Here is a 70392-nt window from a genome sequence, read left to right on the forward strand (position 1 = left end):
CTGGTTTCTCGCTGGATGCTCAGAGCTGCAGACACTTCGGACGCTGTTTCCTGGTGAGTTTGCCATAAATTAGTAGTTTCATTTTTTCTACATTATTAGATGCAACTCTTTCTAAGTATTCATCTCCAATTATATCGTGCATTTAGCCATTTTATGGTGACTGAAGAGTTCTAGACAGAGTATATTTACAATTAAAGTGTAATGCTGAAAACCACAATGTCCTTTGCATGAGTTTGTTGTCTGTATAGTCAAAATAACAATTACAATGATCGAATTATGATTATTATAATAGGCGACGAGTCACGAATAGGCGATTAGTCATTGCACCACTATGTCGTATTATTGAGTTTATGATCAAGAACAGTGGAACCAAAATGGCTCTACGTAACGCTGCTGATGCTACAAATATCACCAATTAAGAAAAAAAACAACTGGAAAACAAAGTATGAGGAGGTCCGTGAAACCGACATTTTCAGAGCAATGGCGTCGATTGCAGAGGAATAAAGATGACTCTCAATTAGGCTTTGGGTACTGTTGTTCAAAGCTCTTAGAAGTTGAATTTTAAATATGTCCCTTTTAAATTCCTTTTCCATTCTCGTGTTTCCCACAGGTTGAGCAGAAGAGAACAACGCATTTACAATGATGAAGGCCTTGGTAAAGCTTTGTCCTCACTAATGCTTCATCATTGTCTTACAGTGTGTAAATTTGCTGTATTTTGTTAACACAAGTCTGTTTCCTGATAGTTGGTCACCGTCCTGGTTACCGCTCTGCTTGTGGGTAAGTCCTTTCCCAAACTTTAAGGCGAGGCAAGTTTATTTGTAGAGCACATTAAATACACAAGGCAATTCAAAGTGCTTTACACAACAGGAAAAAAAATAATTCAAATCAGGCTGCCCCAAATAAATTGTTTGTTTGCTGTAACCCGACCCAACATTTTTCAAGTGGGTCGATCGGTAAATTCTTAATTTTTTTACTCTGAAGGCAAAAAAAAAAAGATGTGTGTTGCGATGACGCTGCTGGGCGTGTTTCCCTCCCAGAATGCAATGCGGTGAGTCAGCGAAATATTTGAAAAATAAAAGAATTTGGCGTTTCTTTAACCAAATGCTGATATTTTTTTTTCAGTTGGCTAGTTTTATACCGGGTCGGTCGGGTTACGGCAAACAGACATATTATTTTACTCAGTCTCACTAAGAAATGACAGAAATCACAAAACAGTTTAAGAAATAAAAGAGAAGAGTGAGACCGTGACGTTTGACACAGATTCTGCTCTCTGTCTGCTGCCTTTTGGCCACGTCAATCAATTTAGTCTCTGAAAGTGGTAAAACATCTGTTTCTAAACTGTATTTTAGTTGACTTGACGTTATTTTTGTATCGTTTAGGTTTTGCACCGAGTTTGTTCCAAGATACAGCCTGGTCTTTCTGGTCTTTAGACAGTTTTGGGAAAGTCACTCCGGTTTGGGTTGAAAGTAGCTGTTTTTCTTGTAAAATGTGTGGATTTTTTACCACTGGATGACACTGAAATTGTATCTCAGACTCTAGTGCAAATATCCGTGTTTTTAGCTCATGAATTTCTTGTTGATATTTCCAACAGCGTTCACAACAGTCTATTTCCCTTCTTCTCATGGACATGTTGCTGGCTCGTCAGATTTGTTGTTAAAACTATAAAAGAAAATCTTAAAATCCTTGGATTACTCAAAAGAGTGATAACCAAAAATGTTTGGAAGACAGAAACTGAATAAAAAAGAAAATAAATAAGGAAAGCAACAATAGCAAGCAACAATAGCGGCTCAAAGTGAGGCCGACACCCCTCCCTTAGACTATTGTCACCTTGAGCCATTAACTACCCAGGCCAAAGCAGTTTTTATTGCATAAGGCCCTTTGTCTTGGCTGTTTATTACCTCCCAGGGTTCTAATACCTCAGTAAGTCCACATTCACCTGTATGCTTGGAATTTGAACCTTTGAGAGATATGTCCATTTTGCCAAATCCTTTTTTGACACAACACAACCCCTGTCCACGGGCATTCGTTTCTGTGTGAGGACATTTGGCTGCTGGAAAAAAATGTCTTCTATCCAATCCTGATATGCAGATGCAGCACATTTTTCAGGTTTGCTTAACATTTGCTCCTGAGCCCACAGTGACACCCCGTGGCTGCTCCCAACACTGTATCCGTCAGGGGTTTTGGCTTCTACAGCATTCATTCAATAACATTTACATGGAGACAAAATGGTGGGGGACAGTCCACAGAATAGTGCACATTTAATCTAAATTTAAAGGTAATATTCACCAAACAAATTACAAATATTGACTGAGACCAGGGCAAACTAAAGTGCTATGGTAAATATGATTATTCTGGTGTGATTGGATTTAAAGCGGTATTTCTTCAAAAGTTTGCAGATTAAAGGTGGAGCATGTACTGTGCCTTTTTGGTGGAGGGTCTGAAATGTTCTTACCTCCATGAAGATGTAGTGCTTTTCTTGGTCCACGGAATGGCTTAAGATTTAGCAATCTCTGTGGAGGCAAAAAAAGCACCTTTACACACACTCACGTCACTCACAGGTTTTGTGTCATATGTGTCATTTAGAGAGCCAGCAGCTACGGCTGAGGCAGGCGGTGACGCCAAAGAAGATACTGGAGCAGGAGCCGACACCAGAGCAGGAGCAGAGGCTGGATCAGGAGCCGACGCCAGAGCAGGAGCAGAGGCTGGATCAGGAGCAGATGCTGGAGCAGGAGCAGACTCAGACGCTGAAGCCAACTCAGATGCCAGAGCAGGAGCAGACGCTGGAGCAGGAGCAGACGCTGGAGCAGGAGAAGAAGCTGAAGCAGATGCTGGAGCAGACGCTGGAGCGGGAGCCGCCACTGGAGCAGGAGCAGCAGGCGATCTACCCGGGCTGCTGGACAAGCTGGTTCGACACAGACAACCCCACGGCCACAGGAGACTGGGAGACCCTCTTTGCTATACGCCAACGCTTTAAGATCTGTGAAAAGCCCCTGCAAATTGAGGTGCAGACGACAGCAGGGGGCAGTGTGGCTTCGACCGGCGACGTAATCTCTGTGTAAGTGGGAAACAGCCAGGTATTGTAGGGAAGGGACTGAACAGCCAGCTTTTTGGCACCATTCCTGAAAATATTTTGTATATATGCAGTTTTTCAAAAACCTTCACGCAGGCAGGACTAAATCAGAGCTAAACCTGGACTAAACCAAGACTAGATCAGGACTAAACCAGGACAAAGATTATTCGTGATTTTTGAGCCACTGGAATAATCCGACGGTTTGTCGGGTATGATTATTGTCATGTTGGAAAGTCTTGTTTGTAATATTAACTTCCAAGAGAGTTTTTGGTATTTTAAAGCACAGTTTTACACTGGGATGCCCTCACGGAAATATGACTAACCAACGCCCACTGTCTTCGCTCATGAGGATAAAATATAAGCAGTTTTTAACAGATATTACTGATTATACATTTCTTCTACAGATCTGACACTACCACAGGCTTTGTGTGTGAGAACAAAAAGCAAAACAAGACAAGGATGTGCAGTGATTATCGAGTCCGCTTCATGTGTCCAGTGGAATTCTGCCACCCGAAAGGTAGATCTAGAATCCTAAGCAAATAAAGATGCACAGTGAACTTTTCTAGCAGAAAGTGCACCAACTGAGTAAGAAAGCATGTTTTTCCTGGTATTTTCTGTACAATAACATATATTTGGCATCTCTTCCACCTGAAACGTTGCTCAGTGCACCTTTAACAATATATGTAGAAATATGAAGGTTAAGGACAAAACGGTCCATGTACTGTATGCGCTGAGGCAAGCTGCTGGACTGAGTGGTTTTACAGAGATGACCACTACTGCAGGACAATGGAAATCTCTTGTACTGAAACCAATTATTTGTTTTCATGAAGCTGAGGTGTAAAATCACCCAAGAAGACTTGGTATCTCTTGGTATCAGCCAATCAAAACCTGCTGCACCTTTCAATCAATCACATCTCAAGCTGTTGATATAAATCCCTACTTTCCTTTGTATATCTGCTTTTTGCGCTTGTTTTTACCACGATCCGTGTCTAGTCTCTTGGGTGTCCATATTTTTTTTCCATCAATCCAAAACTATAGAAAGACTCACCAAACCCTTCATAAGGCTTTTAACGGTAAAGAAAATGCATCTGTCCAGTTTAGTTAGAATCTATGACTCCCGTGGATCATAATTTTGATTGACATTCTAAAACATAATATTTATTGATCAAAACTTAATAAAATACACAAGCTCGCCTCTTTACGATGCGTCACCACAGACATAATCACAACAAAGCTCTGCGCTGCTGGACCGAGCTGAGAGCCCGACTGTGGGGAACAAAGATCATCAGAGAGAGCAGCCTAAGTCTGTGCTCAGCTTGCTACACAAGTCTAAATCTTACATGTTCCACCAATTAAGAAAGAAAACAAGAGAATGACGTAAGTCCAGAGCAGTGGGTGTTTGGTCAGGATGGCAGAAGAAGCAGTAATTGTTGGATTATGGACATGTTTTGGATTATTTGGGCCAATTCCTCAGACAGAGGATTAATTAAATCAGGCTTCACTGGCCATAGTTCGCACACCCCTGGTCTAGGCCCAAAACAAATCTATACTGTCATCATTTAGGCCGCAGTTATTTTATTACTTGGTTCACGGATTTTTAAATGAAATATATTGCACAGGCGGGCGAAATATAAATATAATTTCAATTTCAAAATATTTTTTCTTCCGGGGGGAGGGGGGGAGGGCGATGTGCAGGTGAGTGTAAAAGTAGATTTAGCATGTTTTACATTGGTAGAACTCACGCTTCTAAGTGTGCAGTCTTAATCACGTCAAAACGCGCTGGAGAAAATGTGGTAAACGGGTTTAAAATGTATTTGCAATATAAAAGAGTTAGCGCTGCGCGTCACGGACACGGAAACGGGCGCGCGCGTCTTCTCATGCTCCCGGGGCCGCGCGCAGGAACGGAGCCGCTCCGTCTCTCACTCCCGCAGGATTTTGACGAAAAATTGCTTCACGCGCTCTTATCTTTTGACTTAATACCGCTATTTATATTTCATTTAATGCTATTTTGCGTTGACGGCAGTACTTTATAAAAAAAAAAAGATCATTATTTTATTTTATTTATATTGTAGAAATCAATAATCTAAGTGCGGCAGATCCGTAAAGCAAGTAATAAAATAACTGTGGCCTTACCTCTCTATCTGTAAAGTTTATTCATTTTATACACTTTTTATCCCCTTGTAGAAAAAAATTCGGTGTTAATCATCTTGACACTTTTTAGAAAAACAAGACTCTCCTCCAAGAGTCAATCTAAATCTATGGATCTGGTCCTGTTTGTCTAATGTTGTTTTTAAATTTCACCCTAAACTAATCTTATTTGTTACCCCAACAGCCCTGTGATGGGCCGTATAAATCCTATTGATAGGTGTTCCAGCTCCTCATACCTGATAAACAGAATGTTTAAAGAGGGATTTTCTCTCTTTTCTTTTTTTAAACAAAAATTTCCTCCTTAACTCATCTTTGAAACCATCTTTTCTCCTGCCCAGAATCTTCTCCTCACTGTCTTCAAAAGAGTGGTTTGTGTCTTTAAGATGAAGAATGCACGGCGCTCTGTGGCCCTGAACTCCAGTGTCTGACGTGCTGATAAAGCCTCTTGTGCAGTGGCTGTTAAGTCTCACTATGTAGCGCTCTTTACAACTTTCTTTACTGCATAGACTCTTCTCTTCATAGACACTGCTCTTTTAGAGGTTACAAAACTCAGAGTGGGATCAATATGAGAATATGAGTCCTCAGACTAGATCCGCAGATTGAGATTGACTCTTGGATGAGGGTCAAAACAGTGTCCCGATGATGCAACTGAATCTTTTTCTATAATGGATCACTCCTGGACAAAAGAGGGATTACACTACACTACACTTTTTCCCTCAGAAATATTTCTCAATGTGTTGAATGTTTTCCATTGAAACTATATAAAATCAAATCCTTGATGCTCACAATTTTTGCCTTTGCTTTGGTGGTAAGAACACAATAGCATGCGAGGATCCAATGACTTTCTGAAATTTTGTTTGGGACAGGCTGCTGGACTGACTGGTTCAACAGAGACCATCCCAGCGGGACCGGAGACTGGGAGACTCTTGAACATCTCCACAACGAACATCCAGGAAAAATCTGTGAAAACCCTTTGTTTCTGGAGGCTCAAACCACCACCGGGGGCAGTGTGGCTTCAACCGGGGATGTCATTTCTATGTAAGTGATGGCAACTTATTTGACTTTTTTTGGACCAGAGTAAAGAGTTTTATTGACAAAAAATCGAAAAAAATCTAATGTATCCCCCTGATAGAGTTTCCAAGATATTTAATTTTCTTCACAGAAACAGTCCAAGCATCGGTTTTGTGTGCATAAACGATGTACAAACATCTGGAACATGTGAGAACTACAAAGTACGATTCTACTGCCCTGAAGAGTTCTGCGTCCCTAAAGGTGAGACATTTAAGTCTCAGACAAACTATTTCATAACATGACATTAAACTGTAGAAAAAATCAAGAAAGATCCATTTTGAATGTCATGAATGCAGGCTGCTGGACTGACTGGTTCGACAGAGACAATCCCAGCGGGACCGGAGACTGGGAGACTCTTGAACATCTCCACAACGAACATCCAGGAAAAATCTGTGAAAACCCTTTGTTTCTGGAGGCTCAAACCACCACCGGGGGCAGTGTGGCTTCAACCGGGGATGTCATTTCTATGTAAGTGATGGCAACTTATTTGACTTTTTTTGGACCAGAGTAAAGAGTTTTAGAGCCAAAAATCTGAAAGAAATCTAATGTATCCCCCTGATAGAGTTTCCAAGATATTTAATTTTCTTCACAGAAACAGTCCAAGCAGTGGTTTTGTGTGCATAAACGATGTACAAACATCTGGAACATGTGAGGACTACAAAGTACGATTCTACTGCCCTGAAGAGTTCTGCGTCCCTAAAGGTGAGACATTTAAGTCTCAGACAAACTATTTCATAACATGACATTAAACTGTAGAAAAAATCAAGAAAGATCCATTTTGAATGTCATGAATGCAGGCTGCTGGACTGACTGGTTCGACAGAGACAATCCCAGCGGGACCGGAGACTGGGAGACTCTTGAACATCTCCACAACGAACATCCAGGAAAAATCTGTGAAAACCCTTTGTTTCTGGAGGCTCAAACCACCACCGGGGGCAGTGTGGCTTCAACCGGGGATGTCATTTCTATGTAAGTGATGGCAACTTATTTGACTTTTTTTGGACCAGAGTAAAGAGTTTTAGAGCCAAAAATCTGAAAGAAATCTAATGTATCCCCCTGATAGAGTTTCCAACATATTTAATTTTCTTCACAGAAACAGTCCAAGCAGTGGTTTTGTGTGCATAAACGATGTACAAACATCTGGAACATGTGAGGACTACCAAGTACGATTCTACTGCCCTGAAGAGTTCTGCGTCCCTAAAGGTGAGACATTTAATTTAATTATCAGGCAAACTGTTTCAGAACATGACATTCACCTGTAGAAAACAATCAAGAAAGATCCATTTTGAACGTCATGAATGCAGGCTGCTGGACTGACTGGTTCGACAGAGACAATCCCAGTGGGACCGGAGACTGGGAGACTCTTGAACATCTCTACATCGAATATCCAGGAAAAATCTGCGAGACCCCTCTTCAGATCGAGGTCCAAACTACATCTGGGAACAGTGTGGCTTCAACTGGAGACGTGATCGCTGTGTGAGTGTCCTGTTATGCGTTACTGTTTACTTTGCACACTTTAAGAGCAAATCCAGCCAAGCAGTGCTAATGAATAGTTGTGCTGTACTCACACAAACGCTGCTGCATTAAAACCTAAAATAGAAATATTATGAATCAATAATGTTGTTGCGGGCCCTCAGTTTGCTGTGGCAGACGGGTGCAAAGTGACTGAAGCGACAGCATCTTTGGTGGATAACACCTCTATAATCACCGTGAAAACTCGCTCCGCTTTCTGAGGGCTACAAATGCTGATATTTTGAGGTTTTCTTTCCAAAAGTGCAGCGTGGGGCGGCGTGTCTTTGTTTCCTGAAATGCTCTAGCGGACGGGTTTGATGGTTACAAATGTATTTATTTAACAGATCTGACACATCTACTGGTTTCGGCTGCAAGAATTCTGACCAATCCACTCCCTTTTGTGCTGATTATAAGGTCCGTTTCTTCTGTCCTGAAGAGTTCTGTCAACCAAAAGGTCTGTATACTGTCCAAATAATATGAAAATGTTTCTTCTCTTTCTTCATAATACAAACTGAACCCTGGTGTCAGTGAATCAAAGATATGAATTGACAAGTGACATTATAATGATACAGATGACTTTTTCTATATTATGCATTTGATAAAGGGCGTACAATGATTGACCTGTTAATGCTTGATCTCGCTTGATCTCAGAAGCTTAGCAGGGTTGGGCCTGGTTAGTGCTGGGATGAGAGACTGCGCTCATTATTTCCTTCAGCGGACACTTCACTCTCCTTGTCCAGTGGGAATGTGGTGAATTGGCTTCCTCAGTCTTACGTTCAGCTGTAACTGACTTAACGTCAGCTGATTTAGACAAACAAAGACCAACAACATTTGAGGATTGGATAATTAACAATTAAGGCACAGCCTTTAGTCTCTGATCAACTATAACACTATTACACTACAATCATTTACTTTACGAGTCACAGCGTTAACTTTTCCAGGTGGCGCTGTTTTGGACCTCAAAAGAGCAAAGCTATAATCACCACTGACATAAAGACATAAAGTCAATCTGAAGATCGGCTTGTGGGGCAAAACATGAACTAAATATACCCGAAACTCAAAATAAATAAACCTAAAATGTAAAATAAATACTTGAAAAGTAATATAAACCAAATCAATTAATAACAATGATAGAAAATAAATTAATGCAAAAAAATGAAATGAAAAACGCAAAAATATGACCTCTAACTGTGGATCCTTATTTGTGTGGTCTAACTTTGATAAAGTTAAAATATTCCCATTTTAGGTCTATTTAGGATAATATCTTTACATTTTGAGTTTTGAAAAGTTACTGGATGTGTTGAGTTTAAATATATATATATATATATATATATATATATATTTTCCCCCCAGGTTGTTGGACAAAATGGTTCGACAGAGACAACCCCGGTGGGACTGGAGACTGGGAATTGCTCAGTAACTTGATTGATGAAAATCCGGGCAAAGTGTGCGAGAGCCCTCTTCAGATTGAGGCTCGGACTACATCTGGGAACAGTGTGACTTCAACTGGAGACGTGATCGCTGTGTAAGGCTTTTTCTCATCACTGTAACCATAAAATGCAGCATGACAAGAGAGCATTTTTCTCGGAACAGATTTGACTCGAGCAACGGGTTTGTCTGCAAGATCTCCGACCAATCAGGGGGCTATTGTGACGATTATGAAGTGCGATTCTTTTGCCCAGAGGATTTTTGCAAGAATAAAGGTATGCATTGTGGTGGCAAAAATCTCTGATAAAACAAAGAAGCAAAGTTGTCTTGTCTCAAAAGTAAAGTAGTTTAATACAGAATACAATCTGAATCAGACTGTTCCAAGTACGAGCGTGATATCTCTGCCCCCCCTCGTCCCAAATGCCTCTATATATAACAGAGATCACATGACCCAAAACACACAGAAATTTACATGTTTGTTGCCCAGCTGCATCTTGGAACAGGAAGCTGGTCACCTCTCCTCACCGTGACGAGACACGGGACAGTGGCTGGCGACAGAAACCTGTCAAAAATCACAACATCCTGCCATGGACCCCTGCCCGCGACAGGAAGTTCTAGAAACTAGTATTTTCTGCTACAACAGTATCAATTTAAGAAGTCACAATATTAGGGCCAGAAAACAGAAGATGGCTCCCAACACTAGAAGAGTGTGGGTTTTGATTCGTGGGGCTTTTTGTGGCATTTGCATGTTTTTCCTTTGTGGGTTTTCTTTGGGCACTCTGTGTTCCCCAATTGATGTAAAATACAATATGCTCAGTTGGTTCTCTTGGCCACGCCTAGTTCAAGGTCTGTAAATGGGTCTTCACTCTGGCGGCCCACTGCTCCTGTCAGGTTTACTCTTTAGAACTCCAGATTGAACATCAAAATCTCTACGTCACTAGTTATTTATAACACGGGCGAATGTACAAAAATGTTGCGTACATCATATTCCACGTTAAAGGTGTGATCTATAAAAGGCAAATTGACATGGAAATGATCCAAACATTTTCCATAAAGTCTGATTTGCGGGTTTTCAGCGATGAGACAGAAGTTTGAACGCTTGAAGATATTTGTGGAAATGTGTGTAAAAAATAAGTTTTAAATTATTGTGCTGGTGTGGGCTGACGAGTCAATGTGGTGAGCCCGGTTAGAGCTCAAATGAAGTCGCTCTTTACTTGAGGGTGGTTTATTGATATCTTGAAGTATTCTTTACAGTTTGATTGCACAGGTTGTATGTGTGTGGTCCTAAACAAACAGACCAATAAAATATTAATATATATAATATATAAAGTCACAAACACTGCTATTACTACTATAAACTGACAGGATTATGCTGTAACAGTAGCACATTTACACATATAAACAGTGCACCAACATTAGCGTCACTTTAAGATGTACATGTGATGGAGGCATGCATCAATTAAGCAGCAAACAACTCTAAAACGCTAAACTTAATATACACATATGCATTGCCAACTTTACTTACTTCTGTCACGCACACAATACTGAACTTGGGATGCAAATAAACTACTACTTTCAACTATAAACTCTGATAAACCGCGATGGCAAACTCCATCTCCAAACTCTTTTCCTCTCTCTCTCCTCACGCAGCTTGCTCCTTTCGGTTTCGGTGGTCTAGGCTCCGCCCCTTAAAGGGCCAGGATGACAGTATCTTTCAATAGGACCTTTTTAACAGCCGCCCCCGTATTCACCTGTGAATACGAACAACTGGAAAAGGCTCAGGTAAAGAGTCAATCGTCTTTTGGTAGGGCAAGTAGACTGACGAGCTGCGCCACTGGTCGAACGTAGGTTCTTCCTTTCACCGTGACTTCGGTGGATCTGATCCGATTGTCTGGACCAGGAAAAACTTGAGATAACTTTCCTACAGGCCACTGTGCCCGCAGTAGCTGGTTGTCCACAATCATGACCACGTCACCTACTTGTAGATTGTTTGATTTTGTCTGCCACTTCTGACAAGCTTGAAGTCCTGGCAAGTAGTATCTCAGGAAATGTTGTCAGAAATGGTCAGCCAGGATTTGGCTGTGCCTCCATCTTTTTCGCCCGAGAATCTCTGGGCCTTCATAGACGACTTGTGGGAGCCGCCCCAAGAAGAGACAGTTGGGAGTCACAGGGTCAGGGTCTGCGACGTCCGATGAGGTGTAGCCAAGGGGTTTTGAGTTGAGCATCCCCTCAATTTCAATCAGAACTGTACGCAGTACCTCCTCAGTGACTGACTGAACTCCAATAGTGACTTGAAGAGCAGTCTTGAGGTAACGAATTTCACGTTCCCAGCACCCCCCAAAATGAGGTGCTCCAGGGGGGTTGAAAGCAAACTGGATCTGCTGGCTTGCTCTTTAAGTCCGGGGTGAAGAAGTTTGAATGCTGCTTGCAGCTCGTGCTCTCCTCCACGGAAGTTTGTTCCTTGGTCAGAAAGAAGCTCTTTGGGCTTCCCTCGTCTGGCTACAAAGCGTCTCAGGGCCATAAGGAATGAGTCTGTGTCCATGCTGGGAATCAGATCCAGATGAACTGCTCTGGTAGTCAAACACTTAAACAGTATTCCCCATCTCTTCTCATTCCTGCGTCCGATCTTGATGATGTATGGCCCAAAACAATCCACGCCTGTAGAGTAGAACACTGGCTTGAAGACACGTAGTCTTGCTGGAGGAAGATCGGCCATTCTAGGTGGATGTGGGTGACCTTTCCACTTCTTGCACTCAACACAGTTTCTCTGGTGGCGACGCACTGCCTCACGTCCACGTAGCACCCAGTATCTCCTTCTGATCTCAGCAAACACCCTTTCTGGCCCTGGATGCTGGAGCTTATCATCATAGTCTTGTATGATGAGACGGGTTACTGGGTGGCGGGGTCCAGAACAATGGGGTGTACTTCTTCTATTGCCAGTTCAGGATTGGAAGGCCCATCGGTCCATCTGTTGCCTCTGCTGATGGCCTGGAGGGTGAGGCCACGGGTGATATCATCTGCCGGGTGTTCCCTCGAGGGCACATACCTCCATGTGGCTGCTTCCGTCAGCTCTTGTATTTCCGCCACACGAGTTCCCACAAAGACCTTATACCGGCAGGACTCTGAGCTCAGCCAGGTCAGGACGGTGGCTGAGTCGGACCATAAAGTGCAGCTGCGGATGGGAAAGGTTAACTCTGCACTGATGACTTTGTAGAGCTGGGCACCTGTAAGAGCAGCACACAGCTCCAGGCGGGGAACAGATTGCTGCTTCTTAGGGGCGACACGAGAGCGGCCAGCAAGAAAGGCGACTTCTGCCCTTCCCTCTTGGTTCTCTGTCCTCAGATATGCTACTGAGCCATATGCCTGTTCAGAGGGATCGCAGAAAACATGGATGTCACTGCTGAAGGCAATGGCATGTTCCCTGAATCTTAACAGCAAAGCTAACAAGGCAGGGCCGAGAGTGGGACCTGGTAATAGGTACTGGTTGAGGTTGTGACCCGGGTACTGGTAGGAGCAGTTGTACACCACACGGTTCTTTCCATTATGTTGGACCATATGGTGGGGCATATACCACAACTCTGCACTGCTCTCCACTTGATGAGGTGCCAACTTCACCGCATAGCCGGCCTCAACCAGCTTCTCAATCTCCGTCTGAAAGGCAGCAGCTTGTTCCGGAGCTTTAGTTAGGCATTTCTCTGTGCCTCTCAGGTGTGGCAGCACCACTTCTGGAGTGGCTTTGAGGAGTGGCATATCCTTCACTCGCAGGAGGGGTGTGGCATAACGTTCTATGCCATTTACACTGACTCTCACAGTCTGTTCTTGTAGGAGCTTAACTGCCTCTTGATCTTGTTTTGATCTTACTACCATCTTCTCACTTCGATAAGGAAGCACGTCCATCTGCCATAACTTCTCCACACAAGAGAACAACTCTGAGGGTGGGGGTGCAGATGTGAAAAGGCAGTGACTTAGGTTAGGACTAGACTTGATAACTTGAGTGGGTCCCTGCAGTGGCCATCCAAGAATAGTTTTCATAGCTGCTGGTCCACCAGGAGGTCCCAGTCTGACTGGCTCTATAGGTGTAATGAGGTGCGTGTAGTCTGAACCAATCAGCAGCATAGGATGGACTTTGTTCAAAGGTGGGAGAGGCAAACCAGATAGATACTTATATTTCTGCTGGAGAGTAGCGACTGGGTGGGAGTGCTCTGCTAAACTCAGTTGCCCGGCTGTGAAAGCATTATGTATTCTTTAGGTCTTGTCTGGATTGGCGGTTGGAGAAATGGAGAAAGACACAGCCGCTCCTTGAAGCTTCTCCACCTCTTGTCTGACTGTGCGGAGAGTCAACACTTCTTTACTGCCTCTGAGCGCCAACTGTTTAGTAGCAGATTGGAGAAGTATTGTCCGCTCAGATCCGTCGTCTAAGATGGTATAAGTCTCCAGGCACTTGTCTCCATTCCTCAAGAGCACTTTACTAATCTTTAGTAGCACTTTACAGTTGTACACTGGGCGGTCGACATACAGGACCTTGTTGGTGGTGTTGATGAGGCAACTCTCTGCGGAGGATGGAGCTGTCGACAGTTCCTCCTCTTCTCCCCTCTCATTCACTTCATGCAGCACAGACAGATGTCGCCTACTGCACGTCTTACAGGGGGCTTTGAGTGTGCACTTTGCAGCCTGGTGATTACGACCACATCGCCAGCATTTGTTATTCACCTTAATCCAATTCACCTTCTGCTCTTTGCTTAGGTCCTTGAAGTTGGCACAGCTGTTTAGAAAATGTTTATCATTGTCGCAGTAGGGACAATAGGCTTTCACCTTCTCATCTCTCTTGAACTGGTTGGCTGTATGGTCAGGTGCAGGTGGGGCCACTGTCCTTGGTCCTGGAGCTTTCCCTGTGCCCAGGAAGATAGTAGCAGACTTATTTGGGGGTTTAGAAGTGCGTTTGGCATCAGGCTTCTTGTTAAACGACTCCTCTCTCTTTGGGGGCTTGATATTCTCTTCCTGCACTTCCAGCTCATATTCTAGCCAATCAGCAAAGTCCATGAGTGTAGGAATAGTGACTCTGAGGGGATGGATAAATCTCTTAAAACTGGTGTTGAGGTCATAGGGAAGTTTACTCAACAGTCTTGAGACGTGGGAGCCACAAGTCAACTCTACTTGGCCTCTCTGCCCCAGCTGCTGTAACATGCCGACTAGTGAACGCACATTGAGGGCAAACAGACGGAAGCTTCTCACATCACTACTGCGGATATATGGACCATCCATTAGCTCTGCAATCCGCTGTACAGCAAGCTTATGGGGTTGCCCATACATCTTAGTGAGGGCTTGCATCGTGTCTGTGTAGGGCTGCCAGGAGTTGCTATAGGAGTCGGCCACAAGTAAAGCTTCTTCACACTTAAGGTGATCTGTGAGGATTTGATATTTGTACTTTTCAGTGGCATCCTCCGGTAAGAGATTCTCCAATGCCATCTTCATACGGGCAAATTCTCTTGGGTCTGGTGAAGTGAGGCTCGGGACTGTGGGCTTTGGTCCCCTATATGTGAGCTCTTTCTGTGGCGCATTAGCATAGGGCATCCGAGAGAATGAGGAGTCTCTACCTGTGTATGGAACACCAAACTGCGGGTCACCAACATGCAATGAGGGGGTTTGTTATCCTTGGCCATATTGATCTGCCCAAGGGGTGTTCTGCTGGGGTGTGGTTGCATAGTAGGGGCTGTAAGGCAGGTCGGTGGGCATACCTGTCACTCTTAGTCGAGAGAAGTCTTGTGACATGTTGACCACGGGGCTGGGAGTGGGATAATACAGCTGTTGGCGGGCTGGGACAGACACTGGTGGTCTCAGTGCAAGTTGTGAGTGTCCATCATAACAAACACTGTAAGCACTGAGGGGTGGAGGAAGCTGGGAAAGAGGCTGGTGGGCTGCAGGCTGGGACTGGACTTGTAATGCAGCCATCACACTCTGAAACTGCTTCCTAAGCTCAGCATTCTCTTGGTGCATCTCTGTGAGGGTAGCACTTAACTCTGGGACTTGATTGAAGGTTTGCTGCCCCCTGGTGGCTTGCATTGAAGTCGGACTGGGCTTTCTCTGTTCCCAAACATCTATGATGGTCATGTCAAAATGTTGACTAAGAGGAGGTGATGGGGATCTGATGGGGAAACGCTCTGAATGCTCCACTTCCCCTGTCACCTGTACCTTTAAGAGACTCTGAGCCCCTGATCCACTGAGGTCAAAATCTGCCAGGCGAGAAGGCACTGAAATCTGTTCTTTAGGTCGCGTGCCACTTGCTTCTGACTCTGGGTTATGCATCTTAAACAGCAATTCGTCCGTCCGGCTCGAAGGACCATTAAAAAATAGGTTTTAAATTATTGTGCTGGTGTGGGCTGACGAGTCAATGTGGTGAGCCCGGTTAGAGCTCAAATGAAGAGTCGCTCTTTACTTGAGGGTGGTTTATTGATATCTTGAAGTATTCTTTACAGTTTGATTGCACAGGTTGTATGTGTGTGGTCCTAAACAAACAGACCAATAAAATATTAATATATATAATATATAAAGTCACAAACACTGCTATTACTACTATATACTGACATTTACAGCACATTTACACATATAAACAGTGCACCAACATTAGCGTCACTTTAAGATGTACACGTGATGGAGGCATGCATCAATTAAGCAGCAAACAACTCTAAAACGCTAAACTTAATACACACATGCATTGCCAACTTTACTTACTTCTGTCACGCACACAATACTGAACTTGGGATGCAAATAAACTACTACTTTCAACTATAAACTCTGATAAACCGCGATGGCAAACTCCATCTCCAAACTCTTTTCCTCTCTCTCTCCTCACGCAGCTTGCTCCTTTCGGTTTCGGTGGTCTAGGCTCCGCCCCTTAAAGGGCCAGAATGACAGTATCTTTCAATAGGACCTTTTTAACAGTGTGATTTGAATACTTGTAATCACTCCGTCTACTGAAACGATCCGCGTGGAACAGAAAATAGTCACTATGTTTCTGATTTCTGTTCATGAATGCAGGCTGCTGGACTGACTGGTTCGACAGAGACAATCCCAGTGGGACCGGAGACTGGGAGACTCTTGAACATCTCTACATCGAATATCCAGGAAAAATCTGCGAGACCCCTCTTCAGATCGAGGTCCAAACTACATCTGGGAACAGTGTTGCTTCAACTGGAGACGTGATCGCTGTGTGAGTGTCAAAAAGTGTAAATCTTGACAATGATACATCCAGAGAAAAATGGTCTCTCTTCAATGCCAAGTTTGATGAATCGTGAAGAAGCTGCGTAATTTTGAACACATAATATTAGTAGATCTTTTTTTACATTACTATGTGGTCTTTTAGTAGTTCTAAGTTACGTCACTATTCAGGAAAGATCCTATTTTGAGATTTACTTTAGCATCGATACTTCACTGTTCTAAGTTTTTCTGGTTTTGATACTGGTTTTAGTAGCGGACAGTAGTCTATCTAAGGTTCACTAGCAAGGACCACAACCTCAGCTACGATGCAAAGTGTTCATTGGCAGGGGAGAAACATGAACAACACAAATGTACAGAAGTTGATGACGTTTTGGGGCTTCTTGCGATGAGGGCTGAAGGCTCTCGGGCCTCGATACCCCCATCTAGGAGATAAATTAGAATAATTAGAACAATTTAAAAGAGGGTGGGAGGGAGGGGCACGAAAATCTTGAACACAGGTGTATGTGATCTGGATGATTAAATAGTGTAGCCGCAGGAAGGGGCGTGGTCCTGCTCCCGAACTTAAGATAACAAACTTAACTTCATAATGATTTCTCTGACAACCGACACATATTACGCAAAAACAATACCTGGAGTTGTATTTAGCTTCAGTGTCATGTTTCATCTAGTTTACCTAAATCATCACCATCAGCATGTCTTCTATCAAGTCAGTAACTGCACTTACATTAGCATACATTAGCATACAGGTTGTGCTGCTTTTTTCCGTGGTAATTACCGCCGTTGCCAGTAGATGCTATGCTCACACCGCATCCAGACGAGGGAGCACAGACTGATGCAACTTGATGTATGTTTCTGAGATAACGTCACTCCTTCCAAATATTATGGCTAAGCATGGAGGAGCTAAACAGCTGATTGTGCACGTGGGTGCAGTGGACATGCGGCGGGAACAGACTGAAGTTTTGAAAAAAGACTTCTTGAAGTTATTCGACGTGCTTGATAAAATGGAAATCAAAACTTTCATAAGTGGACCTCTTCCAAACATCGACAGGAGGATAAACAAGTTTAGCCGGCTTCTTCAGCTGAACACATGGCTGTCCAAAGAGTGTTCCCCGAGAGGACTACACTACATTGAGAACTTCTATCTATTCTGGAAACGAGAGGACCTGTTTAAGAGAAATGGCCCCCACCTATGCAGAGGTGGAGTGAGGGTGCTGACAGAGAACCTGCTCCACGCTCTGAGGCATTGGACTGGGCCTGGACAGGGTCCTGAGCAGATAGTTAGAGGAGAGAGGAATGAGAGAAGAATTCCTGCTCCATCAGCCAGAGACCGAGCCAATGTTTCAACATCAAAAGCACCACAACCTCAGCCTCCACCAAAGGATTCATCAGCAGCTGCTCCACCACCACCAGCAAAGGATTCAGCTCCAGCTGCTCCACATTCACCTCCACCGCCTCCAGCAAAGGAACAATCTTCAAAGGCCTTGGACCCATCTGTGACAAGCCCAACAACATCCCTGTCATCGCCCCTGCCTTCACACCAGCCCTGGGTTCCCCCTGCAACATCTACTCCCACTAAAGATTCATCATTCTCCTTCTCATCTCCACTCTCACCCATGGGCCTTCCCAGCCATTTTGAAAGTCTGATCAAATCAGGCATTAAGATGGCTCCACTCACGCCCAATATAGCAAGGGCTATGCCGACTACACCTACAAAAGCCCCACCACCCATCCAACCTCGCCTTTCACCTGGTATCTCCCATAGCTAGGATGCACTGGGTCTCAGCGTTGCCGGGACTTATTGTCACATTAAAAATCAAACCAACCCGGGGCCCTATGTAAAAAGAGCCCCCCCTAGTGCTATTTCTGTAGTCACATCATCACACAGATGGAAAAACAAAATGCGAGTCAATCTGAGAAATGTGATTCATATTCCCTGTGAAAACATAAAGCCCAGTCCCACTGAAACTAGTCTGAAACTTGCTGTGCTAAATGTCAGATCCTTATGTAACAAATCTCTCTTAATTAATAATTTTATTTCTTCTTATAATCTTGATTTTATGTTTTTAACTGAAACATGGCTTGACAAAAACACAGGAAATGTAGTTCTGATAGAATCTGCTCCACCCAACTTTAAGTTTGAATCTGAAACACGAGAAAACAAAAAAGGGGGTGGAGTCTGTGCTGTCTTTAGAGATGAAATAATTACCCGCAGGTTGTCTTTTGGGGTGTTTTCATCATTTGAGTATGTATCCTTTAAAATGGAGCTAAAACGGTCTCCATCCATTCTCTTCATTGTTTTATACAAGCCTCCCCAGCACTGCCAAAGTTTTATTGATGATTTTACTGAGATGCTTTCAGTCATATGCACAGACTTTGATGGTTTGGTCATTACAGGTGATTTCAACGTGCATGTTGATAATGTTTGTGACAGAAACGCTAAAGAGCTTGATGCTGTCCTTGAAACCTTCAGTCTTACTCAGCATGTGAGAGGCCCCACCCACAGCAAAGGACACACTCTAGATCTCATAATTACAAAGGGGGTAAATATTTCAAATGTTAATGTGATCGATGTTGCTCTGTCTGATCATTTCTGTGTCTTCTTTGACCTGTCTGTTTCTCCCAAACCTCCGGTTGGTCCTGCAGTTGTTCAGAGGAGACACATAAGTGATGGCACAGGTGCACTGTTTATGGAAATGATAAACTTTGAAAATGTCTCATGTTCTAATGTAAATGATTTGTTGAACTCTGTTACATCTAGTGTTTTGAATGTTCTGGACACCATCGCCCCTATAAAGGCTAAAATGGTTAAAAATAAGCAGAAGGCGCCGTGGAGAAATGATGATTCGGTCAGGGCACAGAAAAGGGAGTGCCGCAGGGCCGAACGGAAATGGCGCAAGTCAAAGCTCCAGGTTCAAAAAGAGATATACAAAGAAAAGCTGAACATGTACAACTTAATCTTATGTAGAACTAGGGAAAGATATTTTTCTGAAATAATTGGAAGCTGCAGTAACAACTCGCGTGTTCTGTTTGCCACAGTAAACAGATTAACAAACCCTCCAGCTCAGCTGCCGTTAGAACTCATTTCCACATCCAAGTGTAATGAGTTTGCATTATTCTTTAATGACAAAGTTCAGGGCATTAAAAATGCTATAAATCCCACAATGCAAAAAATTACCCTAAAACCACCAAGACACTTAGAGCTGACTCACTTTGCACCAGTAACTGACAAAACTGTCCATGAGATCATCACCAGTCTGAGTTCATCTACATGCTGCCTCGATGTGTTACCCACCAGATTTCTAAAGTCTGTGCTGAACAGTTTGTTAGCACCATTCACTCACATAGTTAACATGTCGCTTCAATCTGGAACATTCCCAATGTCTTTGAAAACTGCGGTCATAAAGCCTCTCCTAAAGAAGAGCAGTCTTGATGCCGCAGTACTGAGTCATTACCGGCCCATCTCTAATCTGCCATTTTGGGGCAAAGTCCTTGAAAAGGTTGTTTACCAACAGCTCACAGATTTCCTCTTAATAAACAACTCATTTGATGTTTTTCAGTCAGGTTTTAGACCTCATCACAGCACTGAGACTGCTCTTGTCAAGGTGACAAATGACATCCGCCTGAACACTGACACGGGCAAAGCCTCAGTCTTAATTCTGTTAGATCTGAGTGCTGCTTTTGACACTGTCGATCATGGGATCCTCTTACAGAGACTAGAGGACTGGGTGGGCATCACTGGCACTGCCCTAAACTGGTTAAGGTCCTATCTGGAAGACAGGAAGTACTTTGTTGAAATTGGTAGCTGTGTCTCAGACCACATGACCCTGACCTGTGGAGTGCCCCAAGGGTCAGTCCTGGGTCCCCTTCTGTTCAACCTCTACATGCTGCCGTTGGGTCAGTTGATACGCAGTGAAAATGTGTCCTATCACAATGATGCAGACGACACTCAGATCTATGTTTCACTATCGGCAGGTGACTATGGACCAGTAGATTCACTCTGTCACTGCCTCCAACAGATCAGTTTGTGGATGCAAAACAACTTTCTCCAGCTGAACTCAGACAAGACTGAAATAATCGTTTTTGGCCCACAGAAACAAAGAGAAAGTGTTAGCGTCACCTCCAGAGTCTCGCTCTAAAACCTACAAACCAAATTAGAAATCTGGGGGTAATAATGGACTCAGACTTGAACTTTAATAGCCACGTCAAATCAATAACATCAGCAGCTTTTTACCATCTAAAAAACATTGCCAAAATCAAAAATATAGTGTCAAAACCAGATTTAGAGAGACTTATCCATGCGTTTGTCTACAGTAGATTAGACTACTGTAACGGCCCGCTCACTGGCCTCTCCAAACGAGCTGTAAAACAGCTGCAGTACATCCAGAACGCTGCTGCTCGGGTCCTGACTAGAACCAGGAAGTATGAGCACATTAGTCCTGTTCTCAGGTCTCTGCACTGGCTCCCTGTGGCTCAGAGAATAGACTTTAAAGCAGCTCTGCTTGTGTACAAGTCTCTCCATGGCCTAGCACCAAAGTACATCTTGGATATGTTAGTGCCATATGAACCATCTCGGACTCTGAGGACCTCAGGGACCGGCCTCCTGCTGGTGTCCAGAGTCAGGACAAAACATGGGGAATCTGCGTTTCAGTTTTATGCAGCTAAAATCTGGAACAGTCTTCCTGAAGATGTGAGACAGGCTTCTACTCTGACAATGTTCAAATCTAAGCTAAAAACAGTTTTGTTTAGCTGCGCATATGACTGAAAGGATTTTTTCTTTGCACTCTTCTCTTTTGTTTGTGATTTTATTAGTTTAGAAAATCAGTTGGATTGATAATTTTTAATTTAGTTAATTTTATTGTATTTCTGTTTCTGTAATTTCTTTGTGATTTGAATGCATTTTTCCTGCTGTGAAGCACTTTGAATTGCCTTGTGTATGAAATGTGCTCTACAAATAAACTTGCCTTGCCTTGCCTTGCCTATATTTTCTATTACAGGATTTTTTTATCTCTAAAACAAGGAATGGCAAATAAAGGTTCTCAAGAGCATGTATTTTAACCGCTTTGGGGTCTATTTCCCCCAAAACTCCTGAAAAGCCCCATGAGCCCCATTTCAATTTGTAGCTGGTCCTGACCATCTGGAGCCTTTGTGAAGCTGCGACTCTGTAGTTTTGGACTCTGATGTCAGTTTTTACTCAAATTATAATGATAAACAGACTTTCAGACTTTTTCAGACTTTATTTGTTAAATATACGAATGAGTAAAGCTGGTTTCTGGAGGATCCGTTGGGTTTTGACAATTCTCTTTTAAAAGCTCAAGGTCGTTCTCAGAAGTTCTAATCATTTTTCATTTTATTTTAGGGTGATCTTTTGTGGGTTCGGAGAGCAAACTTGATGCTTCCCAAATTTTACTGGAAATAACTGGGTTCAAGCTTTACTTTTATGTGCAGCACATCGAGCAGCTTGAGAGTTCACTTGTATATGCTGTGGACAAAATGGAATAAAGAAAGAAAAAGTAACGGGTTGGTTAAAAGGCCAATAATAATACAGTATAAATGACGCATGACATTTGCCCTTCGACAGCGCCGACACAAACAACGGATTTGCCTGCAGGAACATGGATCAGACCGGCTCAATGTGTCACGATTACAAAGTCCGATTCCGCTGCCCTCTGAAGTTCTGCATTCCCAAAGGTCAGTCCATATGTTCAGATCCTTTTAGACAAGTACATTTATCTCACACTGAAGGTCAGATTTAGCATCCATTTGACAGAACAATTGGTTCATGTCACATCACAACTTCCTTGAATAAGACTGAGCTGGAACGGTCAGAGTACATGGTTCATATCTCTGGAATGACTGGCCCTTTCCACGTGTAACAAAAACTGGCTCGTTCAACATCTTATCTGGCAGTATACATAACAAAAACAACAGCCTTTATTCAACCCTTAAGACGTGGCTGTTGTCGGACTGTAAACCATAAGCTCAATATCACGTTTGTGCCAATCTCTAACAAACAATGTTAAAAAGTGCAACATTTGTAGATCATAAACCTGGATATTTCTTTCAAAAACAGTGAATCCAAAATAGAGTTATATCCATGAGTTTCCGCGTTGTGTTTATAAGAGATATTTTGAGGACATTTTCCCATTGATTGAATACAGCCACACTCACCGACACAAAGAACCAGTTCACTTTAAAAAGTAGAACTATATTTCAACAAGTAAACCAAACTAAACTAAACTAAACTAAACTACACCAGCGTGTATAGACGGCATATCTTTTATCCACATGCATTGATTTTTTTGTTCGCTTTGACAGTCCCTGCGACTGGAGAGGTGTTGTCTTGGAAACGCCAAATGATAGCGACTTAATTCTGAAGATACTTTTCTCTACAAAGCTTTTCGTTGATGCTGTAATTGAATCAGGACCTGTCTGTCAATAAAAACGAGTCTCATCAAAGTGTCTTGTATATTTTTTGTATATATTCTTGGTTTGATGTATTCTTATTGGTTATTATAATAACACAGCTAATACAGACATAAGGATCATCTAAGTTTGAATTTCTGAATCTTAAGATAAGAGAAGATAAGATATTCCTTTATTGTCCCACATGGGGAAATTTCATTGTTGCAACGCAGGTAGATACAGAGGTAGATCCAGAAGAACAGATCACTTATAGGAAGTCTGAAAAACACTTTCAGTAGAAGATCTCCTAAAAATAAATAAAAACTCCCATAGACAAAACCCAACAAGGGATGGAGGGGAAAAAAATAATCTGAATCAGGATGGGGTTTACTGCTGTTGTCAGTGAACAGAATTCACAAACAAGAACTTGCTTTGGCTTAAGGTGCAACAACCACAATGAACAATAATAGTAGCAAAGTATATCAAAAAGGGCATGCATAACATTTAGAATTTACAGAGAAAATAGATTCCTGCCTGAGGGGAGTGGCCTCCTGCCTGAGGGGAGCGGCCTCCTGCCTGAGGGGAGTGGCCTCCTGCCTGAGGAAGGGGAGCGGCCTCCTGCCTGAGGGGAGTGGCCTCCTGCCTGAGGAAGGGGAGCGGCCTCCTGCCTGAGGGGAGTGGCCTCCTGCCTGAGGGGAGTGGCCTCCTGCCTGAGGGGAGTGGCCTCCTGCCTGAGGGGAGCGGCCTCCTGCCTGAGGGGAGCGGCCTCCTGCCTGAGGGGAGTGGCCTCCTGCCTGAAGGGAGCGGCCTCCTGCCTGAGGGGAGTGGCCTCCTGCCTGAGGGGAGCGGCCTCCTGCCTGAGGGGAGCGGCCTCCTGCCTGAGGGGAGCGGCCTCCTGCCTGAGGGGAGTGGCCTCCTGCCTGAAGGGAGCGGCCTCCTGCCTGAGGAAGGGGAGCGGCCTCCTGCCTGAGGGGAGTGGCCTCCTGCCTGAGGAAGGGGAGCGGCCTCCTGCCTGAGGGGAGTGGCCTCCTGCCTGAGGAAGGGGAGCGGCCTCCTGCCTGAGGGGAGTGGCCTCCTGCCTGAGGGGAGTGGCCTCCTGCCTGAGGGGAGTGGCCTCCTGCCTGAGGGGAGCGGCCTCCTGCCTGAGGGGAGTGGCCTCCTGCCTGAGGGGAGCGGCCTCCTGCCTGAGGGGAGTGGCCTCCTGCCTGAGGGGAGCGGCCTCCTGCCTGAGGGGAGTGGCCTCCTGCCTGAAGGGAGCGGCCTCCTGCCTGAGGGGAGTGGCCTCCTGCCTGAGGGGAGTGGCCTCCTGCCTGAGGGGAGTGGCCTCCTGCCTGAGGGGAGTGGCCTCCTGCCTGAGGGGAGTGGCCTCCTGCCTGAGGGGAGTGGCCTCCTGCCTGAAGGGAGCAGCCTCCAGAGTGAGAAGGGTCAGCTGATGGTGCCTCCCACTTGAGGTCCTGGGTGATGGTGGGGCCTCACTTGAAGTCCTGGGTGATGGTGGGCCCTTACTTGAGGTCCTGGGTGATGGTGGGGCCTCACTTGAGGTCCTGGGTGATGGTGGGGCCTCACTTGAGGTCCTGGGTGATGGTGGGGCCTCACTTGAGGTCCTGGGTGATGGTGGGCCCTCACTTGAGGTCCTGGGTGATGGTGGGCCCTCACTTGAGGTCCTGGGTGATGGTGGGCCCTCACTTGAGGTCCTGGGTGATGGTGGGCCCTCACTTGAGGTCCTGGGTGATGGTGGGCCCTCACTTGAGGTCCTGGGTGATGGTGGGCCCTCACTGCTGCTATTTCCAAAATAAGATAAACATAAACTCGAGCTTTGTAGATCAGAACTATATAAAAAAGCACAAAAGGTCTTCTGGAAAGAATATTTTTTCCAATTATTGTTTTTTATCCTGTTCGCATACAAATAGTGACAATCTTTGAATGTTTATATGTGACATATTATGTTCATGAAAAGTCTTGAAATGAACATTAAAGTGCTTATGACAGGTTTAACATGATTATCTTAACATTTTACATAAAGGTTGACATTTTGGTGATAGTTATAGTACTTCCTGGTTGGAGCAGCAGATGTGACACAGGGATATGTAATTCCACAGCTGTTACCTGGCAACCGTATAGTAAAAAAGGGCTAAAATCCATATAAATGACACAACAGATATGATTTGACAATAACAATACCCGATAACACCTTAATTTTCGAAAACAAATGCTTAAAACAACAGTAAAAGTGTCAGTTGCTGTAAATTGTCCATGTGACGACACAGAACAGGTTCTATCCCACCAAACCAAATAATGATAGAACAAATATGAGAAGTGTCATGTGAGTCATGTGCTCTTGAAACCTAGTTGGAGCCTGAGTGTCTGAGGGTGGGCGTGGTCCGAGGACACGCCTTGATGCTGGAGACTTTAAGAGCCCCGTTCCAGACCCGGTGGACCGGGCCAAACACTCGGCCGAATCCCTGCCGGATCTCGCTGGTGCGGACACCGTAGATGACGGGGTTGATGGACGCAGGCAGCAGGATGTAGACCAGGCCCATGAGCGTGTTCAGGTCCGAGGCCAGGCCCAGGTTCATGGTGTCGGACAGGAAGGCCACGGTGCCCACCAGGTAGAAGACCAGCAGCACCATCAGGTGAGTCCCACAGGTGTGCAGGGCCTTCCAGCGGTCCTCCCCCGCACGGTGCACCACAAACAGGATCCGAAGGTACGACAGAATGATGACGGGGATGTCCAGGCCAACGAAGCACACGATCACAGCCACGCCCGCTGCCTGACTGGGCCCGGTGTCGCCGCAGCCCAAGTGCACCAGCGCCATGTGGTCGCAGTACAAGTGCTGTATCACCCGACTGCCACAGAAGTCCAGGGACCCAGCCAGGGCCACCAGGACCCCCATAACAGAGCCGCTCCGGAGCAGAGTGAAGAGGGACAGGGCCAGGAAGAAAGAGCCGTCCATCAGCTGCCTGAAGACACAGCGAGGAATATGAATATTGTTAATCATTTGTCTGATGCTAAAGGAGTAAACTGTGTCTAAAGGTTATTTATTGCAGAATGAGCTAATATTTCTCAAAATGGAGAGCATTTCTATTGAATAATATTTGAGGATCTGTACTTTACTTAAGTCATATATTAGTTGAGTACTTATTACTTTGACTCCACATTTGACATAAATATAATATTTTCTACCTCATTACAAAATACTGTTCAGATGTGTACCAGGGCGGGGCAGATCTCACCTGTACCTGAGCGGGGCAGAGCTCACCTGTACTTGAGCGGGGCAGAGCTCACCTGTACCCGGGCGGGGCAGAGCTCACCTGTACCCGGGCGGGGAAGAGCTCACCTGTACTTGAGCGGGGCAGAGCTCACCTGTACTTGAGCGGGGCAAAGCTCACCTGTACTTGAGCGGGGCAGAGCTCACCTGTACCCGGGCGGGGCAGAGCTCACCTGTACTTGAGCGGGGCAGAGCTCACCTGTACCCGGGCGGGGCAGAGCTCACCTGTACTTGAGCGGGGCAGAGCTCACCTGTACCCGGGTGGGGCAGAGCTCACCTGTACTTGAGCGGGGCAGAGCTCACCTGTACTTGAGCGGGGCAAAGCTCACCTGTACTTGAGCGGGGCAGAGCTCACCTGTACTTGAGCGGGGCAGAGCTCACCTGTATTTGAGCGGGGCAGAGCTCACCTGTACCCGGGCGGGGAAGAGCTCACCTGTACTTGAGCGGGGCAGAGCTCACCTGTACCCGGGCAGGGAAGAGCTCACCTGTACCCGGGCAGGGAAGAGCTCACCTGTACCCGGGCGGGGCAGAGCTCACCTGTACTTGAGCGGGGCAGAGCTCACCTGTACTTGAGCGGGGCAGAGCTCACCTGTACCCGGGCGGGGCAGAGCTCACCTGTACTTGAGCGGGGCAGAGCTCACCTGTACCCGGGCAGGGAAGAGCTCACCTGTACTTGAGCGGGTGGCAGATGGCGGCGTAGCGGTCCAGTGCCATGGCGAGCAGAAGCGTAGACTCCAGTGATGACAGGAAGTGCGTGAGGAACATCTGCGTCAGGCACTCTGTCAGTGACATGCTGTGATCGGGGCTCAGCAGGACCAGAAGGGCGTTTGGGACGATCACCAATGTTGAGAGCAGGTCCACAACGCACAGCGCCCCCACCAGGATGTACATGGGACTCCACAGAGCCTCCACTCGTGTCAGAACCAGCAGGAGGCAGCCATTTGCCAGCATCACATGTGCAAAGACCAACGCCAGGGATAGAGCGATGAGGCTACGCTGCCACGGCGGGAACGGGAACGCCAAGAACCAGAAATCTGACTGGTTCAACATCCTGCTGCTCCTACAGGCGTGGAGGAGTACTGCAGCGAGGTCAGCATCTTTTACAGAACGTGTCCTGACTGAGGAGGAGGAGGGAAAAACAGGAATGTGCAGAAGAGTTATTTAGATCATTTTCAACAAACATACAAACCATAAAGTACACACAAAGTAATTAGAAAGGAAACCAGAGAAAAACAAATACACAAAAAATACAATAAAAAAGGCAAAAACACACATTATAGCGGGAGAAAGGGCAACATGTCACGGTAACAAACACACAATTATCTGACAGAGGAAATAAAAACTAAATTAATCTTTTTGGTGTTCAAAATAATACACTTTTAAAGGAAAAGGATTTATATTAAACAAAGGCGGTCAGCGCTCTTGCCTCCCAAGAAGGAGCTCATGGGTTCAATTCCTGGACCAGACCAACGTCACATGATCTCTCTGGGTGGAGTCTGCATGTTCTCCCTGTGTTAACGTGGATTCTCTCCGGGTTCTTCGGCTCCTCCCACCGTCCAAAGACATGGATGTGTTCGGTAAGATTGGTGACTCTAAATTGGCCCTAGTGATTGAATGTGAGAGTGAACTGTCTGTAATGTCTATGTCTCTGTGTTGACCCTGTGACGACTTGGCCACTGTCCAGGATGTACCCCGCCTAAGGCCCGAAGTCACTGGGATAGGCTCCAGTCACCCGCGACCCCGAAAGGGAACAAGCGGTAGAAAATGGATGGATGGAATAGATTCCCATTTTATTGGGGCCCTCCCCTTCTCCGGCTCCTCCCACTGTCCAAACATGTGCATGTCTTTGACAAAAATGGGCATCTCTAAACTTAGCCCTTGTGAATGAATGTGAGAGTGAATGTCTCTGTCTGTGCGACGAGCAGACCCCTGACCTCCAGTCACCTGCGACCCCTAAAGGGAACAAGTGGGAGAAAATGAATGAGTTTAATTAGGCCCGAGCGCCACAAGCTGGCGAGAGGCCTATTAGTCCCGTAAGGCCGTGCAAAGCCACTTTACATCCCACTTTACATTGGGATGACGACCGCGAAGCCTTGGCCTTGGCGCTAAGTAGCACACGAATACGTTCCCCATCTCTTGCATGTTCCGTGCATATAAGCATGTAATGCAAAAATTGAACATTATTACTGTATAGAGGGCCAAAAACACAAAGTGGGCAGAGCCCACTCAAAATTAACAAAAGTACCCGTCAGTGACCAGGGACCCACACCATGAGGTAGGAAAGCGCGAGCGCTTTCCGAAAATGTATAGTTTATGATATTTGAAAAATGGGAAACATTGTTTTCGCATCGGAATATTATTCTTTCTTTCTTCTCGGGACCAAAACCCCTATTTTTCACCCAGTGAACATTGACGAAAAGTCAAAAAAATTTGCACACCTCTAAAAATCGTGCCTCTCTACATTCTGGCTATTTCCCTTTTCTAAAATAAAAAAAATGTGCGCATCAGCGCCCCCAAATGTACCAAAAATGCATCGAGAGATAGGAAATGACCCCAAAAAAATCTGATCGTAGAATCATGAAATTTGGCGCAGAGGTAGATGGTGACAAGAGAAGTAAAAAATATTATTACGGCAACGCCGTCCACCCAACCAAATGTCGGCCATATTTGTTCAAAAATGGCTAAGCATGACTCGGGAGTTTTTCCAAACGTCGTACTTTTACGAACTCCTCCCAGGGCGTTGGCCCTAAAAAGCTGAAATTTGGTTAAAATGGTGGAGTGGGACATCAAAAGTTATTCAAATTACATTGATACCCCTCACGGTCTCTGTGCGGCGAAGCCGCAAACTGTAGCTAGAATTTCAGAAATCTCCCAAATTTAAAATTTCTGCCGTTTGCGCAGATAAAGTCCGAATTGCTTCAAATTAGAATCAGTTGTTAAACTCTTTGCCCTAAACCTACTTGAAGTGAAATAAATTTATTTGGCGCTACAGCGCCCCCTACAGATTTTATATGGAGGTTAAATGTTTAGTTTTGCGAAATTATATGAAATTTGACACACAACTCAATTTTAGCATCCCCATCAAAAAAGTCAATGAGACCCATGTCATAATTGTTATGGCGTTGCCGTAGCGATGACCAAAACCTCCCATGTTATTCCAATGGGGAAATCGCCAGAACATGTTTACACTTTAGACTTTCACAAACTCCTCCCAGGGCGTTAGACATATTAACCTGAAATTTGGTGAGACTCATCTTCAGGGGTAAAAGTTATCCACATTTTTATTCAAAGAGTCACGGTGTCTGTGCGGCAAAGCCGCACATTTTGCCAAGAATTTTAAATAAAATTGCTTTTTGATGTTAAAACAAAGGGGAGAAGATGTGACAGCGTCACAGATTCAGCAGTAGGCATAATAAAAGGACAATTGGGGCGCGTTAGCGCCCCCTCCTCTTGCGGCATGGCGGCGGCGTGGCGGCAGGGTAGCGAGGGGCTATCATTGCCGCTTGCGGCTATATTTCAATTTACTTTTGTAACGCCCCAAATCGGTTGTTGCCTCGAGGAGCGAGAATGAAAAACAGATGAAACTATGTTCATATGGACTTACAAGTGTTTCCAGTAATAAACAGATAATTATTATAAACTGAAAACAACAGAAGTCATGTTCAAAAGTGTTATCACAGTACTGTAGATGTCATAAGTTCCATAGAGATGAGAAAATGCCATAAAACAAGTTAAAATACATTTTAAAAAGTCAATATAGACTAAATGAAATAACGAAATGAAAACACAACAGTAAAACAATTATAACAACATCAATATAACAGAAAGTTCACATGAAAAAAAGTAATTAAACGTTTTCAAATCTACTGAAAGAGTCTTTCTCACCGTTCTCGCCGTTCGTGTCTCGTCTGGTCGTCTTTAACGATCTTCTCTCCAGTCGTATTTAAAGAATCGTCCTGCGGGAGAATCCTACTCTCTGATTGGACCACGGATTAATTATGTTAAAGGATCATTAAATGTGTCTTTGTCCTTTGGGTCGAGTTTGGGAAATCTGACTTTCAACTCGCAACAAGTAAATGAGCTGTTTCTAATGATCAAGCAAGCGACAAAAGAGAACTGCTCCTGCTGCTGCTGCTGCTGCTGCTGCTGCTGCTCCTGTTGCTCCTGCTGCTGCTGCTGCTGCTGCTGCTGCTGCTGCTGCTGCTGCTGCTGCTGCTCCTGCTCCTGCTGCTGCTGCTGCTGCTGCTGCTGCTGCTCCTGTTGCTCCTGCTGCTGCTGCTGCTGCTGCTGCTGCTGCTGCTGCTGCTGTTGCTCCTGCTGCTGCTCCTGCTCCTGTTGCTCCTGCTGCTGCTCCTGCTCCTGTTGCTCCTGCTGCTGCTCCTTCTTCTGCTGCTCCTGCTTCTTCTGCCCCTGCTGCTTAATGTAACTTAATTCTAGCTTTTTAGAATCTTCTACCATCCAAAAGTCTCGAGGGCAATGATTTCGTTTGCAGTTTACTGTTCATTTCTATTCTACTTTCTCTCTGCTCTGTGCTCTCTGCTGCCCCCTGTGGTCACTGCTCTGTGCTCTCTGCTGCCCCCTGTGGTCACTGTGATTGGCCCTCTGCTGCAGGTGATCTCCTCTCTCTTCCAATCACGTGACCTCAGAGCCAATCATCTGCATCGTCTTTAACAAAAGGACAAGAGTTATGACCAATGACCAGGTTTGGAAGTGACTCAATAAATGTGCCAAAAATACATATCGAGAATTGACATTTTTAGTAACTGTATTTCGGTACAATTTCTCCTTCATTTGGTGGTTCAGAATACAGTTACTTTCCTAAAGTTAAAGGAATGGTGGCAGAATTTACCTCTCCATAGCCTGGCACCAAAATACATGTGTGCCATATGAACCATCTCGACCTCCTGCTGGTGCCAGAGTCAGGACTAAACATGGACCGGCCTCCTGCTGGTGCCAGAGTCAGGACTAAACATGGAGCGGCCTCCTGCTGGTGCCAGAGTCAGGACTAAACATGGACCGGCCTCCTGCTGGTGCCAGAGTCAGGACTAAACATGGAGCGGCCTCCTGCTGGTGCCAGAGTCAGGACTAAACATGGACCGGCCTCCTGCTGGTGCCAGAGTCAGGACTAAACATGGAGCGGCCTCCTGCTGGTGCCAGAGTCAGGACTAAACATGGACCGGCCTCCTGCTGGTGCCAGAGTCAGGACTAAACATGGAGCGGCCTCCTGCTGGTGCCAGAGTCAGGACCAAACATGGACCGGCCTCCTGCTGGTGCCAGAGTCAGGACTAAACATGGACCGGCCTCCTGCTGGTGCCAGAGTCAGGACTAAACATGGAGCGGCCTCCTGCTGGTGCCATAGTCAGGACTAAACATGGAGCGGCCTCCTGCTGGTGCCAGAGTCAGGACTAAACATGGACCGGCCTCCTGCTGGTGCCAGAGTCAGGACTAAACATGGAGCGGCCTCCTGCTGGTGCCAGAGTCAGGACTAAACATGGACCGGCCTCCTGCTGGTGCCAGAGTCAGGACTAAACATGGAGCGGCCTCCTGCTGGTGCCAGAGTCAGGACTAAACATGGACCGGCCTCCTGCTGGTGCCAGAGTCAGGACTAAACATGGCCTCCTGCTGGTGCCAGAGTCAGGACTAAACATGGCCTCCTGCTGGTGCCAGAGACAGGACTAAACATGGAGCGGCCTCCTGCTGGTGCCAGAGTCAGGACTAAACATGGACCGGCCTCCTGCTGGTGCCAGAGTCAGGAATAAACATGGAGCGGCCTCCTGCTGGTGCCAGAGTCAGGACTAAACATGGACCGGCCTCCTGCTGGTGCCAGAGTCAGGACTAAACATGGAGCGGCCTCCTGCTGGTGCCAGAGTCAGGACTAAACATGGACCGGCCTCCTGCTGGTGCCAGAGTCAGGACTAAACATGGAGCGGCCTCCTGCTGGTGCCAGAGTCAGGACCAAACATGGACCGGCCTCCTGCTGGTGCCAGAGTCAGGACTAAACATGGACCGGCCTCCTGCTGGTGCCAGAGTCAGGACTAAACATGGAGCGGCCTCCTGCTGGTGCCATAGTCAGGACTAAACATGGAGCGGCCTCCTGCTGGTGCCAGAGTCAGGACTAAACATGGACCGGCCTCCTGCTGGTGCCAGAGTCAGGACTAAACATGGAGCGGCCTCCTGCTGGTGCCAGAGTCAGGACTAAACATGGACCGGCCTCCTGCTGGTGCCAGAGTCAGGACTAAACATGGAGCGGCCTCCTGCTGGTGCCAGAGTCAGGACCAAACATGGACCGGCCTCCTGCTGGTGCCAGAGTCAGGACTAAACATGGAGCGGCCTCCTGCTGGTGCCAGAGTCAGGACTAAACATGGAGCGGCCTCCTGCTGGTGCCAGAGTCAGGACTAAACATGGAGCGGCCTCCTGCTGGTGCCAGAGTCAGGACTAAACATGGAGCGGCCTCCTGCTGGTGCCAGAGTCAGGACTAAACATGGAGCGGCCTCCTGCTGGTGCCAGAGTCAGGACTAAACATGGAGCGGCCTCCTGCTGGTGCCAGAGTCAGGACTAAACATGGAGCGGCCTCCTGCTGGTGCCAGAGTCAGGACTAAACATGGAGCGGCCTCCTGCTGGTGCCAGAGTCAGGACTAAACATGGAGCGGCCTCCTGCTGGTGCCAGAGTCAGGACTAAACATGGAGCGGCCTCCTGCTGGTGCCAGAGTCAGGACTAAACATGGAGCGGCCTCCTGCTGGTGCCAGAGTCAGGACTAAACATGGACCGGCCTCCTGCTGGTGCCAGAGTCAGGACTAAACATGGACCGGCCTCCTGCTGGTGCCAGTTCTATGGGGCAAAGGTCTGGAATAGCATATAGGCCCCGCCCCCGGCTGTGTTTAAATCTAAGCTAATTACTGAAATACTACCTGTTTTTTAATATTTTAAATACCACATTCATTTGTTCTTGTGTTTTATGTATTTATTTTGACATGCACTGTTTTATATTCTTATAAACTGCATGGCGTTTTTTTTTTTTTTTTTTTTTTTTAAATGTGCCTTAACATTGTAAAGCACTTTGAATTGCGCTTTGTACAAATTGTGCTATACAAATACATTTGATATATGGATTCAGTCACCGGCGACCCCGAAAGGGAACAAGCGGTAGAAAATGGATGGATTGATTCTTCCCATGACTCAAAGGGACACAACTCGGTGACATTTGTAATTTGCGGCATTTATGGATAAAAGATGACGGCGGGTGGTTAAAAGCTGGCCTGATGTAATGAAAAGAGGACGAGATCGAGACGTCTCCATGGTAACGCAAGCGAAACATGGCTCCCTCTGCTGTACCAGATGAGCTAGTGCAGTGATGAAACAACTCTGAGATCACGTTGGACTTCAAATAGTTTTCTAGAGATTTTATTGACACTTTTGAGTTCACTTTATTATTCATTAGGGCTTTATAAGAAAACAAATATGATCGTGGGTTGGAGCAAACTGTTGTTTTAGACCGAACCGTCTGCACAGCTGGATCCTGCCACGAGCGGCACGTTCACCCTCATATCTTGGCTTCGGTTCCTGCGCTCGGCCTGTTGGTGTGGAATTTGTTTGTTCTTCTCGTGTCTGGTGGATTTCCTCTATGATACACCAGTTTCCCCCCGTCAAACAAGCACAGTACGGCCAATTCTCCAGCTCGCTGATTCTGACCAAGGCCAGCTCAAGATCTGGAGGTGTGTCTCCAGGCGCTGCTCCTGACAGGTTGAACGCCAACGACAGGATTAAATGCAGAGGGGACATTAAATGATACCTTAAAAGTACATATTGGAGGAGGGCCTGCTACCTGCTTCTATCATGGAGATCTCATTGCTTTGCCTGGAATGTTCCATACTATGGCATTAAATGTATCGTCCTACATTTATCGCATCAAGTTGCATCGGAAACATTCTTACTGAGAGTGGGGTCGCGTGTCCAGAGAGCTGACCAGTAACTTATCTCCATTGAAGTTAAATCAGGAACATTTCAGGCAAAGCAATAACGTTGCTCATGGAGATTTGCAGATGGCAGAAAAGTGATATACAGTAGTGCAACTTTCACTACATCAGAGGAACGACGTGAGGGAAGCGTGTAATGAGCACGTCTCCAGCTTATCTTTGTCGAGTTAAAACACAGATCTTAACATATGTTCAATCTGTTTTCGTATCTCCTGAGTCCGGATCCCGAAGGCCAGTGGTGTGGTGGTGCTGGGCAGGAACAGGTAGAGGGCGCTGCAGAGCAGGCGAGCTGTGTGTGGCAGTTGGTGCTGGACGCGGTATGAGATGAAGGCCACAAGGATCACAGTCAAAGACATGGAAATGACAATGATGTGCGTCACCACAGTATTTGCTGCTTTGGTGGCGATGCGGCCGCTCAGAGCTGTTGCCAGGACGACCACATATGACGTGGCAATGAGGATGAAGTCCAAGACCGGAACCAGGCCAATGGCGAGGAGTCCCAGAGCTGAGTTCAGAGATGTGTCTCCACAGGCCAGCCTCACCACTGCCATGTGCTCACAGAAACAGTTCAGCAGCACAGAGTCACAGAAGTGTAGTTTACCAGCCAGAACCACCAGCCCTGAGACCAGAACCACGTTCCTCAGCACGAGAGGAACCGCCACACCCAACAACAGCCTCCCAGACATCCTGGCACTGTACCGCAGCGGATGCACCACCGCCAAACACCTGTCCAGAGCCATCCACAGCAGGACGGTGGACTGGAAGGCTCCCAGGAGGTGGACAACGAACATCTGCAGCAGACAGCCACCGAGAGACATCTGCGTCCAGCCCAACAGGAAGCTCAGCAGGAGCGGGGACAGGGCCAGGAGAGGCAGTGCCCCATCTACACATGCCAACCCAGCGATCAGGAGGTACATGGGGGAGTGCAGACTACGGCGCCGCGCGATCACAAACACCAACAGGAAGTTCGCCCCCAAAGACAGAAAGTAGAAGAGAGAGAAGGGCAAGAAGAGAAGAGGACGCAGACGACCCAGCTCCAGGAAACAGCTGAACTCAAAGACAGTGTGAGAGCTGACGTTTGCCATGGCGCCAGCAGGAGGCGCACTTCAGTGAACTCGAGTACAGACAGTGCAACAGAACTGTCTATCCAATATTTACATTGTTTAGAACATTTACACCATAAACTCATCCCGACAGTCGCCACAGACGATCCTGAAGGACATTTCTTAAACCTGAGACTAGAAAGTTGATTTACAGAAGTAAATCTAGAAAACTTAGATACACAATATAAGGCCTGAGCGTCCAATAAACACAGTTATTAAAAAACAACAACAGAAACAGTATAACAAGTGGTAACAATATTTTGTGATGTTATTGCAGCAGATTATGAAAAATAACTATCGTGGCTCTGTACAAATAATGTACCTCTGAGAACAACAGAGCAATCGTGCCATAATCTGTCCTCAACAATATTGTATCAAATAAAAGGCTATTGTTTTTGACTCTCTTTTTATACGAGCCTTGAATCATTGAACAACTTTACGATGGAGAATATCTGATCATAGTTGTGACAATAACAGAATGAATTAGTCTATTTCTTTGCGAATGTTCAGCGACAGGTCAGAGACAGGGTAGAGACAGGTCAAACAGGTCAGAGACAGGTCAGAGACAAGTCAGGCAGGTCAGAGACAGGTCAGAGACAGGTCAGAGACAGGGTAGAGACAGGTGAGAGACAGGTCAGAGACAGGTCAAACAGGTCAGAGACAGGTCAGAGACAAGTCAGGCAGGTCAGAGACAGGTCAGAGACAGGTCAGAGACAAGTCAGGCAGGTCAGAGACAGGTCAGAGACAGGTGAGAGACAAGTCAGGCAGGTCAGAGACAGGTCAGAGACAGGTGAGAGACAAGTCAGGCAGGTCAGAGACAGGTCAGAGACAGGTGAGAGACAAGTCAGGCAGGTCAGAGACAGGTCAGAGACAGGTGAGAGACAGGGTAGAGACAGGTCAGAGACAAGTCAGGCAGGTCAGAGACAGGTCAGAGACAGGTGAGAGACAGGTCAGAGGCAGGTTAGAGACAGGTCAGAGACAAGTCAGGCAGGTCAGAGACAGGTCAGAGACAGGTGAGAGACAGGTCAGAGGCAGGTTAGAGACAGGTCAGAGACAAGTCAGGCAGGTCAGAGACAGGTCAGAGACAGGTGAGAGACAGGTCAGAGACAGGTGAGAGACAGGTCAGACATAGGTCAGAGACAGGTCAGAGACAGGTCAGAGGCAGGTTAGAGACAGGTCAGAGACAAGTCAGGCAGGTCAGAGACAGGTCAGAGACAGGTGAGAGACAGGTCAGAGGCAGGTTAGAGACAGGTCAGAGACAAGTCAGGCAGGTCAGAGACAGGTCAGAGACAGGTGAGAGACAGGTCAGACACAGGTCAGAGACAGGTGAGAGACAGGTCAGACACAGGTCAGAGACAGGTTAGAGATCTTTCTAGATTTCAGTTTGTCTCATTTATCTGGGCGAAAGCAAGAAAAGATTTCTGAGTTTGAAACGCTCATCAAAACACTTCCACGTTCCTCATTCACTACAAGCAACACCAATATTGTCCATCTCTAATAATCTGATTAAAAAAAAATAACTTGTAGATCAAAATATGCTGAACTAAAGAATCAGTCGATGTCATAATCATCTCGAGTCAAAAGGCACAAAACAACAATAAGTTTCTCAAATCATGAACACAAATGTTTAAGTGCAAAATACAAAACAAAATACAACAGTCCGATCAAACTAAAGCATCATTTTACTATTTGAAAGTTACGAACCGAGAGTGGAGAATCAAACAAGTGAAGCAGGAGCCTGTGTTTTAATGGTTCTGTCAGACCGTCTGATTGGCTACAGACATTAACCAGCGTCTCTGAACTTTGACCCCAGCGGCAGCGCTCAACAAAGGCTTTAGCACAAATGAAGTGGGTGTATCTCATTTGCAGGATGCTTTCTTTTGCTTTATTTTTATCTAAGTAACTTTTCAACACAAAACTTTTTGTGCACCAGCCAGAAAATGTTTTTATGAACTGGTTTGAAGAATCAAGCGTCACACACAGTCCTTAATCTTTGCAGTTTAGCCTTTCCCACGGAAAAAAATGCCTCATTGCTAACCCTTAACCCTAACCTTAACCTTAACCTTAACCCTAACCCTAACCCTAACCCTAACCTTAACCCTAACCCTAACCCTAACCCTAACCCTTAACCCTAACCTTAACCCTAACCCTAACCTTAACCCTAACCCTAACCCTAACCCTAACCCTAACCCTTAACCCTAACCTTAACCCTAACCCTAACCTTAACCTTAACCCTAACCCTAACCTTAACCCTAACCCTAACCCTAACCTTAACCTTAACCTTAACCTTAACCTTAACCTTAACCCTAACCCTAACCCTAACCCTAACCCTAACCCTAACCCTAACCCTTAACCCTAACCTTAACCCTAACCCTAACCCTAACCTTAACCCTAACCCTAACCTTAACACTAACCCTAACCCTAACCCTAACCTTAACCCTAACCCTAACCTTAACCCTAACCTTAACCTTAACCCTAACCCTAACCCTAACCCTAACCTTAACCCTAACCCTAACCCTAACCCTAACCTTAACCCTAACCTTAACCCTAACCCTAACCTTAACCCTAACCCTAACCCTAACCTTAACCCTAACCTTAACCCTAACCCTAACCCTAACCCTAACCTTAACCCTAACCCTGACCCTGACCCTAACCCTAACCCTAACCCTAACCCTAACCCTTAATCTTTGCAGTTTAGCCTTTCCCACAGAAAAAAAATGCCTCATTGCTAACCCTTAACCCTAACCTTAACCTTAACCTTAACCTTAACCTTAACCCTAACCCTAACCCTAACCCTAACCCTAACCCTAACCCTTAACCCTAACCTTAACCCTAACCCTAACCCTAACCTTAACCCTAACCCTAACCTTAACACTAACCCTAACCCTAACCCTAACCTTAACCCTAACCCTAACCTTAACCCTAACCTTAACCTTAACCCTAACCCTAACCTTAACCTTAACCCTAACCCTAACCCTAACCTTAACCCTAACCTTAACCCTAACCCTAACCCTAACCCTAACCCTAACCTTAACCCTAACCCTAACCCTAACCTTAACCCTAACCCTAACCCTAACCCTAACCTTAACCCTAACCCTGACCCTGACCCTAACCCTAACCCTAACCCTAACCCTAACCCTAACCCTAACCTTAACCCTAACCCTGACCCTGACCCTAACCCTAACCCTGACCCTGACCCTAACCCTAACCCTGACCCTGACCCTGACCCTAACCCTAACCCTGACCCTGACCCTAACTCGGCGCGGTCAAATAGCCCTGCAGTTTCGGCCGCGGCTCTGTAGACTCTCCCTTTTCCCAGGTTTTTGAGGCTGATTTACAAAGTTCTGAAATAGAGTTTTTTGGTGATGTCAAAAACTCTCTGCAACAGTCAAGAACACATGGGAATGTTTAACCTGAGTTTCTCCAACATTCAGCCGCTCCTGACCAGATGCAAAGACACAGAGTCATCAAGGACGGAGGGGACAGTAGGGACAGAGGGGACAGTAGAGACAGAGGGGACAGTAGAGACAGAGGGATAGAAGGGACAGAGAAGACAGAGGGGACAGCAGAGACAGAGGGACAGTAGGGACAGAGGAGACAGTAGAGACAGAGGGATAGAAGGGACAGAGGGGACAGAGGAGACAGAGCAGACAGTAGAGACAGTAGGGACAGAGTGGACAGTAGGGACAGAGGGGATGGTAGGGACAGAGGGGACAGAGGAGATGGAGTGGACAGTAGGGACAGAGGGGACGGTGGGGACAGAGGGGACAGTAGAGACAGAGAGGACAGTAGAGACAGAGGGATAGAAGGGACAGTAGGGACAGAGGGGCCAGTAGAGACAGAGGGGATGGTAGGGACAGAGGGGACAGTAGGGACATAGGGGACAGAGGAGATAGAGGGGACAGTAGGGACAGAGTGGACAGAAGAGGTTGAGGGGGCAGTAGGGACAGAGTGGACAGTAGGGACAGAGGGAACAGTAGGGACAGAGGGGACAGTAGAGACAGAGGGATAGTAGGGACAGTAGGGACTGAGGGGACAGTAGAGACAGAGGGATAGAAGGGACAGAGAAGACAGAGGGGACAGCAGAGACAGAGGGACAGTAGGGGCAGAGGAGACAGTAGAGACAGAGGGCTAGAAGGGACAGAGGGGACAGAGCGGACAGTAGGGACAGAGTGGACAGAGTGGACAGTAGGGACAGTGGGGATGGTTGGAACAGTAGAGACAGAGGGATAGAAGGGACAGAGAAGACAGAGGGGACAGCAGAGACAGAGGGACAGTAGGGACAGAGGAGACAGTAGAGACAGAGGGATAGAAGGGACAGAGGGGACAGAGGAGACAGAGCAGACAGTAGAGACAGTAGGGACAGAGTGGACAGTAGGGACAGAGGGGATGGTAGGGACAGAGGGGACAGAGGAGATGGAGTGGACAGTAGGGACAGAGGGGACGGTGGGGACAGAGGGGACAGTAGAGACAGAGAGGACAGTAGAGACAGAGGGATAGAAGGGACAGTAGGGACAGAGGGGCCAGTAGAGACAGAGGGGATGGTAGGGACAGAGGGGACAGTAGGGACATAGGGGACAGAGGAGATAGAGGGGACAGTAGGGACAGAGTGGACAGAAGAGGTTGAGGGGGCAGTAGGGACAGAGTGGACAGTAGGGACAGAGGGAACAGTAGGGACAGAGGGGACAGTAGAGACAGAGGGATAGTAGGGACAGTAGGGACTGAGGGGACAGTAGAGACAGAGGGATAGAAGGGACAGAGAAGACAGAGGGGACAGCAGAGACAGAGGGACAGTAGGGGCAGAGGAGACAGTAGAGACAGAGGGCTAGAAGGGACAGAGGGGACAGAGCGGACAGTAGGGACAGAGTGGACAGAGTGGACAGTAGGGACAGTGGGGATGGTTGGAACAGTAGAGACAGAGGGATAGAAGGGACAGAGAAGACAGAGGGGACAGCAGAGACAGAGGGACAGTAGGGACAGAGGAGACAGTAGAGACAGAGGGATAGAAGGGACAGAGGGGACAGAGGAGACAGAGCAGACAGTAGAGACAGTAGGGACAGAGTGGACAGTAGGGACAGAGGGGATGGTAGGGACAGAGGGGACAGAGGAGATGGAGTGGACAGTAGGGACAGAGGGGACGGTGGGGACAGAGGGGACAGTAGAGACAGAGAGGACAGTAGAGACAGAGGGATAGAAGGGACAGTAGGGACAGAGGGGCCAGTAGAGACAGAGGGGATGGTAGGGACAGAGGGGACAGTAGGGACATAGGGGACAGAGGACATAGAGGGGACAGTAGGGACAGAGTGGACAGAAGAGGTTGAGGGGGCAGTAGGGACAGAGTGGACAGTAGGGACAGAGGGAACAGTAGGGACAGAGGGGACAGTAGAGACAGAGGGATAGTAGGGACAGTAGGGACTGAGGGGACAGTAGAGACAGAGGGATAGAAGGGACAGAGAAGACAGAGGGGACAGCAGAGACAGAGGGACAGTAGGGGCAGAGGAGACAGTAGAGACAGAGGGCTAGAAGGGACAGAGGGGACAGAGCGGACAGTAGGGACAGAGTGGACAGTAGGGACAGTGGGGATGGTAGGGACAGTAGAGACAGAGGGATAGAAGGGACAGAGAAGACAGAGGGGACAGCAGAGACAGAGGGACAGTAGGGACAGAGGAGACAGTAGAGACAGAGGGATAGAAGGGACAGAGGGGACAGTGGAGAAAGAGGGGACAATATGGACAGGGGGACAGTAGGGACAGGATAAGGTTCCCTTTTCCATGGGTTTCTTCTATAGAGGAAATAGGGGATTATAGATTTTATGGAGAGCCACACCTATGTCCCGACAAATGTCCCATGTCCTTAGACCCTCCTTCTTGACCAGGAAAAACTACCAAACGTCTTTTCCTCTTTGGAGAAAGCACAAACCTGGGGGAGTTCCACACTTCCCCAGTTCATCTAAAGCTCTCCACATTCCCAGCCCTAAAAACCACAGGCCCTCCACGTCTCCTTCAAGGTCCTGATGCATTCTGGGAAACGCCAAGTCCACGCTCTCCAAAATGGCCACTGTTTCAAAGGCGTGTGCATGGAGACAACTGGACGCCTCATTATGGGATGTCCCTTGAGAATGTAGTGGTGACATTTGTGTGTCCTACGGGTGTTTGTGGTTATTATGAGATGTTTTGGCGATGTCCTCCACCCACAGGGACTCATTAAAACTGCCTCTGATCCTCCAGGACCTGAGAGTCCAGTTTGATTGTTGAAACTTTCCACACGTCCGTCCCTCTTGTGTGTGTTATTATGGACGTTTAGTTTTCTTCCCGTAAAGTAATTAGGCAAAAGTTAAACAGAAAAAATCATAGTGTAATAAAACTAGATAATGATACATATACATTAAACATCAAAATGAAACATTGTTCATGGGAGAGAATACTATAAAGAAGAAAATGGTAAATTAAATATGATTTTCTTAACCATTGTATTGTGTGAACTGATTCTTATGTACTTTATGTACTCTCAACCAGAACAGAAATGACAAATTTACTCCTATTACTATTGCTAAAACTGTCATGACAACCAAAGCTGTGTAGTCCAAACAGCCTCTGGACCTGGCCTATAAATCTGACCCGTCTGCAGAGCAACACCACCTGAAAGAGAGCAGACATTTGTGTTATTCTAATTACAGAAATGCTCCAGAATGCTATCATGTTTCTAAATTATTTCCACAGCCAAAATAAAACCACAGGCAGCAATTATTCTATTAGTTTAATGCTGAAAATATGTGCCAGATTTCATCGTCATCCAATTTTGAATCCTTCCCAGGATTTACATTCACACTGAAGGGACAGACTTCCCCATGTGCTGTCCATTCAGCCCACAGTAGTAGTAGTAGTAGTAGTAGTAGTAGTAGTAGTAGTAGTAGTAGTAGTACTAGTAACAGTTGCAGCTTTCAATCCCACAGTATATTCTAAAAAACATGAGGGAAAACTTGCTGGGCAAAGTTTGCACAGAAATAGGTAGGGCGACTCCTTGTAACCGGTCGTAGGGCGACTCCTTGTAACCGGTCGTAGGGCGACTCCTTGTAACCGGTCGTAGGGCGACTCCTTGTAAGGGCGACTCCTTGTAACCGGTCGTAGGGCGACTCCTTGTAACCGGTCGTAGGGCGACTCCTTGTAACCGGTCGTAGGGCGACTCCTTGTAACCGGTCGTAGGGCGACTCCTTGTAACCGGTCGTAGGGCGACTCCTTGTAACCGGTCGTAGGGCGACTCCTTGTAACCGGTCGTAGGGCGACTCCTTGTAACCGGTCGTAGGGCGACTCCTTGTAACCGATCGTAGGGCGACTCCTTGTAACCGGTCGTAGGGCGACTCCTTGTAACCGGTCGTAGGGCGACTCCTTGTAACCGGTCGTAGGGCGACTCCTTGTAACCGGTCGTAGGGCGACTCCTTGTAACCGGTCGTAGGGCGACTCCTTGTAACCGGTCGTAGGGCGACTCCTTGTAACCGGTCGTAGGGCGACTCCTTGTAACCGGTCGTAGGGCGACTCCTTGTAACCGGTCGTAGGGCGACTCCTTGTAACCGGTCGTAGGGCGACTCCTTGTAACCGGTCGTAGGGCGACTCCTTGTAACCGGTCGTAGGGCGACTCCTTGTAACCGGTCGTAGGGCGACTCCTTGTAACCGGTCGTAGGGCGACTCCTTGTAACTGGTCGTAGGGCGACTCCTTGTAACTGGTCGTAGGGCGACTCCTTGTAACTGGTCGTAGGGCGACTCCTTGTAACTGGTCGTAGGGCAACTCCTTATAACTGATCGTAGGGCGACTCCTTACAACTGATCGTAGGGCGACTCCTCATAACTGGTCGTAGGGCGACTCCTTGTAACTGGTCGTAGGGCGACTCCTTGTAACTGGTGGTAGGGCGACTCCTTGTAACTGGTGGTAGGGCGACTCCTTGTAACTGGTGGTAGGGTGACTCCTTGTAACTGGTGGTAGGGCGACTCCTTGTAACCGGTCGTAGGGCGACTCCTTGTAACCGGTCGTAGGGCGACTCCTTGTAACCGGTCGTAGGGCGACTCCTTGTAACTGGTCGTAGGGCGACTCCTTATAACTGGTCGTAGGGCGACTCCTTGTAACTGGTCGTAGGGCGACTCCTTGTAACTGATCGTAGGGCGACTCCTTGTAACTGGTCGTAGGGCGACTCCTTGTAACTGGTCGTAGGGCGACTCCTTGTAACTGGTCGTAGGGCGATTCCTTATAACTGATCGTAGGGCGACTCCTCATAACTGGTCGTAGGGCGACTCCTTGTAACTGGTCGTAGGGCAACTCCTTGTAACTGGTCATAGGGCGACTCCTTGTAACTGGTCGTAGGGCGACTCCTTGTAACCGGTCGTAGGGCGACTCCTTGTAACTGGTCGTAGGGCAACTCCTTATAACTGGTCGTAGGGCGACTCCTTGTAACTGATCGTAGGGCGACTCCTTGTAACTGGTCGTAGGGCGACTCCTTGTAACTGGTCGTAGGGCGACTCCTTGTAACTGGTCGTAGGGCGACTCCTTGTAACTGGTCGTAGGGCGACTCCTTGTAACTGGTCGTAGGGCAACTCCTTATAACTGATCGTAGGGCGACTCCTTACAACTGATCGTAGGGCGACTCCTCATAACTGGTCGTAGGGCGACTCCTTGTAACTGGTCGTAGGGCGACTCCTTGTAACTGGTGGTAGGGCGACTCCTTGTAACTGGTGGTAGGGTGACTCCTTGTAACTGGTGGTAGGGCGACTCCTTGTAACTGGTCGTAGGGCGACTCCTTGTAACTGGTCGTAGGGCGACTCCTTGTAACTGGTCGTAGGGCAACTCCTTGTAACTGGTCGTAGGGCGACTCCTTGTAACTGGTCGTAGGGCGACTCCTTGTAACTGGTCGTAGGGCAACTCCTTATAACTGATCGTAGGGCGACTCCTTACAACTGATCGTAGGGCGACTCCTCATAACTGGTCGTAGGGCGACTCCTTGTAACTGGTCGTAGGGCGACTCCTTGTAACTGGTGGTAGGGTGACTCCTTGTAACTGGTCGTAGGGCGACTCCTTGTAACTGGTGGTAGGGTGACTCCTTGTAACTGGTCGTAGGGCGACTCCTTGTAACTGGTCGTAGGGCAACTCCTTATAACTGGTCGTAGGGCGACTCCTTGTAACTGGTCGTAGGGCGACTCCTTGTAACTGATCGTAGGGCGACTCCTTGTAACTGGTCGTAGGGCGACTCCTTGTAACTGGTCGTAGGGCGACTCCTTGTAACTGGTCGTAGGGCGACTCCTTGTAACTGGTCGTAGGGCGACTCCTTGTAACTGGTCGTAGGGCAACTCCTCATAACTGGTCGTAGGGCGACTCCTTGTAACTGGTCGTAGGGCGACTCCTTGTAACTGGTGGTAGGGTGACTCCTTGTAACTGGTCGTAGGGCGACTCCTTGTAACTGGTGGTAGGGTGACTCCTTGTAACTGGTCGTAGGGCGACTCCTTGTAACTGGTCGTAGGGCGATTCCTTATAACTGATCGTAGGGCGACTCCTCATAACTGGTCGTAGGGCGACTCCTTGTAACTGGTCGTAGGGCAACTCCTTGTAACTGGTCGTAGGGCGACTCCTTGTAACTGGTCGTAGGGCGATTCCTTATAACTGATCGTAGGGCGACTCCTCATAACTGGTCGTAGGGCGACTCCTTGTAACTGGTCGTAGGGCGATTCCTTATAACTGATCGTAGGGCGACTCCTCATAACTGGTGGTAGGGTGACTCCTTGTAACTGGTCATAGGGCGACTCCTTGTAACTGGTCGTAGGGCGATTCCTTATAACTGATCGTAGGGCGACTCCTCATAACTGGTCGTAGGGCGACTCCTTGTAACTGGTCGTAGGGCAACTCCTTGTAACTGGTCATAGGGCGACTCCTTGTAACTGGTCGTAGGGCGACTCCTTGTAACTGGTTGTAGGGCGACTCCTTATAACTGGTCGTAGGGCGACTCCTTGTAACTGGTCGTAGGGCGACTCCTTATAACTGGTCGTAGAGCGACTCCTTGTAACTGGTCGTAGGGCGACTCCTTGTAACTGGTTGTAGGGCGACTCCTTATAACTGGTCGTAGGGCGACTCCTTGTAACTGGTCGTAGGGCGACTCCTTATAACTGGTCGTAGAGCGACTCCTTGTAACTGGTCGTAGGGCGACTCCTTATAACTGGTCGTAGAGCGACTCCTTGTAACTGGTCGTAGGGCGACTCCTTGTAACTGGTCGTAGGGCGACTCCTTGTAACTGGTGGTAGGGTGACTACTTGTAACTCGTGCTTTTTGTTTTGAAGCGCATGTGCAGCGCAGTGAGACACATGAAATCTCTGTCTGCGCTCTCGGCCTCTACAACTTCGGAGCTGTCACAATTGCCAGGCTCTGGTTGAACATCACGGTGTGTTTATCTAGAAATCTGACATCTTATTGAACAAAATCAAAAATAATGAACGTAGCCGTTCACAGACACCAGAATGACCGCTTTCATATTATCGTTCGTTGGCAGTAATACAGTACGTTCAGTTCACGTTCACCAAAATTATGAAAGCGTTCATGAACTTTCGTTCAATGAACGCGTTCAGGCTCAACACTGGTGTTACAGGTACAGAGTGCTTCCTGGAGGAGGGACTGAAACAGGCTGACTCATCGTGATGAGGATAGAGACTGTTCTCTAGCTAAACACTGCAGGAATCAATCAAAAAAACACCTTTGCCACTTCATTTGGCCCTTTATGGTGCATTATGAGGTATGAAGTTTTCCTCTTGTCACAGTTAACATATGCAAAAACAAAAGTTATGTCTGTTAGTTGAATTAAACAGAGCCATAAGCATAGGTGAGATGTGGGTGTAATCCCTCATTGGTCCAGGCGTGTTCCATAGTAGAAAAAGCTTCAGTTGTTTCATCTGGACTCAGTTAGAAAAAAATAGACGTTTCGACTCTCATCCAAGAGTCATTGTCAATAACCGTTATTGACAATGACTCTTGGATGAAGTCGAAACGTCTATTTTTTTTTTTTCTAACTGAGTCCAGATGATTACAACTGAAGCTTTTTCTACCATAGGTGAGATGTACATTACAGTAAAGTTGAGGAGCATTTATATCCCACAAGCAGATCCACACAAACACCTACTTCTGTGTTCTCCAGTGATGTCATTCTTACAATTGTTAGTGATATTTGATTGCATTTCACTGCCCACTGTACTTTCGTGTTTATATATTTCAGTGGGATCCAACAGGAGCCGAAGGTGATGTTGTCTTGGTTCATGAGAGCTGGACTGGTTCCTGTTCCTGGTGTGGGCGTCTGTCTCCTGGAAACGGTGTGTGGCCTGAGGGGGGAAACTTCACACTTCCCCTTTAAAAACCTGCACCTGAGCTCAGTCTAGACCTGGACTCAGATTGAGCTTCTGCTGCTTCAAATGTCGGCGGGTGCATTGTTATTGTTCATAACTTCTGTTGAATATTATATGTACCTGAAACCGAATTTTTGTGTTGGTGCATCATTTGTGAATATTTTGTGAATAGTGTCATGGAAAAATTTGATCATTTGAATGAAGGAAATTAGTATAAGTATAACTTTCTTGTGAATTACGTTAATGTTCTGAAGGTGTGATATCTACATGGAGTTTGGAAAGTTAAAATGGTTTCTTATCTTTTTTTATTTGAATACTGTTCAAATCAATTAAAATGTGTCTAGAGAGTTTTTACAGCAGACATTTTTCTCCTGTTGGGAAACAAAATCATGTAATTTGATGCATCAAATATACAGTAATATTAGTCATATTTTATTATAATTGGTGTTCAATTGATCATTTTTATTGCATTTTTATTTCAGTAATATTTGTCGTGAAACTGTTTTCATTAACCATGAGATGTTGTTTGGCATATAATATTTAAACAGTTGGAATCAGATTTTAAAAGTGGAAGTTGTGTTTTCTTGAGACAAATGCTCTAATTACACTCAGACTTTTATTTAGTTTTGTTTTACAGCTGTTTTCCTTTGACATTCTGACTTTAGTCATTCATGCGGAATCAGACCTGTTTGAATCTAGATGGACACAGGAACACTTCAGTGATTTTAAATGTTTTAAGCTGTGGGCTAAATACATTGTGTTTTTCTCTATGATATATTCTGCACCTCGCCCGACATTACCTGGAAACATACACAAGTTTAGGCTTTGTGAGGATTGTTTGTCCTGCGACTCGTGACATCGTTTCAATAAGTTCAGAGTGTTTCTGACTTCGCGGCTGTGGCACAGAAGGCTGCAGCTCAAACATGGCAAACGTCAGTAACTTCACTCACTTCACCTTGTCGGCATACATGGACCTGGGCGTGGTCCGACACCTGGTCTTCCTGCTGCTGCTGATGCTTTACGTGCTGACTTTAGGCTCTAACCTGCTGCTCATAACAGTGATCGCTGTCAATCGCACTTTGGCCGAGCCCATGTACTTGTTCCTGTGCAGCCTTTTTCTGAGCGAACTGTACGGAGCCACCATGTTGTTTCCGATGCTCCTCCACCACGTGCTGCAGCAGCTCCGCAAAATCTCCATTTCCTTCTGCTTCCTTCAGATCTACTGCCTTCATTCCTACGCCACAATCGAGTACGTCAACCTCACCGTTTTGTCGTACGACCGCTACATGGCCATCTGCTTTCCACTGCAGTACCACAGCCACATGACCAGGGGCAGAATGATTAAACTTATTCTGTTTGCATGGCTTTATGGTCTTTTGACTGTTTTGACCACTCTATGCCTCACTTCATCTCTACAGCTGTGTAACAGTGTCATTCCTAAAGTGTACTGTGACAACTTCTCTGTGGTGCGAATGGCCTGTTCTGATATTTCTCATATAAACATCTATGGATTAATTATTACCTTCGCCACCCTCGTTTTCCCGTTCATCTACATGATCTTCACCTACCTGAGCATCCTCAGAGTGTGTTTCTCCGGGTCCAAGTCACTGCGGCAGAAGGCTCTGAGCACTTGTCTGCCTCACTTGGTCAACATCATTAACTTCACCGTTGGGGGAAGCTTTGAGCTGGTGCAGAGCCGGTTCAACATGAGCGGTTTTCCCACAGCCTTGAGGGTGTTCCTGTCTCTGTACTGCGTCACCAGCCAGCCCCTGCTCAGCCCGCTCATTTACGGATTCAACATCACCAAGTTACAATCCATGTGCAAGGGGCTGCTGCTCGGCCGGCTGCACAGGGTCTAATGTCACAATGAAGGGTGAAAAATGTCTTCCTGAACATGTGAGACAGGCTTCTACTCTGACAATGTTCAAATCAAGGCTCAAAACTGTTCTGTTTAGCAGTGCATGTGACATTTTTATCTACACGTTTTTTTAATGTATATGTTATAATTATTTTTATCAATGCAATGTGAAACCATTTAAAACAAACAAAAAGCAATGCATCAGTACATAATACATCATAAATAAAATATATAAGAAAGCATTTGTGTTTGTGATTAATGTTTTTTTTTAAATCAGTGAGTATCATATCTTTTAATCATTTTCAAGCTGGAGATGGCTGGTGTGGAGGATGACCTGCAGAGTGGATCCTGGACTACCTCACAGACCGACCCCAGTTTGTGAGAGCCCGGGACTGTGTGTCTGACACTCGGACCTGCAGTGTGGGGGCGCCCCAGGGCACTGTCCTCGCGCCCTTTCTCTTCACCCTTTACACTGCAGACTTCAGACATGACACGGACAGCTGTGTCCTGCAGAAGTTCTCTGACGACTCTGCCATCATCGGACTCATCACGGACGACGATGACGCGGAGTACAGAGGACTGGCGCAGGACTTTGTGGACTGGTGTCAGCGGAACCACCTCCTCATCAACGCGGGGAAGACCAAGGAGATGGTGGTGGATTTCCGCAGACGCCACCCCACTGCCCCCTCACCAGTGAACATCCAGGGACGGGACATTGAGAGAGTGGACTCATACAAGTACCTGGGTGTTCATCTGAACCACAAACTGGACTGGACTCATAACACAGACGCACTGTACAGGAAGAGCCAGAGTCGGCTCTACCTCCTGAGGAGACTCAGGTCTTTTGGAGTGACAGGGCCACTCCTGAAGGCCTTCTCTGACTCTGTGGTGGCATCAGCCCTCCTGTACGGTGTGGCCTGCTGGAGCAGCAGCATCACAGAGAGGGAGAGGAAGAGGCTGGACAGAGTCATCAAGAAGTCCAGCTCCGTCCTGGGCTGTGCTCTGGACTCGGTGCAGGAGGTGGGGGACAGGAGGGTCCTGGCTAGATTCACATCTATGCTGGACCATGAGTGTCACCCCCTGCAGGACACTCTGTCCCCTGCAGGACACTCTCTCCGCTCTGGAGAGCAGCTTCAGTGAGAGACTGATCCACCCTCGATGTGTGAAGGAAAGGTTCCGTAGGTCTTTCCTTCCTGCTGCTGTCAGACTTTATAACAAAAACTGTTAGTACTGAACACTCGCAATACTGACCTAACCTAATACTGATGTGCAATTCTGTCATATGTGCAATTACTGTGAAATTCATGTGCAATCTATGTGCTGTTGTGACACATATTCATGTGCAATTACTGTCGTGATCACATGCAATGGTATTTATGTATTTATTTATTTATTTGTCTATGGGAGTTTTTATTTATTTATAGGAGATCTTCTACTGAAAGTGTTTTTCAGACTTCCTATAAGTGATCTGTTCTTCTGCATCTACCTCTGGATCTACCTGCGTTGCACCAATGAAATTTCCCCATGTGGGACAATAAAGGAATATCTTATCTTATCTTATTTTGGTACCATTTGAAGAGTAAAGGAGCAGCTAAACTATGCTTAATGCAATATTTTTAAGATGGCAACCTCCTGCTCCTTCTTATAGGGGAATGTGATGTCAAGTACTAGAGATACCAGAGTAGGACACAACTGCAACATTTTTCATCAACAAATAGGCATGTTTCCTCTGTGAAGTTTCAATTCAATTCATTTTTGTAACGCCCAAAATCACAACAAGGGTTGTCTCGGAGGGCGACAGTGAAAGGCGAAGTGGATCAGTACGGCCCAAAAGTCACTGTGAATTGTATAAGCAGATTCTGCGGAGTATAGTTCCCAAAGCGCTCTTGCTCCTTTTGGCTACCAAAACGCAGTAGCTAAGGAGGCGCTACAAGGGAGGCCAGACACCGGGGTCTCATTTATAAAGCGTTAAAACAGGGGGTTATAAAACAGGGTCCAAATGTGACATACTTGACATTCCACAGTAAGTTTGGGATTTATAAAAAGATAACTTGTGATGGGATTGTGCAGTTGTGTCTGTAAACTCTGCACCTCCATCTTCTTCCGCTCATCCGGGGCCGGGTTGCGGGGGAAGTGGTCTAAGCAGGGACTCCCAGACTTCCCTCTGCCCAGACACTTCTTCCAACTCCTTCCGCGGGGATCCCGAGGTGTTCCCAGGCCTGCCGAGCTCAACACTCGACTCAAACCATCCCAGTGCATGCTGCAGGTCCACCGTCAGGACAACATCGTCTGCAAACAGCAGAGATGAGATGAGATCGGGTGGTCCCCAAACCGGGTTTGGGGACCACCCGGTTTGGGGACCACAGGATCTCATTTCTGCTGACCCTTGACTGCACCTAGAAATTCTGTACATAAAAACTATGAACAGAACCAGTGACAAAGGGCAGCCCTGAGGAGTCCAACATGCACTGGGAACAGGTCTGACTTACTGCCGGCAATGAACACAGCTCCAGTCAGTTCTACACCCTGATCTAAATCCAGACTGTGGCTATTTAAAATGTAATATTTGGTTAGGAAAGCACACACCTGGTTACTTAATAGCTTCTCCAAGTGTTTTGCTAGGATCCTAGGGCAGCGGAGCTGAAACTGTAGCTTTATATTTCTGTTCCTAACTGGTCTGACCATAAGTCATTTCAAAGAGGAACGTTTTAAGCCTGGACTTAAATGAAGAGACTGTGTCGGCCTCTTGAACTTGGACAGGAGCTGATTCCATAACACAGGAGCTCTACCTCCTACTGTGCTTTTAGAGACTCTTGGGACCACCAGCATTTTGAGAGTGAAGAGCTCTGTTTGGATGATATGGTTCTATAGCAGGAGTGGGCAAACTACGGCCCGTGGGCCACATCCGGCCCGCCAAGCTTGTCCAAGTAATGTTTAAAAAATATATATACATTTTTTTCTTTTTTTCCCTCAGGCATCTGTCTGCACTTGTATCCTTATTAAATATGACGTGAAATGAATTAAATAATAGATTCAATAGCCTATATTTGACAGAAAAGTGATATTTTATTTGATATTTAATTTTGGGGATTTTTTTTTTTTTCACACCAATGATCGCGGGCCGGCCTCCGCTACTTGCCTGGATTCGAATATGGTCCTCGGAGGAAAATAATTGCCCACCCCTGTTCTATAGCATCTTTGAGGTTGGATGGGGCCATGTCATTTATGGCTTTGTAAGTCAGGAAGAGGAGTTTAAATGTGATTCTAAACTCAACAGGAGCCAATGAAGAGATGACTGATTGATATTACATTACATCACAGGTCATAGGATACTAAAGCTGTTTTAGAAAGATTTTGCAATAAGCCCCTGATTTAATTTTAGATTAGAATATAGTCTGATAAGTACAATTGCTAACAATACATATTTTCCAAATATGCCTGTAAACATGACCTATTTTAATGTTAGCTCACGTTCAGAACTCCTTGTTCAATTGGTAGTTCTAGTCAAATATTTGTCTTTTTTAGTTTAGTTTAGGAACAACTTGAAAAACACTTTGTATTTCCAGTGGGAGCAGGTGAAGGTATAAAGCTCTTTAGCCTCAGCCAGGGCTCAGTGCTGGAAGACATCAACCATCACTGTTGTTGTCTATGGACCTCACAGCCCTCGCCACATCGTGAGACCTCAGCAGTATGAACCCAAACTCCTCCCACGGCTCCTTTTTCTCCCTCACTGCCTACATCCACCTGGGGCCCTTGCGTTACTTTGTCTTTGCCGTCCTTTTGGTCTTGTATGTTTTGATGCTTGTGTCCAATGCGCTTCTTGTGGCTGTTATTTTTCTGAACCGAAGTCTTCATGAGCCTATGTTTGTGTTCATGTGCAATCTGTTCGGTAATGGTATCTTTGGCAGCTCCATCATGTTCCCGTTTCTTTTACATCAAATCATCCAAGACGAACACATTGTTCCAAGTGGATTCTGCTACTTCCAGACCTTCTCCATACATGTGTATGGGATTGTGGAATATTTCACATTGTCTGTGATGTCATATGATCGATATTTGGCAATTTGTGCTCCGCTGTATTACAACTCTCAGATGACCAGAAACAAAATGGTTGCAATGTCGGTGATTCCATGGTTGTACGGCTGTTTCATCTGCCTCATTATGATCATTCTAAGTTCATCTCAGCGTCTGTGTGGAAATGCCATCCATAAAGTTTATTGTGACAACTTTCCCATTATAAAACTGGCTTGTTCCGACACTTCAACAATAAATGCTTATGGATTTGTCATTTCCATGGTCAACATCTTCTCCCCACTGCTGCTCATCCTTGTCACATACTTGCGCATTCTCCGTGTGTGTTTTTCAGGCAGCGTCCAGACACGTCGCAAGGCCTTGACCACGTGCATGCCTCACCTCACATCCCTGTTGAACTTTGGCATCGGTGCAGCATTTGAGATCATCCAATACAGGTTCAACATGACTTATATGCCTGAATATGTACGTATTTTTGTGTCCCTCTATTTTTTGTTGGTCCAGCCTCTTTTAGACCCCTTTGTGTATGGACTCAATATATCTAAGATCAGAATTCTCTGCAAAAGTCTGTTTGTTCCAACTATGATGCTATAAGGAATTTAAAATCATAATAAAGACTCATTTTGCACTCTCAAGGAAACAGGCCTTGGAACCAACTCAAACTGGCAATGACCATGACCACGGAAATGTGCTTAACCACCACCAAAACAAAAATATATAAATCACAGCTGACTCTGACAGATGTTTAACATGTTCAGGGAGAATCACAAATCTGTGAGACGCTTGTACCAAGTGTGTGTTTGAAAGAACGTTGACTGTCCTATAGTTTTGTGTGATGTGAATAAATGAAAGCATTTAGTGTCTTGGACTCATTTATTTATTATGTATATGTTTAAAACAAGGGCAGTGCACGATACCATTCATCTCAAAGAGAAAGATGCTTTGAATCAGATTTAGCTAAAAGCTCATATCCATCTGTAATTCATTTGCAGAAAAATGACAATCAAAATTCAATGAAATTTATTTTTTTAACGCCCGAAATCCCAACCGTAGTATTTGAGTATCATATTTGCACTTTAGCACCTACACCTACACCTACGCCTCATAAACAAGTCACAGCAATTCTCCTTAAATTAAATCCTGAAATTCCTATTTCATCACTAATAATAGTCTCACCTCCTAATTTACAAGTGTACAGTTCATAAACCATCATTATCAATACATCTTAAAATAAAGTTATACAATTTGACATCATTCATAGTTTAAAATATGAATCAGAGTAGGTTTATTGCCATTGTCAATGAACGGAATATACAAACATAGGAACTGATTTGGTGCAAAATAAAACAATGAACAATTAATAAGTCAAAAAGAATAAAAATAACAATAAGCTATAAGATAAAAAAAATATATATATTTGAATTTACATATGTAGTGCAGAAAGTGAACAGTGAGTGATTAAATAATGGAGTCGGCGCTCCCCCTTCAGGTGGAGTCAGGTGGAGTCGGCGCTCCCCCTTCAGGTGGAGTCAGGTGGAGTCAGGTGGAGTCGGCGCTCCCCCTGCAGGTGGAGTCAGGTGGAGTCGGCGCTCCCCCTGCAGGTGGAGTCAGGTGGAGTCGGCGCTCCCCCTTCAGGTGGAGTCAGGTGGAGTCGGCGCTCCCCCTGCAGGTGGAGTCAGGTGGAGTCGGCGCTCCCCCTGCAGGTGGAGTTGGGCAAGTTGAGCTGGGAGAGCTTGTCCTGGAGCAGAGCAGGAGAATGGTGTTGAATGCAGAGCTGAAGTCCACAAACAGGATCCTGGCCTAGGTTCCCGGGGAGGCCAGATGCTGCAGGATGAAGTGGAGAGCCAGGTTGATGGCGTCGTCCGCAGACCTGTTGGCTCTGTAGGTGCCAACAGGTGAAGAAATTGAGGTGGGGGAGGACAAGGCGCTCAAATGACTTCATGACTACAGACGTCAGCGCCACAGATCTGTAGTCATTAAGTCTAGTGATCCGGGGCTTCTTGGGGACAGGGACAACGAAGGAGACCAGGCGTTGTTGATGTAGAAACAGACTCCGCCGCCTCGTAGTTTTCCGGAGAGAGCTCTCAGCCGGTCAGAGCGGAACAGCTGGAAGCCCTCCAGCTCCACGTCGCAGTGGATTAGTTGAGCCACATCTCCGTAAAGCACACAACAGGAGATGAAGAAAAGTCTCTGTTTTGTCTCAACAGCAACGCCAGTTCGTTGGAAAGTGTTTCCTCTAAGTTCACGTTAGAGGAAAATCCCAGGTAAGGGCGTTCGTGTGCGGCGCTACCTCAGGCGCACCAGCGCGCCTTCCTCTTCTGCGGCGTCTCTCAGAGCTATTTCTGCAGCAGATGCTAAAAAAAAATGGAAATAGGTCCGTAGAAGTTGTGGTTCTGATGGATAAGAGCTCTTCACTGGTGTAAGAGCACGTGGACACACAATTTACACTCAAAAACAGACAAAACAAAGAGCACAGAAATGCCGGGGCAGCCTTCAGAGGCGCCATCTTGGTTTTTTCTCCTGTTCATAAAAAAGGGGGAACATAGGAACTGGGGAACATAGGTACACACCCCTCTACCACACAGGCCTGATTGGTGGAGCGTTGCAGATGGTTGTACTTCTGGAAGGTTCTCCTCTCTCCACAAAGACACACTAGAGATCTGTCAGTGACCATCAGGTTCTTGGCCACCTCCCTGACCAAGGCTCTTCTCTGATTGCTCAGTTTAGCCAGGCCCAGCTCTAGAAGAGTCTTGTGATGATGGAGGTCACTGTGCTCAGAGGAACCTTCAGTGCTGCAGAGATGTTTCTGTCCCTTCTCTAGGTCTGAGCCTTGGTACAATCCTGTCTCTGAGATCTACAGACAGTAGACTTCATGTCTTGGTTTTTTGCTCCAACATCACTGTTATTGTGGGAACTTCTATAGACAGGTGTGTGCTTTTTCAAATAATGCCCACCTGAAGTTACCACAGGTAGAATTCAATCAAGCTGTAGAAACATCTCATCAGAAAAACCATGAACATTACACAGGGTATTATACAGGGTAATAATAAACAATTGGAAGATGTCGGTGTAATCCCTCATTCGTCCAGGAGTGTTCCATTGTAAAAAAAGATTCAGTTGTATCATCTGGACTCAGGCTGCAGAGAGAACTACACACAGTTTAAGATAACATTTCAGGCCTCTCACACAGTTGTTCTGATGGTGATTAGACAGAACGAGTCTGAGATGATTTATGGAGTTAAAAACAGCAGACAATTCTCAGAGCGTCACAGACAGAGAAAAGATCAGGTATGGAGATTCAGAACCGAGTGTTTCTGAGGCTCAGAGGGAGAGGACTTTCTAACAAGGATTCATCAAACTGTGAATGCCAAAATAGCCAAATAGAATTGTTTTTTTATAGAGAATAAAAATAATTTGTGTCAAGGAAACAATAGTTTAAAATTCAAAAAAGTAAATGTTGCATAATAAGATTAAGGTACATTTTATTCTCCCCGTACGGAAATCTGTCACATCCCTCAATGCCGCCGCATCTCAGGCACAGTGGGCCCCAGTGCAGCATTGGAGACCCACCTCCAGATCTTTGTGCTAGGCTTAGTCAGGACTACTGTAACTGGAGGAGTTTACCTGTTGTCCATGTTTTGAGTTGATGGGGGAAACTAGAAGACCTGGAGGAAACCCACCCAGACACCGGGAGAAACATGCAAAGTCCACGCTGAAATGCCTGGTCCGGGAGTCTGGCCTGCTAGCCACTCAGCCACTGTGCCAATGTTGCCTTTAGCATTAGAGTGCTTGCTAGCAACTGCGGAAGACATTTGCAGTCTTCTTGCACAAATTTCCACTCCAGAGGCTTCAAAATGGTCGAAAAATGAAAAGTTGTGTAAGCTGGGAGAGTTTTGCAGTTTCTGTACAATGACAAAAAGTGTTGAGCTAAAGAGTGACCATTACTGTTTAGGTTTGTCATGTGACTTACCACATTGTTCCCTCAGCATAAACATACCCGAAGTTGCATCACACTTTATGGAAAATCTTCTCTCCTTGATGTGTGACATCATATCATTGTCTATAGGAGTTTTTATTTATAGGAGATCTTCTACTGAAAGTGTTTTTCAGACTTCCTATAAGTGATCTGTTCTTCTGGATCTACCTCTGGATCTTCCTGCGTTGCACCAATGAAATTTCCCCATGTGGGACAATAAAGGAATAACTTATCTTATCTTTTCTTATATTCTCCGAGTCCATACTTCAACCAACCAATTAACCCATTTCCCAACCAATTTTTTTTTTCATTATTGATAGATTTTTTCTTTACATTTTCTATTATATTGCATATGAAGCATATTATTTCTTTGCACAAACTGAACTGAAGCATGTTTGGTGTAAATATTGTACCCCGTAGTTCCTCTGCTATGGCCCCTGCTTCACTCTCGTCTGCTCATCTTGATCTGTAACAAAGAAGGACTAACGTTTTCTGTTTCCTTTATAACAATGCATTTTTGACAGTTGTAGGTAGTATCAAAACTTTAAAACTACAAAAGAAAATTTAAATCAATGTATTTACATTTGGGATATCATGTGTTTTTTGTTTTTCTTTGCATTTTTATTTGACAGGGCAACGAAAAGGAGAGTTTCTTCTCATTTTGCTTCCCCTGTATAAAATAAATGATATATTAATAATCATAATATTAAATAAATTGAATATTGCAACAAAAAATCTGTAATATGTGTATTTATTTTTGATAATTCCATGCGACCTGTGGATATACTTATAGGATTGTTGTAATTTAAGAGTAATGATATGCTTCAAGTGAAATGCATCTTAGACATTATTCAAAAAGAGACTTTTGCAAATAATCCGGATCTTGGACATGTTTAGCCCATAGAGCAGCGGGGTGAACAGTGGCTGGCACATTAACCAGTACAATGACAGAATGATTCTCAGCATGTTTGGTAAACCGCTCATGTCAAAGCGGCTCTGAAGTATCTCAAAAAACCCTCCAAAAGAGAAGTTCAACAGCGATGCGAGGTGTGGCGAGCACGTGCTCACAGCCTTCTGTCGTGTCTGTGCTGAGCCTGAGAAACACACCTTTAAAATAAGCACATAGGAGTAGAAAATGACAGCTAATGGAAGGAAAACAGAGAAAGCTGTGATGAAAATGCCATAAGCATTTATGTGTGAAGTGTCAAAACAAGCTGACTTTGTGATGGAGTGGTTATCACAGTACACTTTTCTGATGACATTGTCGCAAAGATGCAAAGTGGCGCTCAAACATGTCATGACTACGCATAGAACCCACGGACAAACCCATGTCAGTGCCACAAGAAATGAAATTCTGTTGGGTGTCATGCGTGCTTGGTACTCCAGGGGGCAACATATGGCGAGATAGCGGTCGTATGACATGACGGCAAGAATCAGGAACTCAGTGCCACCATAGGAGTAGAGACAGAAGATCTGCAAGAAGCACAGGGGGACGGCAACTTGGTGGACGTCCGAGATCATCTGTATCAAAAGCAGTGGGAACAGAGCACTGCTGCCACACAGTTCATTTAGGAACAAACTGCAGAGGAAGATGTACATGGGCTCGTGCAGGCTGCGATTTACAGAGATCACATACACAAGCAGTGAATTTGCTCCAACGATGCACAAGTACAAACACAGAACAATCAGAAAAAACAGGTACCTGAGCCTCCCGACATCAATATAGGCTGACAATGTGAAGTATGAAAGAGTGGAGTTCAGAGGCAGAAGCATTTCAAACCGGCAAACGTGACATTAAAAACAAGAAAGTAGTTTGTCTATCCAACTTCAGATTCATATTGGCTCTGAAAAGACTCCAGCCAACAGAAAGTTGAAAGTTGAAATAAACTATGCACTGTTAGTTATACACCAAATACTAAATCCAAACTACACAAACTTTTGTAACAAAAAAAGTCTCACAGTAAAACGTGAACGACTTATTACGAGTTAACTATGAATAAATGAATCCTGAATTAAATGTTTGACTACATACATACAAAAGCATTTGGACAAGAAATGCAGAACCAAATCAACCATACAAATAAAACAAATCTTGAGTAGTCACCATTATTCTCTGATATAAAGGTGAAAAGCAGAGATGGAGGACAAGTTAGAATTCTGTAAAAAAATGCATAGTATACAAACTGTTTTTGTGACCACTGAGGTTGGTAACCTGAAAAGAAAAAAAATGATCACATTTTCCCCAAGCTTCTGTCTCTCCTTCTGTACAGAACATGTCAAATTCTTCAATGCGAATTCAAACCTAAAAGTCAACTTAAATTGTTTTTAGAAAACTCAAAACTTATCACAAAATGCTATGATCTCTTCTGAAAAAGGCAATGGTTATTTTCATGCTTAAATGAATATAAATATACATGGAAATGTGTCCAGTAAAACAGCCCTCAGTTAAAATCTGCTTCAGGTGAAGTGGTGACATAGACCAGCGTCATCTGGTTCTGGCTGAACATGTCGGAGATGGTTTTAAAACATGACATGACATCACTATGTCCCACAGCAGCAAGGAAAAAGAACAAACATCATCAGAACTAATGAAGCCACATGCTTGGTGGTAATACGTTTGTATATATGAATAAATATAATAAAATCGTATTACGCTGAAGGATACGTCATGCTTTCTGTTGGGCTCCTAAACATGCTTTTGGTCTCCTTGACATTTATATTCTATTTTTACAGAAAATGCCAGTTCAGTCTTCCGCTGGTGGTGCAGTGGATAGAGGTGTTGCTCTTGCACAACCAGAAATAAACCATATATTAAGCGCACCGGACGACTTTTGAGGACGTTAAAGACTTTTACGTGCGCCTTATAGTGCGGAAAATACGGTAAATTGGGACAAAACTGAGGTAATTGTTTTTGGTTCAGTTAAAGAAAGACAAACTGTGAAAAGCTCAATGCTCTGTCCTTCACATGCAAGAATAAAGTGAAGAGTCTTGGGGTCACTCTAGATCAGGGGTGGGAAATTGTTTTTCCTCTGAGGGCCATATTCTTTTAAGACGGGGGATTGGTGTAGGTATTAAGCCCCAAAAGAAAGAAGGGGCGGTCCCCAAAACTGTCATTTGGGGACCGCCCCTGTCATTGACATCAAGACTGTCATTGAGTGGAGTCTTGTGAGGTGCTTGATAGACTTGGGGAGGTGGTGTATAGAGTGCAGCTTCTTCCTAGAGGTAGGCGGGTGGCCCTTCACAGTGGCTGCCCCCGCGACCCGGCCCAAATAAGTGGAAGAAGATGGATGGATGGATGGATAGTCTTGCTTTAGTCCTGCTTTAGTCCTGCTTTAGTCCTTTTATAGTCCTGCTTTATGCTTAATCCATGTTTGTCTGTTAGAATTGTTTTTTTAGTCTTGGCTTGAACGTGGCCTTGTCTTAGGTCTGCTTTGCACTCGTCAAGTAAGGTTTCTGATAAACATTGGGTTTGCGTTACCTCGGCTTTCATGCTTTTGTCCTGTTTTTAGTCATATAATATAGTTATGTTATTTTTACTTCTCTGAACGTAAAGACCTTTGTCGATTTTTATTGTTGAATTGTGCCGCTGTGAGTTGTTTGTGGATCTTTTAGCAATAAAGTATAAAATCGTGGCGTAAAAAATAAAAAATCTGCCATTGGAAAATGTAATTGGAGACCCTTGATCTGAATCATTTCTCCCATTTTCTCTGGGAACCACATATGTTGAGGTGTATTTAGTGTGGAATAACATTTTAGGCCTCTCTGAATTTCCATGAATTCGCAATAAAGAAAGAAAAACTAATGTAATAATCTTTATAGTCGCTATCATGTGAAAGCGTATAAAGTGCTGTGAAGTCAGTGCATTGATGAAATAAAGTGCAAATTCTGTCTCACATTTATGTTTTTATTTAATAGTATTTTCAACTTTTCAAACCACTACATTCTGAGTATAATTACATACAATCTGTGTCTTTTCCTTTATTGGTTCAGCATCTCATTAGTGACTGACAACAGAACGTAGCAGACTCTTACTCAGCTCTCGGACTTTGGTGAGTTTGAATCCGTATATTAAAGGGTTGAACAGCGGCTGAACTGCCAGAAAATACAGTGATAAGATCACTTGGATCACACTGTGCACGTTCCTTAGGTCGAACCTGCTCTGCAAGACTTCAAACAACGATCCAAAAGAGAAATTGATGATGGAAGCCAGATGAGGCCCACATGTGCTCAGAGCTTTCTGTCGCGTTTGCTTAGATCCTCTGAAACACTCCCTGAAAATACAGATATATGTGCTTACCATGAAAATCAAAGGCAAAAAGAATGTAAGGAAAGTTATAAAAAGTCCATAAATGTTGTTGATGGAAGTATCAGAGCAGGAAAGTTTGACAACAGAGTAGTTATTGCAGTAGACTTTAAAGATGCTGTGTTCACAGAGTTGTAAAAGCGATGATAATAAAACCAATACAAGTATAATCACAAAAGCGTAGATCCAGGTGAAAGCGGTCAGAAAAATCAGTTTGTTGGTGTTCATCCGTGTGCTGTACTGCAGAGGGAAGCATATGGCCAAATATCTGTCATATGAAAGAACAGCAAGAATCACAAACTCTATTGTGATATAAAAGTGGACGAGGAAGATTTGTAGAAAGCAAAAATAAGTGGTGATGGTGTGGACATCCTGAGTAATCTGAAATAAAAGCATGGGAAACAACCCAGTGCTGCCTAAAAGCTCATTCATGAACAAACTACAGAGAAAAATGTACATGGGTTCATGCAGAGTCCTGTTCAAACATATGACAATGATGAGGAGCAGATTAGACAGTAATATCAGAACATAGAGTGACAATACGATGAGAAAATACAGCCATTTTAAAAGCCCAAGGTCAACGTAGGCTCCCAGAGTGAAATGGGAACTGTGACTGGAGTTCAACATCGACCTTCTTTTGACAGACATGTTTCTTCAAACTAATGATTCATTCACACATATTACACACAAAACAAAGTTCAAATGAAACCGTAATGTTATGTTAAAATCCAACACTTCACCTGAACAATGCAAATATGAAAAGAGAGTATCTTTGTAAGTCAGAGAAATGACAGCAGTGTTTACATGAAGGAAAAGCAGAGCGGATTCTGAACGGGCACAAAAGGGAGAAAACACATTCACACGAACAAAACACAGATAACTACAACATGAACGCCGGCTCTCAACCAAAACGAAATGAGTTCTGATCCAAAATAAAACAATAGATAAAAGGAATTCAGTAAAATAATAAATCAATCATGAAAATATACAAGAGACAAAGAAATTGCATGTCCAGTGAGGAAGTTAATACAGTAAATACAGTCTGGTGTTTTTCCCCACAAATGTTTTTCATGTCTCCAGTGAATTTGGTCAGGTAAAACCTTTTAGGATACTCTCTCTCAGACTTTACATTATATTGATAAGAAATCTTCCAGCAGTGTAGATTCTATTCCATCAAGGTCGATGATCTCCATTTTAAAAGAGAAACACAATAATGAGTAATGATTGACTCACCTTTTATTTGTGTATTAACAATTATGAACAATATACAAGGTAGACATAATGTACAAAACAAAGGAAGAATTTTAGAAGTTCAGGTGTGAAATAGGAATGTCAGAATATCAAACATCAGATACTGATCGATACTAAAACTAGTATCAAAACTAGACAGAACTTAACCTTTCCTGAACAGTTTTAGTTTCATCATGTGTTTTATCAGATCTACAGTGGAGTAGTATAATCCTACATTGTGTTGAAAATGTCATTATCGTCTGAATAGTCTTTCGAATGGAGCTGACCAGCTTTTCAGTGTCATGGTCACCGTCTGGTCTGGTGATGTATAGTTTTGTCTTGTTTTACTCACGGGTTTTCTGTCTCTGCTCCTCTTCGTTTCCCCCCTCCCTTCTTGTTCTCCTCTCTGGTTACCTCCCCCTTGTCTCTCAAGCTCATCACAGGCTCTCCTCACCTGTGCGCGGGTTCACAGCTGTGTCTGTTTGTTAATCACTGGGTGTAGTATTTTAGGTGTTTGTTTCCTCTGCCTCAGTGTGAAATTTTCTGCTTTGCTCTGTTCTGCCCCAGCATGCGAGCGGTCTGATATTTTGATTCCTGTTCTGACTTTTGCCTACTCCTTGTGATCCTGTTTGCTGTCATCGACCTTGGACCGTCCTGAGAATTCCTTCCGCCTTATCTCTGACATTGCTGTTTGCCTGTGTACAGAACCTGTACCGGATTTATGACTGCGACTCGCATCTGCTCTCTGACACCGCTGTATGCTGGCTCTGAGCAAAGCTAGAAGGATCTTCCCTTGTCGTCCTGACATTACCAATGACTGTACATTTATGTTCTGTTCTATAAAAATCTGTTAAATCATCGCAGCTCAATCATCCAGCTCCGTAATTCGCTCCATTCTGCCGTTCGTGACATTCAGGAATATTGGCTGAAAAGTGAAGTTTAGAAATAGGTGTTTTACTTAATTTTTTTTTAAATTTACACTAAACAGAAATTAAAAATAACCATAATGGCACATTAATATATACATCCAAAATGCAGGTCCCATTTAGTCCGAAGTCTGGACGAGGTAGAAAATAAATAGGGAAATCTGGGCAAAACATTGATTATAGACTAAAGTCTAGGATCAGAGTTCATTTTTCTAGATCCTTTTTACAGTAATTTTGATTGTTGATAGTTCTTTATAAGGTACAACACCTAAATATTTAAGAGTTTTTGTTTGCCATTTAAATTGGCAAGTCTTTCTAAAGGACAGAGGGGGGGGGGGGCAATGAGAGAATTTCAGTTTTTTGCATCCTTTTTGTATCCAGACGTTGGACCAATATCATGAAGGAATGTCATCACATTAGGTATACTAATTTCTGGTTTGGTTAAATATAGCAGGATGTCATCTGCAGCAGGAAATTTTATGTTCTGTCCCTTCAATTGAGACACCATAGATTGTTTCCGCTTATCAAATATATTGGGGCAATGGTTTCAAGTACAAAGCGAAACAACAGAGGGGACCAAGCACAACCCAGTCCCACCCCTCTTTCCAAAGTCAGTGAGTCCGTCAAGTGCTCTCGTAAAGAGCTTAAATATTTGTTTCTTATTATTGCATTATCTATTTGAAATTTGGTCAGCACTAAATAAGTCAAGCTAACAATCAAAACCAGTGTCCAGACAGTTAATACTGCTTTGCTTTGTTTTGTTGTGTTTGTATTTGTCTCATTATGTGTAAAGATAAGATTTTGTTGTCTTGTGTTTGCCATTTGTTAATGAATCCTGTCTGATCTTTGTGGATTCAATTTGGAAGTATTTGTTCCAATCTTTTGGACATAATTAAGGTGTATAAACGTTTGTCCACATTCAGAATCAAGATTGGTCTGTGTGAGGCACAGTCAAGTGGAGCCTTCGGTCTTGGCAGGTAAGTTGATGGTATCCAGAAAAGATTGCATTCCTCTTTGTTTCCTAATATTTTGGTGGAATGTTTTTGTCGAAGGATTCAAATGCTGATTGTATTTGGTCTTGTTTGGTCGAAATTACATTTTTCTGTTCATTTCATAATTCCTTTTTTCTGTGGCTGCCCACGAGTCCGAAGGTTTACTGGTCCGAAGGTTTACTGGTCCGAAGGTTTACTGGTCCGAAGGTGTGAGTCCGTGCAGCGGGCTCTCCTCGCCTCCCTTTGCGCCACACACTGCTTTTTGGACTTTTCTAGTGTTGATGCACTTTTTATGATTAAACTCACGTATTTTCCATAACCAACTTGTTTCTGTGCATAGCCTGAGCTCCTTATCGTATTATTAATGAATGAATTAACTCAAATAGCCCAGCAGTTTCGGCCGCGCGCCGCGGCTCTGTAGACACTCCCGTCTTGGCGATCTGAATTTCCTTTTTGACTCCCAATCCTACGGTGATCGGATCACATGTTTCTATATATACATATATCATTTCTATACTTTGATCAAATGAGGGCATAAAGCGGAGGATTCGAGATGTTATTTTCATATACACAGTACAACTTGCAGTGCCTCCTGTGAGCAGCTGGTACACAATGTTGTGACGAGCCCCAGTGCGTGTCTTCGTGCTTCGTGCGCATTTTACAGACTGACTACATCCCGATGCCGTCTGCACCTTCACTTTAGCCTATGAGGAACTTTCGGACTAGCGAACCTTCGGACTAGCGAACCTTCGGTCTTGTTGGGGGGTAACCCTTTTTTCTTCTCTCTACCTCTTATTTTCCAAGCTTTTTATTTTGAGAATTTTGAATCACTTTCATAATATCTTTGTTTGGTAACTGTTATTTTTTAAATTGTTTCCTGTAAGGCCTCTATTTCGTTTTGGCCGATTCGACAGCAATGACCCTGCCCCTCAAAACTGCCTTAGCTGCATCCCACACTAACAGTGTGTGTGTTTTATCTTTGGACCATTGACCACATGTGAAGTGTCTTGTGAAGTTTTGACCCTGGACTGCTAAACTCACAACCAATAAAACTGAGTTGAGATGCAGGGAGAGCTCAGAAATGTTAGCGACGTCCTGTTGGTGAGACTCACTGAATCTGCTCCTTGCGCGAGTATAATACTGCCTCCTGTCTCGCTTAGTCTACGGATTGGTACAAAATTCTTCCCATTGGAAACCCATATTTATATGTCCAAAGAGACAGGTGTAAACCAGGGGATTTTCTGCTCCTGGACCGTCTCTGCCTCCGTTTTGCCTGCCTGGTCCGTTTGCCTCCTGGTCTGTCTCTGCCGAACTATCGCGAGACTTCGCTAACGTATCGTGAGATTTGCTCTTTAAAACATGGCAACAACACAGCTGTTGTTCGGGAGGAGTGTGGGCCTCGAGGTTGTTAAGCGGCTGAGGCGTTTAGCCCTCTAAACGTTACATTTTACGGATATTCTGCTTATTCACTGTTATGCCATCAACTTTGCAGATGCCTTCACGATACAGAGTATGGGTAACCCTGCTTGTAATGTGACGAAAGAGAGATTTCATTCTCTGCTGCTCTGGCTCGGGTGTACAGTTAGGTCTGGACCATGAGTGTCGCCCCCTGCAGGACACTCTGTCCGCTCTGGAGAGCAGCTTCTGTGACAGACTGATCCACCTTCGCTGTGTGAAGGAGACGTTTCACCAGTGGTGGGCCTTCAGGGCCAGCAAGGCCTTCTCTGCTAGCCTAAACATCATCAGAATATAATTTTAAAATGTATACATTTTCCCACAAATATGTATTAAATTATTCCACAGAGTAAGAGTTTTACTCTTCATTTCATGGCTTTCCTCTTGGTTGCACTGCTTCTGCCCCAGGTTGAGATTTGGAGGCCTGGTTTTTGTTAGATCTTTTATCCAATCATATTCAGCCATCATGTGTTGCCAGGGATCTAAAATCTGCCCTCTGATCTTCAGACCTCTACAGTGAGTGCGCTTGTAGCTTAAAGTGAAAGGAAATGAAAATTATGTGTCAACCAATCAGCTTTAGAGTTGGTTAATGTACGTCTTCTAGCTGTTACACAGGAGCGAGCTAGCGGGTGTAGCACGTGCACGTCTTTTGATTGGATCACCAATATTGAGAGGCAGGTCCTATGGGCGGGGCTATGCAGAACCCCAGAAGAGGAAACTGAATTTGATAGACAAATTAATCCGAGTTAAATTGCGTTTCTGTCTAAATGTATAGTGTCTAGAGCCATGTCATCATAATGATGGTAATAAGAGGTGGATTCATTCGGGTGGGACTGTGTATGACCTCACTGAAGGCCCAAGCCCCAGACCCACGGCCCACCACTGCGTTTCACAGGTCTTTCCTTCTCCTGCTGTCAGACTCTACAACAAACACTGTTAGCCCTGAACATGTGTCATTCATCTTCATAATCATGTCCAATACTGTTATATTAATGTGAAATCCTGTGACATAATGTCAATCATCCTGGTGCAATATTCTCTGTCCATATAATAGCTTTTTTTAAGTTATATTTTGCTATTATTCTTCTGTACCTAATTTGTGTTGTAACTTTGGAATTTCCCCATTGTGGGACAAATAAAGGTTATCCTATTTGTTTATTAGTTTGTTTATCATTTGTCAACTTTATTTATTTTCCCTTTTTTCACTCTTTGTAAATAGTCATTTTTTGTCTAAATGAATAATACAAAATAATGAATCACAAATCAAAGGTTAAAAATACAAACAAAAAAACAAGCAGTTTTAACCAGAGCTGCACTGTACCCAAAAGGCTTTGAAAAACCATGGTTGTATGTGATTGGTTTGTTCAACTCAGGGGCCGGCCTTCGTCAGAACTACATTTAAGCAGGTTTTAGCACCAGGATCAGGACTTCTTCTCTTTCACTCACTCTGTCTTTTTAGAATTTGATCAAGATTGCTGTCCTTTCTACAACAAATTTATTTTATTACAACTGGGAAAGAATAATCAGATTTGTTTTCCTTGTTTCAGCCTGATGTTTAGTGCTGGATGTGCTTCATTCTTTAAGTCATGTGCAACAGAATTTTTTGGCAGGTTAAGGTTGTAATAGTTTCAATATAGAATGTGATAATTGTGAATCTAATTCCAGTATATATTTTTAAATATAATACAACTTCATTTGTAATGGTAGTAGTAGCAAATGACTTGAACTATGATCTTCACACAGTTTCTCTGAGTTCAGTTCTGCTCTGATTCAAGACTTGATGTGTGTGGTGTAGTTGGTTTATTTGTTGTGCTTATGTAATTCCTTAAGCACCTTCATTACAGTCGGTTGAAAAAACACTCTGCCCTGATAGATCCTGAGGTGGGGGGCTTATGTGAAAAGTTGTGAACAGGATGGTGAATTTATGATGTATTTATTTTTTAATCATAAGATCAAATTTTATAGTTGAATGGTGAGGTTTCAAACCAAAAGGAAAGCTATGGTAAACTTCAGTCAAGTTTCCCATTTCACTCTGGGAGCCTTCTTTGACCCTGGGCCCTACAGGTGGCTGTATTTCCTCATCATATTGTCTGCCTATGTTCTGATAGTGCTGTCCAACCTGCTCCTCATCGCCGTCATATGTTTGAACAGGACTCTACATGAACCCATGTACATTTTTCTCTGTAGTTTATTTGTGAATGAACTCTATGGCAGCACTGCCTTGTTTCCATTTCTGCTGCTTCAAATTCTTAAAGATTTTCATTCAATTCCGGCTCCATTTTGCTTCCTACAAATCTTCTGTATCTTTTCTTATGGACAGATTGAATTTCTCACATTAGCTGTGATGTCATATGACCGATATATGGCCATTTGCTTCCCTCTGCAGTACCACTCCAATATGACCCACACCAAAGTTTGCATTCTCATTGCTTTGACCTGGCTATTGATATTTATAGCTATAGTTAGTTTAATTTCTCTCAGCGCCCCCTTACCATTGTGTCGAAATACCATCAACAAAGTTTATTGTGATAACTACTCTGTTGTAAAACTCGCCTGTTCTGACACTACTGTTAACAATATATATGGACTTATCCAGTTGTTCCTGATCACTGTGTTACCTTCAAGTTTGATTATTTTTACTTATTTTCATATTTTCAAAGTGTGTTTCCGTGGCTCCAAACAGACGCAGCAGAAGGCCCTCAGCACCTGCACACCTCACCTGGCTTCTCTGCTCAATTTCACTTTTGGTGTCAGTTTTGAAATAATTCAGGGCAGGTTTAATATGAGCTCTGTCCCAAATATCCTGCGAATTATCCTTTCGCTGTACTTCTTAACAGTGCAGCCTTTGTTTAGCCCTGTGTTGTATGGATTGAAAATGTCCAAAATACGAAACTCATGCAGAAAGACACTTTTGGGTAGATAAAAGTCCTTTTTTGAATTGTATTTAACTATTTCTTTCCATGTAAGATTAAATAAAAAGAAGATTTAAAAAAAGTTGTTTGCTGGATGTTTTTTGTGTTGGCTCAGGCATTTGTTTAGGAGGCCTCTTAAACTCCGACCTGGAAATGAGTGCCACCAGGAGGAGGCCTCGGGAAAGACTCAAGACACGCTAAAGGGACAATGTCTCTGTGGCCTGGGATCGCTTCTAGGACATCCAGAACAGCTGAAAGATGTATCTGGGGTGAGGAAAGTCTGGGAGTCTCACGGCCCGCGGCCCCAGAAAAGCAGAAGAAGATGGATAGGTTTTTGTGTATGTTATTTACTATGGGAAACTGGAAATATGTCACAGAGACACAGCCACTCAAATGTAGGAGCAGAGAATAAAGAATATAGCACTTTTGTGAAGTCTGTTTTCGTCTATTTTTGTATTAGTATACAGCCTAAATACTGTTTATTTATTTATGTTGATAGTTTCCCTCTGTCTATAATGGAAGGCAACGTCAATAAAAGTGGACTATACACGTGTCTGTTGTTGAGAAGTTTAGCTATCTGCATAGCTGTATCCAGGCCACAGCGAGGGCAGAATAAGGCAAGGCAAGGCAAATTAAGGCAAGGCAAATTTATTTGTAGAGCACATTTCATACACAAGGCAATTCAAAGTGCTTCACAGCAGGAAAAAATGAATTCAAATCACAAAGAAATTACAGACCACACACATAGCATTCCAGACACTCTTTTCCATATTTATTTGACATTGCCAGCATGACAGGTGTCTCCGGGATGGACACATCACTTTTAGAGTGATTTTTTCCCATATCAACGCGCTATCTGCATCTGCACACGCCTGTGCTGAGCTTACCAAGTCTGTCTGGCTTCCTCCTCCGCCAGGGGATCTAACTCACCACCAGGTGGTGCTCTACAGCTCTGGCCCTCTCTTCAGCCAAGTGTCCAAGACACGTGGCAGGTCAGATGAAATGACAACAAAGTCCGGCCTAGGGTGTCCCGGTGCCACGTGCACCGATGGACACCCTTGTACTTGAGCATCGTGTTCGTTATGGACAATCCGTGGCTCACACAGATGTCCAATAACGAAACACCGCTCGGGTTCAGATCAGGGAGGCGGTTCTTCCCGATCAACCCTCTCCAGGTGTCACTGTCTTTGCCCACGTTGAAGGCTGCCAGTAGAACAACGGGTCGGTGCACTGTCCAATAACCCTCCCAGGGACTCCAAGAAGGCCGGGTACTCTGCAATGGTGTTTGGCCCGTAGGCCGACTCTACAGTGAGAGCCCTGTCCCCAACCCAAAGGCGTAGGGATGCAACCCTCTCGTTCACTGGGTTGAACTCCAACAGGTTTTAGAGCGAAACTCTGGAGGTGACTGCAAAGACTTTCTCTTGATCCCACTGTGACTCCACTGGTCCATATTCACCTGCCGTCAGTGAAACATAAATCTGACTTGTCTGCATAATTGTGATAGGACACATTTTCACTGCTTTTCAACCAACCTAACGGCAGCATGTAGAGGTTGAACAGAAGGGGTCCTGGGGCATGTGGTCTGAGACACAAACTACTTCCTGTCTTTCAGATAGGACCTTATCCAGTTTAGGACAGTGCCAGTGATGCCCACCCAGTCCTCTAGTCTCTGTAAGAGGGTCCCATGATGGACAGTGTCAAAAGCAGCACTGAGGTCTAACAGAATTAAGACTGAGGCTTTGCCCGTGTCAGTGTTCAGGCGGATGTCATTTGTCACCTTGACAACAGCAGTCTCAGTCACCTTGACAACAGCAGTCTCAGTGCTGTGATGAGGTCTAAAACCTGACTGAAAAACATCAAATGAGTTGTTTATTATTGGTAAACAACTTTGAACTTTTCAATGACTTTGGCCCAAAATGTCAGATTAGACTTAGGACTGCAGCATCAAGACTGCTCTTCTTTAGGAGAGGCTTTATGACTGCAGTTTTCAAAGACATTGGGAATGTTCCAGATTGAAGCAACATGTTAACTATGTGAGTGAATGGTGCTAAAAGACTGTTCAGCACAAACTTTAGAAATCTGGAGGCTCACACATGGAGGCAGCTGTAGAACTCAGACTAGTGAACCTGGTTTGTCAGTTGTGCCACTTT

At 45.1% G+C, this 70392-nt stretch overlaps 8 protein-coding genes across 8 annotated transcripts; 4 read left to right on the plus strand and 4 right to left on the minus strand.

The window, feature by feature from the left end:
* Window positions 1-2825: 2825 nt before the first annotated feature.
* LOC140370158 (mucin-5AC-like) lies at window positions 2826-22575 on the plus strand. Its single transcript, XM_072457176.1, has 15 exons — window positions 2826-3055; window positions 3475-3587; window positions 6085-6256; window positions 6381-6490; window positions 6586-6757; window positions 6882-6991; window positions 7087-7258; window positions 7383-7492; window positions 7594-7765; window positions 8146-8255; window positions 9155-9326; window positions 9395-9504; window positions 16265-16436; window positions 22023-22132; window positions 22565-22575. Exons 1-15 carry the CDS (start codon window positions 2826-2828, stop codon window positions 22573-22575), a joined length of 2046 nt encoding a protein of 681 aa, XP_072313277.1.
* Window positions 22576-25191: 2616 nt separating this feature from the next.
* LOC140370165 (olfactory receptor 52L1-like) lies at window positions 25192-27165 on the minus strand. The gene is made up of 2 exons (XM_072457189.1): window positions 26783-27165; window positions 25192-25807 (listed from the first exon to the last, which is right to left on the minus strand). Exons 1-2 carry the CDS (start codon window positions 27163-27165, stop codon window positions 25192-25194), a joined length of 999 nt encoding a protein of 332 aa, XP_072313290.1.
* Window positions 27166-34256: 7091 nt separating this feature from the next.
* On the minus strand, window positions 34257-35174 carry LOC140370175 (olfactory receptor 52K1-like). Its single transcript, XM_072457201.1, has one exon. It carries the CDS (start codon window positions 35172-35174, stop codon window positions 34257-34259), a length of 918 nt encoding a protein of 305 aa, XP_072313302.1.
* Window positions 35175-47481: 12307 nt separating this feature from the next.
* Window positions 47482-48417, plus strand: LOC140370180 (olfactory receptor 4C3D-like). Its single transcript, XM_072457214.1, has one exon. The coding sequence runs from the start codon at window positions 47482-47484 to the stop codon at window positions 48415-48417; it is 936 nt and encodes a 311-aa protein (XP_072313315.1).
* A 3689-nt stretch (window positions 48418-52106) lies between these two features.
* LOC140370187 (olfactory receptor 10A3-like) lies at window positions 52107-53042 on the plus strand. Its single transcript, XM_072457226.1, has one exon. It carries the CDS (start codon window positions 52107-52109, stop codon window positions 53040-53042), a length of 936 nt encoding a protein of 311 aa, XP_072313327.1.
* A 4222-nt stretch (window positions 53043-57264) lies between these two features.
* LOC140370196 (olfactory receptor 11A1-like) lies at window positions 57265-58197 on the minus strand. The gene has a single exon (XM_072457238.1). It carries the CDS (start codon window positions 58195-58197, stop codon window positions 57265-57267), a length of 933 nt encoding a protein of 310 aa, XP_072313339.1.
* Window positions 58198-60421: 2224 nt separating this feature from the next.
* LOC140370205 (olfactory receptor 11A1-like) lies at window positions 60422-61354 on the minus strand. Its single transcript, XM_072457250.1, has one exon. The coding sequence runs from the start codon at window positions 61352-61354 to the stop codon at window positions 60422-60424; it is 933 nt and encodes a 310-aa protein (XP_072313351.1).
* Window positions 61355-67299: 5945 nt separating this feature from the next.
* On the plus strand, window positions 67300-68253 carry LOC140371783 (olfactory receptor 11A1-like). The gene has a single exon (XM_072458992.1). The coding sequence runs from the start codon at window positions 67300-67302 to the stop codon at window positions 68251-68253; it is 954 nt and encodes a 317-aa protein (XP_072315093.1).
* Window positions 68254-70392: the final 2139 nt, after the last annotated feature.

This window comes from Eucyclogobius newberryi, unplaced genomic scaffold (assembly GCF_026437365.1).
Source record: "Eucyclogobius newberryi isolate DKJ021-1_F unplaced genomic scaffold, fEucNew1.0.hap1 SCAF_10, whole genome shotgun sequence".
NCBI lineage: Eukaryota > Metazoa > Chordata > Actinopteri > Gobiiformes > Gobiidae > Eucyclogobius > Eucyclogobius newberryi.

Bases quoted from the DNA above. Each gene is read 5' to 3' on its own strand.
- LOC140370158 (XM_072457176.1), top strand. From the start codon at position 2,826: ATGCTGGAGCAGACGCTGGAGCGGGAGCCGCCACTGGAGCAGGAGCAG. The intron at 9,327-9,394 runs GTAAGGCTTTTT...TTCTCGGAACAG, and splicing joins ACTGGAGACGTGATCGCTGT to ATTTGACTCGAGCAACGGGT. The intron at 9,505-16,264 runs GTATGCATTGTG...TCATGAATGCAG, and splicing joins GGATTTTTGCAAGAATAAAG to GCTGCTGGACTGACTGGTTC.
- LOC140370165 (XM_072457189.1), bottom strand. From the start codon at position 27,165: ATGTTGAACCAGTCAGATTTCTGGTTCTTGGCGTTCCCGTTCCCGCCG. The intron at 25,808-26,782 runs GTGAGCTCTTCC...CTGTGTCTTCAG, and splicing joins TGCCACCCGCTCAAGTACAG to GCAGCTGATGGACGGCTCTT.
- LOC140370175 (XM_072457201.1), bottom strand. From the start codon at position 35,174: ATGGCAAACGTCAGCTCTCACACTGTCTTTGAGTTCAGCTGTTTCCTG.
- LOC140370180 (XM_072457214.1), top strand. From the start codon at position 47,482: ATGGCAAACGTCAGTAACTTCACTCACTTCACCTTGTCGGCATACATG.
- LOC140370187 (XM_072457226.1), top strand. From the start codon at position 52,107: ATGAACCCAAACTCCTCCCACGGCTCCTTTTTCTCCCTCACTGCCTAC.
- LOC140370196 (XM_072457238.1), bottom strand. From the start codon at position 58,197: ATGCTTCTGCCTCTGAACTCCACTCTTTCATACTTCACATTGTCAGCC.
- LOC140370205 (XM_072457250.1), bottom strand. From the start codon at position 61,354: ATGTTGAACTCCAGTCACAGTTCCCATTTCACTCTGGGAGCCTACGTT.
- LOC140371783 (XM_072458992.1), top strand. From the start codon at position 67,300: ATGGTGAGGTTTCAAACCAAAAGGAAAGCTATGGTAAACTTCAGTCAA.